At 39.6% G+C, this 72,089-nt stretch overlaps 1 protein-coding gene and 1 pseudogene across 6 annotated transcripts in view; both read right to left on the bottom strand.

Moving 5' to 3' along the window:
- Positions 1-608, bottom strand: part of LOC144578252 (non-POU domain-containing octamer-binding protein pseudogene) — a 5,358-nt pseudogene extending 4,750 nt beyond the window's left edge. Inside the window, exon 1 of the transcript XR_013523694.1 lies at positions 1-608. This exon is cut by the window's left edge and continues 4,750 nt beyond it. The product of XR_013523694.1 is annotated as a non-POU domain-containing octamer-binding protein pseudogene (transcript).
- Positions 609-35,474: 34,866 nt separating this feature from the next.
- On the bottom strand, positions 35,475-64,333 carry VSTM2A (V-set and transmembrane domain containing 2A). Of its 5 annotated transcripts, none has more exons than XM_035253443.3 (5): positions 64,013-64,333; positions 61,982-62,148; positions 60,103-60,153; positions 56,675-57,011; positions 35,475-38,377 (listed from the first exon to the last, which is right to left on the bottom strand). In XM_035253443.3, exons 1-5 carry the CDS (start codon positions 64,089-64,091, stop codon positions 38,331-38,333), a joined length of 681 nt encoding a protein of 226 aa, XP_035109334.1. In that variant the 5' UTR covers positions 64,092-64,333; the 3' UTR covers positions 35,475-38,330. The 5 variants fall into 5 exon arrangements, with proteins under 5 accessions (XP_035109334.1, XP_035109333.1, XP_035109332.1 ...); XM_035253442.3 differs by having other exon boundaries at positions 35,475-38,239; XM_035253441.3 differs by having other exon boundaries at positions 35,475-38,117.
- Between the last annotated feature and the right edge of the window lie 7,756 nt (positions 64,334-72,089).

The raw sequence follows: 72,089 nt of genomic DNA, 5'->3' as shown, positions 1-72,089 counted from the left end.
ATCCACAATCACTACAGCCCTCTCCACCTGGCCGAACACAGAAAAGGCTTCTTCCAGCAGTTCGTTGGACACATACTGAGGAAGGTTTTGAACTGTAAGGGATGCACTATGGCAGGCAAAGCGCACACGCAGCTGCTTTCCACGGAGTGGCATATTGTCCAGCTCCACTTCGGCAATCTCCGCTAGGGTGCGTGTTTCCAAGTGGATAAAGCCAAATCCTTTATCCTTATGAATGAAGACCTCGCCTGCCTTTCCATATTTCTCAAATAGTTTCCTCATTTCTTCCTCGGTGATGTCGTGAGGACGATTTCCCACAAAGAGACGGCTTCCTTGGGTGAAGGTCTTCTCTCCTGGTTTCCTACAATTCTTCAGGTCAATAGTTAAGCCTTCATTTTGGCTGCTGGCCTGTTGCCCATTTGCAGGTATTGGTGGTAACTGTGGCTGCTGCTGTTGCTGCTGGTGGTGATGCTGATGATGCTTTCTTGGAGTATGGTTTTGCTTCTCCAAGTTAAACGTTTTATTACTCTGCATTTTGCACCCTCAACTTCGATTGAAGACAGCAAAATGCCTCCCAGTCCTCTCTAACCTCGCCTTCTCCTCTACCGACTGATCTCTCCTCGGAGTAATGGCCACACCACACGGCCTCTACCGTCCCAAGAAAAAAAGCAAATTTACTCCTTTTAAGTATACAGTTCAATGAATTTTGGCAAACATACACAGCTGTGCAACCCTTACCACTATGTATCAATATATGGACTATTTCTATTACCCCATAAAATTACCCAAGCTTCTCCCACATCTCCAGACAAACTCTACCCTTTCTGTCCCAAATGGCATGTAAACAGAATCATAAAATATGTAGTCTTTTATATCTTAAAAAAAAGATTCAACCTAATGCTTTTGAGATTCATGCATGATATTGGATAAATTGGGAAACCATTCTTGAATTCCTGGGATAAATTTCTGTGTTGTTCTCATTCATTGCAGCAATCAATTTGCAATAGTTAGAGCAGAGTGAATCTGCTCACATTCATGAGTTTAACTTGTAATTTTTATTTCTCATACTATTCTTTTCTGGTTTTGGTATCAAAAACAAACTCTCCTCAATAATTAAGTTGAAGAATATACTGTAAAAAAGTTTCTGTAATATGGAAATTTTCATTTACTGAATACTTAGAACTTGCACATAAAAAGATCTGGGCCTTGTGGTTTCTTCATAAAGGAGATGATTAAGTATGTAATTATATTATTTAATGATCTATTTACAAATGTTTTGAAAAATCCTTCAATTTGTGATTCTCCCCTGGTCTCATAGCACAGCAATCAACACAGAAGATTACTGTGACCACAAAATGTGTGGGAATTTCTCCCCACCAGGAAGGGAGCAATCAGTTCTGTAGCAGACATAAGCTGGGTGTCCTCCAATTCAGTTCCGTTTCTGTCTACCTGGACATAGCCTCAGATCCCACATGCTGAGGACTTAATTCCACAAAACCTCCTTCGTGCCTGTTCCAAGTCTGGGCCTCTGGAACTTTCAACTGAATGGCTTCAACTTGGGATTCCCATAACCTCCTCTTTGGGTTTGATTACTTTGCTAGAGTGGCTCATAGAACTTGGAGAAATACCTATTATGTTTATCGGTTTATTACAAAGGATAGTTTAAAGAACACAAATAAACAGGCTAATGAAGGGATACGTAGGGTGAGGTCTGGATGGGTCCCAAGTGCAGAAGCTTCTGTTCTGTCCAGCTGGAATGCGGGAGGTCCATCTTCCTGGCTCACGGATCCGTTCTTGTTTACCTTTCCGTCAGTCTCCACGTGCTCAGCTATCAGGAAGCTCTTTAAATCCTGTCCTCCTAGGATTTATGAAAGCTTCATTACATAGGCATGATTGATTGAACCATTGGTCACTGGTGATCTATTTGACCTTCATCTCTGCTCCCTGGAGGTTAGGGGTGGGGCTGAAAGCCCCATCTCCCTACTCATGCTTTTTTCTGCTGATCAGTCCCACCCTGAAACTATCAGTCAACATTAGCATAAAAAAGCACTTGGAAGACGTCAAGGATTTTAGGAACTGTATACCAGGAAACATGTACAAAGACCAAATACATATTTCACAATATCACGAATATATAAAAATATGCTATGAAGTTATCTGAAATCTCTTAACATAGGATCATTCAGTTTTTCTAGTATTTGCAAAGTAATTTTGTGGTGATTTTTAATTTTTCGCCAATTTGACAAATTTGAATAAAACTTTCCAATTTATTGTCAGCAGAAAGCATTGATAGTCACATGTGGCTTCTCTATGATGATCCACACCTTCATCGGAACCTCAGGGTCGTCTTGCAACACACTTAGGTAACATTTGCCACAACACTGATGACTGTCTCCAATACTTCTGAGTTGACCTAGGGTCTAGCGCACATTGGGCAGTGGAAGCGCTCAGCCCCTATTGTCTTCTTGAATGTTGGTGCTTTCATAATGACTGAGTCCAAATGAGTCACGTTTTAACATTGAGATAATTGAAAAACAGCCCTGAAATTGAGCATAAAATAATACAGTTAGTGATTAAAGATAATTTATGTATGTATAGCGACAAGAACAAACAATTGAAGTTTTCTGTTATCTGAAAAAAGAATAATTTTACTCCTGATATTACTAAATATCATGTTGTTTTGAACCCTTATTTTATGACTTCCGTCCTGAGATGTCTTTATTTTTGCCTGTGTTTGGATGTTAAATGTTTTCGAAGAGGAATAAAAGGTGTTAATTTCTTTGGCTAGCTTGTTGAAGAGTCTTCGGAAATTCTGACTCAGTGTACTAAGAGCAGTGTGCTGAATTCACATCCTCAGCTGGGCAGGAGCGTGCTGAGAGAACTATAGTTCTGATTAAAGGAACCACAATAACTGAGCAAATGAGCTCAAATGAATGGCTTAAATATTGTTTGTGGTTGGCAAATTAGATATACACAGGCAGGAAAAATGTTTCTATACTTTCCTTCCACAATTATGCTCAGTTTGTTGAAATATTTCCCATAAATAAGAGGATTGGGCCTCTCAAACCTGGTTTCTGATTTTGGCAAAATAAATTTGCAAATAACCTTGATTCTAGGGCACACAATTCCAAATCAAAGCTATTTACAGTGTAATTCAGCAGACTGCAATCCAAAATCACGGCTTCTTAGAATTTATCATCCCAAAATGTTAAAGAAAAGAAAAGAAAAATGCATTTTCATTTTCTTTTTACAAACTTTTCTTTTAATTGGAAATTCCTAAATCCTTTTAGATATAGCATAGAAAGAAAAAAAATAGGAAAAAAACCTCATTAAAAGAGAAACTGTATCAGTCAGGGTCCTGGCAAAAACAGATGGCACACTCAAATTGGGTAATTTGAGGAGAGTTTAATAAAGAAACTTGTTACAAATGTGTGGGCAGAGCACAGCATGGGGCACAGTGCTCTGGAGCACCCTGGGCCTGATGGGCAAAAGGCCCAAAAAGCGAACCAAGATCTAGAGCAGCTGCAAGCTGTGTGTTGGGGGTCCATCAGCTCCTTGGAAGCTGGTCGCTAGTCCATAGGACCCTGACCTCACTCTCCACCCTGCACCATCCTTCTCTTTCTTGTTAGGGCTTCCTGTGGTCTGCACTCAACTGGAAGCCAGAGGCCATGGGATCTGTTCTTATTGATTGCGCTCCCAGGGCACACAGCATCTGTGGATCTAAGGGGCCAGTGGATGGTGCCCGTCAGTCTGTTCCGCTGGTTTCTCAGCCTCCCCTGCTGTCATTCATCCAGGTCAGAAGCCCATGTCCTCAACATAGACAACCCAGGAAATCCCCTCAGCTAGGATATTATCATGGGGAAATGTCGATATGACGTACTCCTGCCTGAAGCCTGAAATATTACTTGCAACCAGGGGCCTGTGCAAGGCAGCAGAGAATGAAAGGAAGGGAGAACGCTATGCATCAGAGCTGGCTCTCCACGTGGCCTCTGCTATGCGCATCATCACCAACGTCTTCCTCCAGCCTTTCTGTATTCTCTTTATGCTCTGCTAGTCTGCATCTAGCAGGTCCTCTGCCTGGAGGGATGACACACATCTTCTTGTAGCTGGGCCATGAGGTCTAGAGTGTTCAATCTTCACCAATGGCCACGGTTCTCTACTGATAAAGAATCTCCTCGTTCTGGTGTCCTTAGTCCTCTTTGCCCTCATGTCTGATCAGAGAGCAGCTCCTTCTCTGTCTGCTGGTTTGGTGATATCAAGGGTCCAAAAGGGCACAGAAAAAGTCTCTGCTTCCAAATTGTTGAATCATGACTGTGTTTCTTAGTGAAACATAATTTGCTTGGGCATAAAACCTCTGAATCTAATAAGGCTGAGATTCTGGAGACTCAAGTCAAATATTTGTCAAAACTTTTATTAGTAACCAGGAACACGTCTGCCTCCATGGCTCAGTTTTTGAGGGTGGCTGTGGGTGACATGGCACCATGCTTAGCCTCTAGGTTAAGGGATCCACTGTGTCCTGTAAGATGGTGCCCAGCTTGGCAGATTACTGTCTCCCAACTGCTATCACAACCGAGCTTTCAGCATCTGGGGTAAAGGGCAGGAGCTGAGAACACTGAATTGCACTGCCACACATTCTTCACCAGAAAACAAGCTTCTGGAACAGATGCAGTGTGGGCAGGACCACACGAAGATGAATGAGACATTCCGTGGGACTGTGAATGTGGCACTAGCAGAAGTAGAGGCAATGAAGACCCATTTCTACCAAGAGTGTGTCTGCCCCTGTGAAGAGAAGTCAGTCATCTCTCTTTGAAGAAAGGAGTCCAAATTAACAACTTGCCATCAGGTAGCAGGCCGGTTGCCCGCCTGTGGGAAGTCACACTCTGTGGTTGGTCGATTGCCCACACCACGCAGGGGTCAGCCACGTGACCGCTGGAGAGGGAGTCCAGGACCCATGTCCTTTTTGTACCAGCCAAGCAGGCGAGGTGAAGCGGGATGTGATAGGTTACTCAAGCAGTTTTTAAACATTCAGTGGGAACATTTAACTTTTAAATACTCTAGATAAATGGATTTTATTTTGGTTGATGGTCTTGGCGAGGCCAGTGGGAAGGGAAGCATTTCCAGGGGCTTCCATCCAGCCTTTTCTACTCCTGATTTCTAGATTAGTGTTTAATTTATTGACCATAAAAAAACAAGGAAATTCTCTCAGTAACTGAGTCTATTAATGAGTCTATTATCTTTACTGTATTTTCAGGGACGGGAGCAGTATCACAGGGTGAACCCCCAGTCTTTCTTGCTCCACTGTGGGAAGGACACAGGTCACAGTTCCATCTATCACCTGATCTTCACTGTGTGACTTTGGCCGGGAGCCACAGCAACCATCTATGTCTCCAGAGGCATAGATGGAAAGCTGGAGTCAGAGTCAGATCAGAGCTTTGCAGTGATCTGGAGCACCCTGGTATGTCCTTGTTCTCACTGCATCAGTATACTGGTTAATGTCGTCGATAGACTCCTTTGGGACATCAGGGGGAGATTTGTGATAGAATCTTGAATCCACATTGCAGGGGCCGCTTCCAAAGAACCCAGCACTTCCCCTGGACCTTTGGATCCCTTCCTCTGGTGGCTGTCAATCTTGTGTGTCAATCACACAAGAATCTCTGGTGCCACCCCCAGAGATTCCCATTTGATTGATCTGGAAGGTGAACTTGGCTTTGTGAATTCTGAAGGCTCCCCAAGTGCCTCGGATGTTACTGGAGTTTGAAAGCCACTGTTCTAGAATAGTAGCGGAGAGTAGTCACAGAGTAGCCTTCTGTATTTTTAGCATTCCCCAGATGATCCTGATAGGATCAGAGAATCTCTGCCAGAACATTCCAGGGTAGTTGCAGGATTTGCACTTCACAAACGGTAAACCACTGTTGAGTTTCAGCTTCAGTCAACCAACGCAGCCGATGATCAAGATTAGCCCAGGAGCTTGATGCAGCACATTAAATACAAATCCTGCAGTGAGTGCAGAGATTCTACTGACAATGACATGCTCACACCTCATGCCTGATCCTCCTGCAGTCTTCTCTCTCACACGCTCCCCAGGCCCATGCCGATAGCATTTGGCATGATATAGACATTTTCTGATAGATATCCTTTTCCAGAGAAGCCCTGGAGCTTCTTTGTCCTGGCTGTACTGGAATCTAACTTTAACTACGGGTCTGTAGGCATGGAGGAGAAGGTGTGTTCTCAGGAAAACTGGCATTGGCTTGTGGCCGCGATAGTTTGGGTAAAATCATTCCTAAGGTTTTATGCAGAGGAAGACTGGCTCCTTTTCATGGAGAAGTTAAGGAGTTCTTAGAAAGATCTGGGAGTTCTACATCCTGAACCTGTCTTCTGGGTTCATTGTCTCAGGGCCCATGCTTCAGTAGCAGGAATGCTAATATTGGCGTGCAAGGCCTGTGAGGGCTAAATGTTCTTCTGCAGTCCTGTGATCAGACACCTGTCTTGGTCTTTCATCCTACCTGCCCCGCTGACTCCAGGAGATACGGAACTCTTTCAGATTTGTTGCAGAGACTCCTGATTTCTACCCATGTTCTTAATTTGATAATCATGGCTTTCCAGTCCACCCTAGGGCAGAATTTCTCAACTTCATCACTGTGGACATTCTGGGTTGGATAACTGTGGTTGTACATTGTAGGATGTTTAGCTGTGTCCCTGCTATCTATCCACTACATGCCAATAGTAACCTTCCATCCCCAAGTTGTGACTATCAAAAATGACTTCAGACATTGCCAAAAGTCTCCTAGAGGGCCAAATTGCCGCCAATTGAGACCCACTGCTCTAAAGCTATCAGAAAATCCACCTGACGCCCCAATCTTGTAATCCATATTCTCACCATAGGGACTAATTGCTACATCAAATCCACTTTCTAACAACTTGCCCTCTACTTGCCCTTCATTCTCTTCCACTTTCATTTGAATAATCATGATCTCCCACATGCAGTTGGTTCCTCATGTCCCCCTTCCCTGTGGTAAAGAGAGTAACTCAATCCTAGGATCCCATGTTGAGGGGCTGCTTCCTGGAGCTATTTCCAGTACCAATTTCTGTATCAGTTAACATCCCAGCAGGAAACAGATGTTACACTCAATTTGAGCAAATTGACAACAGTTTAATCAAGGCACTACTTACATAGATGTGGGCAGAATGCAGGGAAACCAAAAGGGAGCATACAGCACCCCTGATTTAGTAGTGGGGGAAGGCTCCATTCCCAACTCTAGGACTGGATAAGACAGAAGAGAAAGGAAGGGAGGCGTCCCCAGAACCTCAGAACCAATCTGGAGATGGAGAGAGCTTTGTGTGGTGTCTGGGGCCCTTGCCAGCAACGCTCCTGCAGAGAGGGCTGGAGCCTGGAAAACCAACCCCTCATCCTTTCTGCTCCTTCTCCCTTCTGTTGGTTGTCCTTATTAGCAGCCCAACTGCAAGATGAGGCAAGGAACCCCCTTTACCAAGGTGTGATTGATCAACTTTTAGGGACTGATCAATGACAAAAGTCAAAGACCAGATTTAGAGGAGCAAAAGCAAGACGTTCAGCCCAGAAGCTGTGTTTCTGGTACTGGAAGGGAGGAACACATTGGGGTGAAGAAAAAAATTCAGACACAGAGCACTGCTTGCAAAGTTTGTGAGCAGCAAGAGAGATTGTTAAAATGAGGAGAAGGGAGACAGTTTGAAAAATGGGAGAAAAAAATTCCCCAAAATAAAGGGCATGTGTGCGTGTGCATGTGTGCACGTGCATGTGCATGTTTGAGTGTGTGTATATTTCTCCTCTTTTCCTCATATTCTCCACGCCGTTAGTGTGAAGATTCCCATTTTGTTTGGTCAAGGTAAAAATTAAAGTGCTAAATTTTCGCTTAGCACTAAAATCCAATTGCTCACAAAGGTAGAGATTCCACCTTGGAAAGAGTCCTTGCTTCCATCCCCTTCACGTTTCCTCAGCCACTGGCTTTGTTCTTTTTTCTAGACCAAGCTTGTCCCACCTGCCTTATTTTGTTGTTGTTGTTCTGTTTTGTTTTGTTTTAGGCTTTTAGCAGCCTGAGCCGTGGTTTTTAGTTTCTGTCTCTAGTGATAAGCAGAAAAGAGGGATGAGGAAGGGGCTTTACTGACCCAACCAGAAACAGAAACTAAGAACCCATGGCTGTGTTCTCTTCCTTGGACAGCCCTGTTCTAGATGATTCCAAAGGCCTGACATTTTGTGTTTCAGCTTTGTTTTTTCCAACTTATCCCCTTTACTACCCTCAGTTATGATTCTAAAACAAAATCTGATAATGCAAATTAGTTGATTAAATTAATTGACTGTAGCTTAAAAAGAACCTGCCTTCTATTTTGCCATCCTTGCTTTCTGAAATTCTACCCACATATCTGCAGGGTACATTAAACAGATCACTGCCTTCCGAGTCATTTTCATTCCACATCTTCTCCTGTGTGCCGCTCTCTCTACTGAGAATGAAGCCCTCCACATCGCCTGCCTTGCTTCTTAGGGAAACACTAGTAGCTTACTTTCAGAAGTCACCTCCACTATCACTATTCCAGGAAAGCCTAACCAAACATTTGGGCAAATTTAGTGCTAGGAAATATAAATTTTATATGCACAAAGAATATTTAACACTTAAAAAGATGTTATTGTGGTAAGAACACTCAATGTAACATCCACCCTCTTAATAAATGCATAAGTGTCCAAGTGTACATTTAAGTAAGTGAAGTGCACAATGATAAGTAAACATTGTTGTTTACCGTTGGTCAACACTGTTAACATAAACAACAACAGCAAATTACAACAATCTGTTGTCTTTTGCCTATTAAATGGTCATGGCAGACGTCCCATGCTGGTAGGGATTTGATAGGACGACTACTGCTCCCACAATTATCAGTTAGATGTTAAATCAATAAAACATGTTGGCACAAACAATTCTCCATGTGTCAGCATGCTTCTACCTCGAAGCCAGTGTTTTTCAACTATGTTTATCCAGACTCCTTCTCCACAATGCGGAATCCATAGCTGGTTTTCTGCTACTGCCCATTAGCTGAAATCATTTTACTGCTTGACTTTATGGAGTTTGTGTTGTGAAATCAGTGAGTATTTTGACTGTGTTCATTCAAACTACATGCAACTCTCCACTCAACCCCACCCCATGCCCTCCTACCTTGAGAGTCACTGCTCTGAACCAGTGTTCTCCAGCTTGTCCTCTCACAGATCTCATAGGAAATGATCTTAGGATCCAATTGGAGAAATCACATGAAAAGTTAAGCATAGTTGGTCTTGGTGTCACATGGATCAGAGGCACAAGCTGTGAGCATGTGGAACACTCTGTTATTTAAGCTGGCCATCCAGACAGTCCTGAACACTGTGTATCTATTTGATTTAGAGTACCAGCAAAAATTAAAGCAAAAATGTAAAACATTTGAGAAATCTTACAGCTCCCTACCTCAAGAGTACATCTGTGAAAGAGCCCCACACACTTTGAAAACTGAAGACTCCCTTATCATGAAGTTTGGCTGTTCTAGAATTGTAAGATTGTTAATTCCCTTCTTCAGTCCCTAGTGAGAACACTTAGTTTCTTTTCTGATAAAAAATTACCTATAGATGAAAATAAAAACACGTCGGCACAATATTGTTTCTACTGCAGCCTCATGGTTGCTAACAGTTGTTTCACATAGGCACGGGACTAAGCACTTTTCTATTACACTGTTCAAGCCTCATCACGATCCTAGATGAAGAATTCTAATATCCCCATTTTACAGATGAGGAAACTGAAACTCTGAGAGGTGAGTTACAAGCAAAAAGCTATTCAACTAGTAAATGGCACATCTTGGAGACACACCCAGGTCTCTCTGCCTGCAAAGTCTATGCCTGTAACCTTGACACAGAACCACAAAGATACATCATGAAATTCATTGCAGCTTAATTATTATTTCAAACCATTCTGAGAACTATGAATAAAAGTGAAGTGGTGTCATTGCCTGGGGCAAATACCTGAGATTCATTGTCTTGTGCCAAGAATATTTAGGACACAGACACACACATGATGAGTTTAGGAGCAGAGGTTTAACAGGTAAAAGAAAGAGAAAGGAGAACAGCTTTCTCCCTTATGAGAGAGAGAAAGGCTTGTGATAGAAAAATCCAGCCTGTGGCAGACTGCACTAGATTTTACAGACAAGCTTGAGGAGGCGGTGTCTGATTTAAGTAGCGCCCACAGATTTGTTTGATCAGGTGTGATATTTGCACAGCACATAGGGAAGGCTGGTTGCCCCACCTTAATCTTATTATGCAAATGGAGTCTTTGCCTGGATGGTGCCATATTGTCTTCTCCTTACTGTACACACGGTTTGGCAAATGGCTGTGAGCATTCCCCCATGCAAGCTTCCAACCTGCTTGTCTATGTCTGCAGCTTGATGTTACAGGCTGCTCTTTGTTAAAAAAGAAAACAGTTTTGGGGCTGCTTTTCATTAAAACAAAAACCTTACCAAGGACTCCCATACCCTCACTATCTGCCCTAAGTAATTTCTTCCTAGCTCCTACATCAAAAGAGCACTTTAAAAAATCATACTACTACTATATTATGAAACATGCAGCCATTACAGTAGAGTTTTAGAAGAAATTTCAATTATGTAGAAAATACTATATAAATATGAATAAAAATAATATTATAAAGTATATCACATAATTTAAATATATGTACATATAAATTTACTATATTTTTTCCTGGATTGTGAAATTGTAGAGATTTTTCTTTCTCATTTATATTTTTCTACATTTTCCAAAATATCAATTCAGATCATGTGTTATTTTCAAAATAAAACTGAAACTCATTAAAAAATAAAGCCATGTTGGAAACTGACAGCAGGCCTTAGGGAAGTAGGTATGACATGAAAGAAATCTGAGAACTGGGGCACCCGGCCAGTGGCCCTCATACCTGTGTTCCAGCAGAAACCCCAAGACAGGTAAACACAGTGTGGATGGCTGTGTCCCCAGCCACGGGAATTTTGGTCCCGTAGATATAGGGGAAGAACCCTGAGAATTTACATTTTTCACAAGTTTTCAGGTGAGTTGAGCTACTATTTGAGAATCACTGATTTAGGGAAAATTGTTACCAGACTCTTTCTGGGCAGCAAAACTTATGACACATTTCATAACTGCCTTCCTGAGACGTTCTTTCTCCCCTCTCACTGCAGATCTCATGGCTTCTAATTTCTTGGCCTATTTTCTACTTTTCTCCAATAAAGTATAGTCTCTATAACTTCCTGAGAAGGAGGAGTTATGAGATCTTTTTCTTCTTCCTTTAATATATTTTTTTGGAAAGGTTCAACTTTGAATTCATTGCCGCATTGATTTTTGGTGTCAGAAATGCTCTGAAAAGTGGAATGTCCTGCTGATCTCTAGGCCTTTGCAAGCCTTTCTTGACCTGGTTTTCTTTCTTGGAAGCTTTAGGATTTGTTCTTTATCCTTGATGTTCAAAAATTCACAATGATTATTTTTCATGTGGCTCTGTTTTTGTTTACTTTATAATCTGGTCAGGTTCTGTGAATAACTCTTGATATTTTTATGACAATTACATTGAATTTATAGATTAACCTGGGAAGCATTGTCATCTTTATGATATTTAGTTTTTCTCTCTATGAACACATTGTAAATCTCTCATGTTTTAGCTCTTTTAATCACACGTTTTATAATTTTCTTTTGAATGGCTTGTATTCCTAGCTGTTCTTTTCATTCTAACGACTCATGATTCATACTCTTTGGGTTATGCCAATATCTTCATAGAAAATGTTTTTAATACCCTGGAACTTCTCATTTCCTTGAGTTTTCCACTTCCAGTAATCTTGCTCACAGTCAACTGTCAGTCATTCATTTTTACCTTTAATGTTGTTATTACCAATAATGACAACCCCTCCACCACCTCAATCTTAAGGATTGCACTCTCTAACCACCACTTTCCATCACCTCTGTTTCCTTTTTCTATAACCCAACTTCATTCTTCCACGGAACTATCCAATCAGTTGTTCCACAGCCTTGCCACTGTCTCTCAAACCCCATACATGTCACACTTCCTTTCCTTCGGAGCTGAAGAAGGCCCCTTTTCATTCACAGTCGTTACTTTCACATACTTCCCTTTTATTCCTGGCAGAGCGTCCCACATAGTTACTTTCCATTCCCAATGTGCTTTATGCCCTGGAAATGAGACTAGATGAAAACATACAGTGATACTGGTGGGTCGCACATTAAATTCACAATCAGTGTACTTCAGAGAGTTTTGTAACAGTAATCCCATATTTCCTTAATCTTTTTAATCTCCATTCTTCCAGAAGTCTCCTTTAGCTCCTCCCTCTCTATTTCTATAAGAAAATATAAATGTGAAAGTGTTCGTAGCTCCCACACTCACTCACTCATTGTATGTGTATGTGTATGCTTTTTTTCCTGCTTTGCCTTCCATTATATTTACATCTTTCTGCTCCTAAAGCGGATTTCCCTATTTCTGTACTCATATCTATTGCCTATTTCTGACTCAAGCATATGTTTGAATCATCTTTCTTTTGTATAATTACATTTTTTCTCTGTCAGACCATTTTCATTAACATACATGTAAGCTTAAAAATAAACTTAAAAAACTTCCTTGACTCTTATGTTCCCCTCCAGCAATACCCCCGTTAACTGCTCAGTTTTTAGAAAAATTTCTTGAAAGCATTTTCTTTTTTTCTTTTTTTTTTCAGAATGAGTTTCACTCTTGTTACCCAGGTTGGAGTGCAATGGTAAGATCTCGGCTCACTGAAACCTCTGCTTCCCAGGTTTTTTTTGTTTTTTTTGTTTTTGAGACGGAGTTTTGCTCTTGTTACCCAGGCTGGAGTGCAATGGCACGATCTCAGCTCACCACAACCTCCGCCTCCTGGGTTCAGGAAATTCTCCTGCCTCAGCCTCCTGAGTAGCTGGGATTACAGGCATGCGCTATCATGCCCAGCTGATTTTTTGTATTTTTAGTAAAGACAGGGTTTCACCATGTTGACCGGGATGGTCTCGATCTCTTGACCTTGTGATGCACCCGCCTCGGCCTCCCAAAGTGCTGGGATTACAGGCGTGAGCCACCGCGCCCAGTCTTGCCTCCCAGGTTTAAGTGATTCTCCTGCCTCAGGCTTCCGAGTAGCTGGGATTACCGGCATGCACCACCAAGCCCAGTTAGGTTTTGTATTTTTAGTAGAGACAGGGTTTCTCCTTGTTGGTCAGGCTGGTCTCAAACTCCCGACTTCAGCTGATCCACCTGCCTCTGCCTCCCGAAGTGCTGGGATTGCAGGCATGAGCCACCGAGCCCAGCCGAAAACATTTTCTATGCTTTCTTTCTTCGGTTTACATTCTCTCATTCCTTCTTGAACCCATGCAACAAGACTTCACTCCTATCATTCTACAGAAACCTCACTCAAGGTCGTCTGTGATCTTTATGTTTCAAGAGATCTTCTGTTCTTGCTTTAAAAGTTTCTTCACTTGGCTTCTGGGAATGGTTTAAATTCTTCATCTCAGGTTATTTCTGCAAATGTAAAATCTCTCAGAGGAAAAGTCAAGAACCTCTAGAGAATTATTAAAGAGGGGCCATTTTCATAAATAGAAATTATCTTTATTCATGTAAATGGAGGAGGTGAGTAAGCATCAGTTATCTTTCATTTAAAACTCCTTTTCTCCCATTTGCCTGTTTATCGGAGGGATTAGAATTTCGTGGTCAGCAAAGTTTCATCTCGTTTTATCAATGCGATTTAATTTTGTTGTTCCATTTAATAAGAAATTAAAGTGCACAACAGGATGCCCATGGTGGTTTCTAGATGCGTTGTTCAGAAGAATGTGTCCTTCATGTGTGCATGGCTTTGGGTGGGCACGTGGTCTCCTGATGGCAGTCACCTATCCCTGCTATTAACTTACCTACCTCCTATTAAAGGTTTATGCTAGTTTACAAAGCAAAATAGATAATAAATGTTAAAAGTGGAAGCATCAGAAAGTAGTCTAAAGATGGAGACAAAAAATGGTGCCAGAAATAAGACAAAGTTGAAAGAACTGGGTCAGCCAGAAGCTTTCCAGCAGAGAAAGCAGAAAGGAAAACCTTTTAGTTACATAAATCATTGTCCGCAAGATGAAAATCAACTAAATTTTCAGAAGACATACAGCTAATTTCTTATGAGCACCAAGAGGACTTCCTCTCAGAGATAATCACTGCATGCGGTACAGAAAATCATCCTTGACAGCATCATTTACATAAGCTCCGTTAATGTGTTCATAGCTTCTTTATTTTTCATATGACACTCATTAGCTGTACGGGCTATCATGCTCAAGTTAACTAGAATGAGAGTAAGAATTCTCATGGCCAGTGTGACAAGGCCTAGCTACTTAGATCTCCGATTTCTTTTGACTTAGAGATGAGGAAACATCTTCAGACAGGGAAAGATAGCAATCCTTCCCCTGAAGTGTGGATTAGCTCAACAGAATTTCAATAAATTCTGAGTAGCAATGAACTCAGGGCTGTGTGCCCCAGATGAGTAGTCTGTGTGCACTGAATCTGCTTTCTAATGGGGACCAAGCCACACGACGTAACAAGTAATCTCTTGAGGTAGCGTTGATATTCTCTTTTGAAAGCTTGAGATTACCAAGGCATCTGTCCAAATGGAGATGTACCTTCCTCCATTTCAATGACACTCTCTCTTACGGGTGGGCAAAGCAGCCAAGAAAACCACAGTGACATCAAAAAGCTGGTTTACTGAACAAGAACAGAAAATTATAGTCATGTTAGGACAAAAGGTATGAGGCCAGGCGCTTATCACCCACTGATGTCAACGTAGAATGCTCAGTATGTAGACAAAGTAATGCCAACTAGACAAGTGGACATTCTAGATGGTTCCAAATTAAAATTGGGTCCTTTTTGGTTCACGAGTTTAAAAATGCCTCACTGCTTTCATCATCTCACGTTCCCCTTCTATTTTCAGATACGTGTGAAGCGCTTGTTGCTGATGTGTATTTGTAACACTGGAGTCTTCTCTATCGTGTTCAATTAAACAAATCACCAGTGCATAACAAACAGCCTACAATCACATAAAATTACTCCTTCCTTGTTAAAATCTCATTTGTTATAGGAACTCTTAAAAACTTAAGGTGCCTCTGAGGAAAAATTATTACTGCTCATACTGCAACAGGAAATAATGCTCCTTATAAATCAATACCAGCAGGGATGTTCTTATTAAAAAGGGATGCAGGTCAATTGCTAATTTCCAGTTGACAACATAATTTAGTAAGGCATACTGTGCCTTATGGTGACTAGTGATCACTTTCAGAAAGAGCAGGGGTTATTTTTGTCAGAGGCTACTAGAAGCAATTTGCAATAGAAATAAAATTGAATCAAAATTTTAGATAGCAATTTCTTTAGATGTTTTCTTTATTACAGACTTTAAACTGAATGGTAGGAGAATTAGTAACACGTGATTATCTTGGCAGACCGAGTTTAGTTAAAGAAGTGCTACACCAAATGAAGCTGGGACTCCTGAACCCAGAGGCCTCAGGAAGAAGGCTGGAGGGGTGGCATGCCGCTGAGCCTCTGACCTCAGGTGTGAGGACAGTCACACAGTAACAAGCTGCATCTGTACTCGGGATCAGGGCTTCCTGAACAACCTCTTCTGGGAGGTCTTGCTAAAATGCAGGTTTTGAGAGGCATGTGGGAGGGGGCTGAGATTCTGCATTTCTAACAAACTTGCTCCTGATGAAGGCTCTGCTAATCTCAGAAACAAATGGGGTAGAAAGGCTCTAGTCTATTCATCTTCATCCAGGGCAGCCTTATCCACCCACTACCCACAGGAACTACCTTTCTATAAGGGAACATAGGAAGGTATGGTGTTGCTTATTTCCATTTCCCATTGCTTTATTTCCTAAATAAGAATAGTAGTTAACATCTTTTGACTACTTCCTATATAGCAAGTACTGTTCTAATTATGAATCAGCCTAGTCAACTTAGTGAGACTCTGTCTCTACAAAGACTGAAAAAACTTAGCCGTGGTTGGGTCAGTGTACCTGTAGACCTAGCTACTCCAGAGGCTGAGGTGGGAGAATGGCTTCGGCCTGGAGGTTGAGGCTGCAGTGAGCCATGATCACAGCACTGTACTCCAGCCTGGGCAGCACAGTTAGACCTTGTATCAAAACAAACAAGCAAAAGAACCTTACACCAACATTACATCTTATGAAAATACTTTGATCTTCCCAACAACCCTATAAGCCCTAGTTTATGGAGGAAGAAATTGAGGCACAGGGGTTAAGATCTGAACTGAGGGCCGGGCGCGGTGGCTCACGCCTGTAATCCCAGCACTTTGGGATGCCGAGGCGGGTGGATCACGAGGTCAAGAGATCTAGACTATCCTGGTCAACATGGTGAAACCCTGTTTCTACTAAAAATACAAAAAATTAGTTGGGCATGGTGGCGCGTGCCTGTAATCCCAGCTACTCAAGAGACTGAGGCAGGAGAATTGCCTGAACCCAGGAGGCGGAGGTTGCGGTGAGCCGAGATTGCGCCATTGCACTCCAGCCTGGATAACAAGAGCGAAACTCCGTCTCAAAAAAAAAAAAAGATCTGAACTGATCCCAAAATGTGGCTTCCTGAGCTGTGCTGCTTGCACTAGTTGCTGTTCACACGGCCTGAGCGTAGTTTAAACTCACACTCACTGTGTCATCTGAATGTGTTGGGCACAGTTTACTTTCTTTCGGGTTCTAGTGTCTGATTCACTTATTTGAATATTATTATTCAATAATATTCAATAATTATTCAATTAATTTGAATATTATTATTATTATTATTTTTTGAGACGGAATTTCGCTCTTGTTACCCAGGCTGGAGTGCAATTGCACGATCTCGGCTCACCGCAACCTCCGCCTCCTGGGTTCAGGCAATTCTCCTGCCTCAGTCTCCTGAGTAGCTGGGATTACAGGCACGCGCCACCATGCCCAACTAATTTTTTGTATTTTTAGTAGAGATGGGGTTTCACCATGTTGACCAAGATGGTCTTGATCTCCTGACCTCGTGGTCCACCCGCCTCGGCCTCCCAAAGTGCTGGGATTACAGGCTTGAGCCACCGTGCCCGGCCTATTTGAATATTATTAATGATTTTACCTTTTTGCACTATCTGATTTATAAGCATTTAAAATTATTTAATTAAAACAGTTTACCATTATTTCCTTGATATTTTAAAACAATGTATAAATACAACTAAAGAATTAAAAAAGCCTTAAATAGAAAGAATGGAATAGCCCACCTAAATTAAGTCAACTTGAAAACAATACATCATTGAGCCAGCATGCTTACTTTAACAAGAATAAAACCCACTTGGATTTGGCTACACAGTTATACAGATGATGGCTTTCATATTGCTTATGTTTAGCCTATCTCTCATGTTTGCATTGATGGATGGTCAATTTTTTAAGATAAAGTACAACAATCGGGAGGCTTTTATAATAAAAATTATTAAGTTGTACAGGACTGTAAATATCCTTGAATCCTATAGTTTAATACAACAATCAATAGTGTTTCTGTGTATAGCCTTTTAGCATTAATTACATGTGTGTATACTGTGTTCATATTGTACATATATGTTGTATAATGTATGTGTGTATATGAGTATACTGGATACGTGTGTGTATACTATATGTATGTGTATATACTGTACTTATATGTAGTACACTATGTATGTATAAATGTATACTTAATATGTGTGTGTATACTGTATGTATATGTTCACTGTGTATGTGTATATTGTATATGTGTGTATACTATATATGTATGTTGTATACTGCATGCATGTGTATGTGTATACTGTACATGTGTGTATACTGTATGTATATATTATATACTGTGTGTATGCTGTATGCATATGTTGTTCACTGTATGTGTGTGTATATGTGTATACTATATATGTGTGTATACTATATATGTATACTATACATGTGTTGTATACTGTATGTATATGTATATGTGTATACTGTACATGTGTGTATAGTGTGTATACCATATGTATATGTTGTATATGTCATATACTGTGTGTATATGTGTATACTGTTTGTGTATATACTGTATGTGCATGTATAGCATGTCTACTGTTTTCTATACTGATGTGTGCATATCTGTATACTGTGTATATACTGTATGCATATGTTGTACACTGTGTGTGTATATATGTGTATACTGTATGTGTAGGTATTTGTTGTATACTATATGTGTGTGTGTATACTGCATGTGTGCATACTGTATGCATACGTCGTTGCTGTTGTTACTGTAGTACAGTCATTATAAATAAGTAATCAGAAACCAGAGAGAAACGTTTTTTAAATTCTGATTCTACCATACCATCTTGGTGACACTGAGTCACTAAGATTCTAGTATACTTCCTTGGTGACATTGAGTCACAGGTTCACATTACTTAACCTCTGAATCTAAGTTTCTTCCTTCAAGAGAGAAAATTGCAGTGTCTACTTCACATTTATGAAAATAAAATGACTTAATGTGTGTAAATATCAGAAATGTGGTTGGCGCATTGTGAGTACTTGATAATATTAGCTATTATCATATTTTGTGTAAAATTTCATGTTTGATATTTTTGAAAACATTTTATAATGTTGTAAACACATGTCCTTTTACCCACCCCATAATGCTTTGAATAATTTAAGGTTTTATATATTATTACATTTATTTAAAACATAGGAGTAGCACACATATCTGATTGGTTTTGTGATCAGCACAAATCCTCTTCATTAAATCCCACAGTCTTAAGTTCATTTGGTTTTCAATGTATTATGCATGAGTTTTCTCTTTTTGCAAAATAAGAACTATAGAGAGGGCTGTATCAAGATCTATTACCCGCTTTCAGGGTAGGAGTATTGGTCTCAGCCCTCTGACATCCACCCTGGTCCTTTGTGAGTTTCATCCCCAATCTGTAGCTGCTGAACAAGCAAAGTCTCAAAGTAAGTGTCTAGGGATTCACCTAGTTCTGCTGGACTAAAATCAGATCGTTCTTCAGTGTTATCTGGCTTGTTTATTGATGTTGAAGAGATGGTGGCATCAATGAAAAACCCTAATTCCCAGATTGCTAGGACATCGAACTTCCTGTCCTTTCTGACCTCATCCTCTGATTGGGAGGGTACATTTCTCTGCTGGCCACAGCAGCTATAGCTCAGCCGAGGCTGGCCACTCCTTTCTCTGGGGAAGAGCCACGGTGGAGCGGCAGCCCGGTGGGATGGAGCCTCCTCTGTTTTGACTGTGGTAGACTCCCAAGGACAATTCTAAATCCAGCTTCCACGATGTTGTAATTAATATAAAACTCTCGCAAATTCTAGCAATACACTTACTGTCAATCTTAGCTTTAAAAAATAGAATGAATTTTCATCAGTCTTCCTAGGCCTTCTTTCGGAATTTTCTAACGAGACTTCAGTTTAATTGAAGCACAATTGGTAATCTTACTCAAAACCCAAAGGCACTGTACTTTGAGGAAGAACGTTTCTAAGAATTCTTAAACACCCTGAATCTTTTGCAAGTTTGCTACTTCTTCTGATGTCTTGAAGGCTATTTTAATTGGTAGGTGGGAGGGCATGAGTCACCATCCACTTCACACAAACCTTGGTTTCATCCCTAGTAGGGACTGTGCCATCATTTTGTTTAACATTGTTGTTTCGTAGTTTGTAAAAACATTAAGCCCAAACAGCTTTCATTATTTGCCATGGCAACACAGTAAGAGGTTGAATCTGGTATTTTTAATCCCAGTGCTCGTGAGCTGCCTTTCATGTGCAGATAATAAAATGACACTTCTAATTTTTTATTAGCACTTCAGAAACTTCTTCACATACATTATCTTATTTGCTTCTTGCAGCTGCCATATGAGATAGGCAGAGCAGAACTCATAATTCCCCCTGACAGATGAGGAAATTGGGGTTCAGGGAGGTTAAGTGGCTCATCACGGCCACACCACTTCTCTGGCGGAAGCCATCATTTTTATGGAAAGGAGTGTGGAGTAGGGGGAAGACACTAGCTTACAAAACAGTATCTTCGAATCCTGTCTTTCCCTGTCTTCTGTAACTAGCTTGGCCAGGTCTTTTAAATTCCCTGAAATCTGTGTTTGCAAATGAGACACTTAAAATGAAACCCACCAAATTACAGAAACATCTTAACTGCAACCCCTAAAATAATTAGAAGCTTCTGATAATGAATGTGATGAACCCGGAGTGGATAAGTCAGGCAGGGTGGACCAGGCCAACCAAGAGGACAGGTGGCAAGGCAGGGAGGGGTGAAATGCTGGCAATGACACGGAAAGGTAGCTTTCGTGACGATTACAGACACGTCCCACACAAGTTTCGGTCAATGATGGCCCACAAATAGGACAGTGGTCCCTGATGATTATACTGCGACTGAAAAATCTCTATTTCCTAGCGGCTTAGCCTTCCCAGTGTTGCAGCACACGTATTCCTCAGGCATTTGTGGTGATGCTGGTGTAAACAAACCGCTGTGCTGCCTGCCGGTCGTAGGAAAGTCCAGCAACACGATGATGTGCAGTACCTAATACTTGATCGTAATAAACGATTATGTTACTGGTTTATATATTTACTATACTATACTTTTTATCGTTATCGTTATTGTCATTTTATTTTTTTTGAGATTGAGTCTTGCTTTGACATCCACGCTGGAGTGCAGTGGCGAAATCTCTGCTCACTGCAACTTCTGCCTCCCAGGTTCTCCTGCCTCAGCCTCCCAAGTAGCAATTCTCCCGCCTCAGCCTCCCAAGTAGCTGGGATTGCAGGCATCTGCCACCACACCCAGCTAATTTTTGCATTTTTAGTAGCGACAGGGTTTCATCATGTTGGCCAGACTGGTCTCTAACTCCTGACCTCAGGTGATCCACCTGCCTGGGCCTCCCAAAGTGCTGGGATTACAGGTGTGGGCCACCACACCTGGGTACTGTTATTTTAGAATAGAGTGTACTTCTACTTATTAAAAAAAGTTAGCTGTAAAACAGCCTCAGGCAGGTCTTCCAGGAGGTATCTCTAGAAGAAAGCATTGTTATCATAGGAAATGACAGCCCTCTGGGTGTTATCGCTCCTGGAGACCCTCCAGTGGGACAAGATATGGCAGATACTGTGGGAAAAGGTTAATGTCCAAAACAAGAAGGTGGAAGCCAGTGAAATGAATGATCCAGAGCCCGTGGAGGCCTAGGTTAATGCGTGTGTTTTTAAGATATTAAAATTTAAGAAGTAAAAATTAAAAAAAATTTAAATAGAAAAAGGTTATAGAACAAGGATATAGAGAAAATGTTATGTAATATATGTATATGTATATATAAAACCTATATAATGTGTATTTTAAGGTGTTATAAAAGGGTTAAAAAATTTAAGTTTGTAATGAAAAAGTAAATTATTATTGAAAAACTATTTCTTTATAAATTGAATGTAGCCTAATTACACAATGTGCATAAAGTCTACAGTAGTGCACGGTCATGTCCGAGGCCTTTCCATTCACTCCTCACTCACTCATTTACTGCCCAGAGCAACTTCCAGGCCTTCAAGTGGTAAGTGCCCTAGACTGTTGTACCATGTTTTATTTTTTATACTATATTTTTATTGTACCTTTTCTATGTTTATATACAAAAACACCTACGATTATGTTACAACTGCCTACAGAATTCAGGACAGTCACATGTTACACAGGTTTGTCACCTAGCAGCAATAGGCCATACCATATAACCTAGGTGTATAGCGGGCTGTACCACCTAGGTTTGAGTAAACTACATTGTTCATACAATGATGAAACGGCCCAAGGATGCATTTCTCAGAATATATCTCCATTTAAGCGATGCATAACTGTATTTGTGATTCTTTCCTCTGTTGAAACACTTAACCTGCCTATATAACTGATGAAAGACCTACCACGTTTTTTTGTGTTGAAGAATACGTAGACCTTATTGTTTTGGACATTACAAACTTTTCTCATAGTATCTGCCACTTCTCGAAAAGAATTGGATAAATAGTTTTTGTTTTTTTTTGTGTGTGAACAGACATTTTAAAAATAGCCAAGATGCATCATCCTGAGGCTTGAATGATGTGTTTCTGGGTTGTGTCACTACTGACAACTTGCAGTGCTTTGGGGTGTGGTGAGTACGGTTTTTGTTGAACCAGAGAGTATCTGGGAAGAATCAGTATGGGATGGGGCCAAGACAATACGGTGAATCCAGGTCATGGAGACTTCTAATTACCTATTTACATAATTTATGTTACAAAGGGGAGCTACTGAAAAGTGTCAAGCAAAATCACACTATGCATTCACTGGATGGGGTCATTGGTTACTAAATGGATTTAACAACCTAAGTGACTTCAAAATTTGAAACTATTTACATTATGTGGTTTGCATATTATTATAATTGTGTACCTATGTCTTAATTTGTTAGATGTTTACAATAAATATGTAGGTATTATAAATAATATTTAGGTTAATGCCCTGTGGCAAAAGTTCATGAAACCATTCAATATGTACATTCTCTACTGTATGGTTTAGGAAAACAATACAGGACCTATGACGAATTAGAGTGCATCAGCATTCATTTCTAGTTTTGCTGACATTAATGGTGACATTAGTAACTTCACCTCTTCTAGTTTTCCTATCAATATATTCGTATTTTGATTTTAGAGATTTTCGATGGAATTCTTCCCTATAATGCTTTACGATTGGTCTCCTGGGGCCATCTTTATTGTTGTCTAGTGCCAGGTGTTTTGCAATTTTATCTTTTCTTTCCCAATGCCCATACCCACTCTTCTCAAATTTATGAGTGTCTTTTTTCTACCCTCTCCCTCCCTGAAAGAGCGTAAAAAAGAGAAAGAAGCAAGGTGATCAAATTAATATGTAATAAAAAGAGGCATCATTGTCATCTAAAAGCATAGTCATGTTTCTACAGAGAGGTATAATTTTAGAAGCTTGTATAAATCATTTTCATTTACTACCTGAAACCGTGGATAAGAAACTGCAAAATTCCACCACGATAAACATCTAAAATGATGTGACAGTGCAGTTCATTCCAACTATGCTGCTGCTATAATAAAGGGAACAGGTATGTGTAATGCTGGGAGTATGAGAATGTGTGCTGTTGCTGCCAATTTAAAAAATGAAGTGAGGTTCTTATTAAACATTTGATGCACTCCTGTCTTGGAACATTAAAATATTTTAGGCATGACAGCCTCATCCATAACCGTCACTGAAGCAAACACATTCATAAAACAGATTCTTTAAGAAAAATCTGCATGAGGTTCAGGGGAAAATGAGCTTAGATCCAAGGCAACCAGTGGTGCATCTAACATGTTTTGATATTCTCAGAAATTTGTAATATAAGTCAGACACAAAAAGGTTTGGCTGTCTTTCTGATTCCTGAAATTCTGTGGGATGCCCAAAGGCTGGTGATGCATGCAGAGTAAGAACACTCAGAATTCTCTCAGGTTAAAACAATGAATTGAGGCATTTTTCACATGCAGCTCAATCCAGAAATTTTCATTCTTTCCTTTATATTTATTTTCTTTTGCCTCCATCTCCCTTGTTTCCTCTTTCTTTCTTCATATGCATGTATTGTATTTCTACTCCATTTCGACTCCAAGAGCCTACGCTACTGCTAGAGATATACATTAGAGAGACTTATGAAATGTACCACTGGCTTCCACCCATAGATCTGTGATTCACATTTTCAAACCTTTGAATTTGACATGCAGGCAGAATGAAATCTTGTAGCCAAACTTCCTAACTTAGCATCATGTAGAAAAAGTGTAAGATGTACTTTAAGGGCTCATCGCTTCCATTATAGTTTTCTTTGCATAATCAACATAATCATAACATTTTTAGTAGCGTAAGGTTTAGTGTGTATTTTGCAACTTGGTGTGTGAAGAGATAATTATTGTTTGCCTTGATTTTTAGTTGAAGGTATTGACTTCATAATTACTTAGTGACATTGGCATTTGACACTAAAGACATAAAAACAATAGCAAAGTGATTGCTACAAGCTTGTCCGAGTCCTTGACCTCAATCATGCTGAGTGGTTAGAGTGTGTCACATTTTTTTTGAAACACAGTAAAGTGTTTTGACATATTTTACAGCATCAGAGTCACCTTTAAAAAAACGATTAATTGCTTTTGTTTTTTAGAGCAGTTTTAGGTTTACAGAAAATTGAGCAGATAATACAGAGAGCTCTAACACATCCTCCCTCTCCTCTACTGTTTTCTCTGGTTATTACCATTGTGCACTGATACACATTTGTAAATACTGATGAACTAATATTGCTATATAATGATTAATTAAAGTCTGTAGTTTACATTGGGGTTCACACTTTGTCTTGTGTAGTTCTAAAAGTGTACAATGCCATATACTCTTACAGTATCATACAGAATAGTTCCACCACACCACAACCCCTGTGCTTCACCTCTTCATATATCCCCTGTATGCATGAATTCCTGGCAACCGCCAATCCTTTTAAGTCTCTATAGTTTTGCTTTTCCAGAATGTCATATAGTTGGAATAATATAGTAAGCATCCTTTCCAGACTGACTTACTTCATGAGTAATATGTATTTAAGGTTCTCCCATGTCTTTTTTGTGACTTGATACCACATTTCTTTTAGTTAACAGGCTTTAAAAAATTCATACATAATATTTTCCATATATATGGGGTACATGGGAGTATTTTTACATGCATAGAAGGTGTAATGGTCAAATCAGGATATTTGAGGTGTCCAGCCAGCACCTTGAGTAGTTAGTATTTCTATGCATTGGGAATATTTCAAGTCCTCTCTTCTAGCTACTTTGAAATATGCAAGACATTCCTGCCAACTATAGTGATTCTATTTTGCTATGTAATGTTAGAACTCATATCCTTTATCTAACTGTATGTTTGTACACACCGATCAACCTCTCTTCATCCCCCCCACCCACACACCCTTTCCAACCTCTGGTATCCGTCATTCTCTGTATCTCCATGAGATTATCTTTTTTAGTGCCCACATCTGAGAACATGTTATATTTGCCTTTCTAGCTTATTTCACTTAACATAATGACCTCAAATTCCTTATGCTGTTGCGAATCACATTATTTCCTTCTTTTTATGGCAGAATACTATTCTCTTGTGTATACAGATCACATTTTCTTTGTCCACTTTTAGGTCGATGGACACTTAGGGTTGATTCCTTATCTTTGCAATTCTGATTAGTGCTGAAATACGCATGTGAGTGCAAGTATCTCTTTTATATACTGATTTTTAGGTTCCCAGTAAAACTGAGTGGAAAATCCAGAGATTTTCCATATGCCACCTGCTGCCCCACTACCAACATCCTGTACCAAATTGATGAACCTACATTGACACACCATTAGCAGCTAAAGGCCATGCTTTATATTAGGGTTCACACTTGGCGTTGTCCCTTTGTCAATATCCTTGTGGATATTGGCAAACCAAAATGTCAACTGTCCACCATTATAGTGTCCTACACAGTAGTTTTACTACACAAAAGTCCCTAGCATTTCACTTATTCACCCCAGCCTCCCTGCAACTCTTGGCAACAACTGATCTTTTTATTGTCTCCACAGTTTTGCTTTTGCCAGCATGTCATATTTGGTATCAACAGTATGTGGCCTTTTTAGATTGGTGTCTTTCACTTAGTAATATGCATTTAAGTTTCTTCCATGTCTTTACATGACTTGATAGCTCATTTCTTTTTAGCGCTGATTAATATTTGATTGTTTGCAAACCAGTTTATTAACCTACTGAAGGACACCTTGGTTGTTTCCAATTTGGGCAATCATTAATACAGCTGCTATAAACACCTTTGTGCAGGGTTTGGTGTGGATGAGGTTTTCAACTCTTTTCAGTTTCTTGCAAAACTAACATACTCATTCCATATGATCTAAGGAGCATAATTGTTGGATCATATGGGACAAGGACATTAGTTTTGTAAGAAATTGCCAAATTACCTTCCCAAGAGGTTGTACCGTATTGCATTCCTACCTGCGTTGAATGAAAATTCCTGTTGGCTCCACATCTTCACCAGCATTTCGTGGTGTCAGTGTTTTGGGTTGAGATATTCTCATAGTCATGTAGTGGATGCCACTGTTTTAATTTGGAATTCCCTGGTAGTTTATGATGCTGAGCATGCTTTCACAGGTTTGCTTGCCATTGGCCTATTTTCTTTGGTAAGATGACTGTTAAGATGCTTTACCCATTTTTAAAACGAGTAATTTTTAAGAGTTTTTTTTTTTGTATATTTGGGACACAACTCTTTTATCAGATATGTGTTTTGAGATATTTTATCTGCACATGTGGCTTGTTTTTACATTCTCTTCATAGTGTCTTTCACAGAACAGAAGCTTTTAATTTTAATGAAGTTAAAATTAAACATATCAATTTTTTTCTTTCAAGGAGTGTGTTTTTTGTATTGTATCTAAAAACAAATTGCCAAATCCAGGGTGATTTTCCATAAGTTTTCTTCTAAGAGTTTTATACTTATGGTTTTACAGGTCTTACACTGAGATCCACTTTGACTTATTTTTTTGTGAAATGCGTAAGGTCTAGGTCTAGATTCTTTTTTTTTCTTTTTTTTGACAGTTGAGTGGTTATCCCAGCACTATGGGTAAAAAGACTATACTTGCTCTGAAGAATTGCCTTTACTCCTTTGTCAGAGGTCACTTGGCTATAAATATGTGGCTCTATTTCTGAGTTATCTTTTCCACTCCACTGACTGATGTGTCTATTTTGTTAATAGCTTTATAGTGAGTCTTGGAGTTGGGTAGTGTCAGTCCTCCACCCGCGGCCTGCTTGAGTACTGCAGTAAGTTGAGCCCGTCCCTTTATAATTTGCATTATGCTTCCCCATTGTGGATTTGCCCACCATATAAGAAGAGAAACTGCATGCAGATTACACCAAAATGGAAGTCTGGACCCTTCCATAAAGTGATCTTGTCATGAGGAGAAACTATAGAAGGAAATGTTTATTTTCATCTGCTTTGTGCTGGATGCTGAGCAAGTCACTTTGGGAAACCTGGGCAAAAACAGGTTAAAGCGAATGTCTCTGAATTGTTCATTCTCAGGAGGATGCTTGATAGTTTTGCTATATGCGTATATAAATTCCTGGAGGCAGTCCTTCCCGCCAAAAAACTACCATCACATGTTACAGCAATAAAAATGGCAGAGAGTGCCAATATTTAGATAAAGTTTAAATAGATAATTCAAGCAAGAGAAAAATATCTTCACAACAATTTTTAACATTAAGGAATAAAATTAAAAGCCCTGAAAGGTTTTAGAAAAAAACTGGATCAACCCTGAGATAAAATTCAGATCATCTTCAGACATTTTCTTTATAACACCAAATAGAGATCACATAGGCAATAAATATCTGCAGAGTATTGAGTGGATGGAAAAAAGCACTTACTGTCTATATCCTCACTACATTTATATTTTCAAATGTATTGGCATAAATTTATATAAAGTATTGTCTTATAATTTTAATTTCCTCTATCAATATCACTTCTGTATTCTTTTCTTCCTATTTTAAACAATTGTTTTTCTTTTGTCTGGTAGCTGTATGTGTCTTTAGCCCATTTTCCAACTAGTTAGTTCTTTTCTTATTTATAATCTCCTTAATATTAAGATATAAGTCACTTATCTATGTTTCCTTTTTTCTTTTTTTCAAATGGTTGTTTTTCAGTATTTTACTTACAGAAATTTTATGCTTTGACATAGTTGATTACTTTCCCTTTTAATTGCTTATTTCCAGTGCTTCATGCTTAGAAGTTTTTTATCCCCCCAGCAATTTCTAATGTCTTGATTTTCCATGTAATTGTCTAATCATTTAGAAAGTTCATGGGTTTGTGGTGAATAGGGACTATTCAGCTGCCTTTTCAATCAAATCATAATTACTGATTGAATACCCCACTTTCCCAGTTCCTGTCCATCTCACCTTTATAATGTATTATTATTAAAATACACTCAAGCACTTTGTGGACCATTTGTTGTGTTTCGTTCATCTTCCTGTCAATTTTTGGACCTGTACCACAATATTTTAATTATTATACTTTCATTATCTTGGTGGTTAACTCTCCATTCATTTACATTTAATAATCTTCTTTGGCTATTTTCCTTCATTTCTTCTGGAAATCAAGTTTAAAGTAATTTCGCAAAATTCCAAAAAAGAAAAGAAATCCACTAAAACTATCTAGGATATATTTGGAGATGCATGACTTTGAGAAAAGATTGTTATTTTTATAGAGACTCGTTCTGAAACTGTGCATAATTTTCTAATAATTAATCTTCCTTTGTGCCCTCAGTATTTTGCTTTGTTTCATTTTCTTCATTTCGGCACGGCATGTTTCTTGACACTGCTATTCTTGTTAAGTTTATGTGTGTGTGTTCTCATTGTGAATACATTTCCATGTCCGTTATGTTTTTCTAACTCAGAGGAAAATGCTGTTTTGTATATTAATAGTTTATCTTTTATCATACTAGAGTCAATTACTAGCCCTAAAAAGTCAGTTTATCCTGTTGTGCTTTTCAGCAGATAATTATATTACATTCCAATTTTAATGATTATTCCCTTTTCAGTTTTTGTTTCTTATTTCTCCTTTGTGCTCGCTAGATTATTAGATCAGTATTAAATATTAAACATTAATAGCAGGGATTCTCATTGTTCCTAAGCTTAACAGAAGTATTTGTAGTGTTTAAATGTTAAAAAATGTGGTTTCTTGTTAGTTTTAAATGGATTTCGTTTGTTTTATTGAGAAAGTATCTTTCAATATCAAGTTTATAAGGTTATTTTAAAAGTATTTTAAATTGTACTATCTTACCTGGTTTCATCTTATCTCACAAGGTAGGATCTTGTAATATCTTACCTTATTTCGTCTTATCTTAAATGAATACATACACATGGGCTCAATGCCTGGGGCTCCCCTACAGGGGCTGTTTCAGTTGCTTCAACTGTCAAGTGACCAACTTGCTGACAGAAACCAACGCTGGGACCCCCACATGGCAGCATTCCCAGGATACTCTGGTATTCCGTTGGTGAGGTTGGATTCTCTCAGCCCTTTGCTTGGGAACACACAGGCTTTCTGCATGTGGGTTTTCCTCTCTATGGTCATGCTTTTGTCGGCACTATCATCCCAACATTGGCTCTGATTAATGTACTTATTGGACAGAGGACATGTGTCAAAGGACTCATGCCCAGAGGACTCACCGTGCTACACCCAGCCACCCTCTTGCCCAGAAGCAGCTAACCTGATGAACAAAATGGCCTGGCCTTGGGAAGACTAAATTATGCCCTAGTTGGAACCAACATTCAGAAAAAAAGAAGCACTAAAAATAGTATTTGATTTGAATCAGCATCTGATATGGGATGCTGGCTTTTCCAAAGCTTGAATACATGGGTCTAGAAATCAAGGACCAAGTGGGAGCGTTTCCTCCACTATTACACAAGACTTCTCACTCGCAGATTGTTTTTTTCTTCTTCCTTCATTGAGCTCTACTAGCTTCAGTTCCCCAGGAAGCATGCCTCTACCTGGTGAAAGCAATAGTTTCATTGAACTGAAAGTGGAGATGACTCCCGGCCATTTTGAGTTTTCCATGCCACTGAATATGTTGTAGAATATCATGACACGTAACTTATATTCTTGTGTAATTTTTCATGTTTCATCTCTTCTTGTAAGTCTTAAAAGTTTTTCTTCCACGTTTTTCTTGAATTTATCACCCAGACTTTTACCTATGTTGCTATTATTTGTCCAACAACTTTCTCATATCTGTTCTTTAAAGTTTTTCCATTATATGGTTCATTATTTTTTTCTTTATTATTTCTTCTTATCCTGTGGTTCATTCAAATGGTAATCGTTACCTCCTCAGGTTGAGAACATAATTTATACAATTTCTTTCTTGTTTGGAAATAAAATCTTTAAGAGCATCCATTTTTCTCAAATTCAGTGTTATATGTACAAAGCATTAATTACTCTTTGTTTTAGTTTGTTCAGGCTGTGAAAATAAGAATACCATAGGCTGGGTGACTTAACAAAAACTGACTTCCCACAGTTCTGCAGATTTGCTGAGGGTCTGCTTCCAGTTCATGGGCTCACAGTTGGCCATCTTTTCACTGTGTCCTCACACCGTCGAAAAGAAAGAGGCAGCTCTCTGGTTCTCTTTTATAAGAGCAATAATCCCATTTAACAGACTCCACTGCTATGACCTAATTTATTTCCTAAAGGCTTCAGCTCCAAATATCCTCACTTTAGAATTAGAATTTCAATTTATGAATTGATGGTACATGAATATTTAGTCCATCACGGTCTTAGTGTAATTGCTTTATTTTTACTGAGGCTGAAGATTTTAATGTATTGGCTATTTTTTTATTGAAAAGTTATGATTTTCTCAAATTTTAAATTACTGAGTTATTTTTCTGTTTATCGAAATAAGATTTTTAAAATTAATATGTGAAAATACTGATTTTTGACAATTACGTATGTTGGTTTTTTCCCCTTAGTTTTATATTTTTTGATGTTGAATCTTTGCCTACTTAAAATTTAGGTGCTCTACTATCATTTACTCTTTTCTCACTTAGATTTTATTTTGCTAGAGTTTTTTCAAATTGTCCATTGATTATTCATTCATAATGCTGTAAATAGCCCTAATATGTTTATTTTCTTTACTGCCCAGTCTTCCTTTTTGTGAACATACCACTTGCTTATATATTCTACTATTAATGGTCATTTGTGTTCTTCCCAATTGTGGATTAGTAAAATGTTTCTAAGAACAGTTTTGCATGGGAGATAGATGTGGAGTAATGGGCATTATTGTCTTGTTCCTCATTTCTGATTATAAAAGAAAATATATCCTAATGTTTGCTAAAATTTTTTACAAATACCCTTATCAGGGTAAAGATGGATGTTTTTCTATTCCTGTAGTTTTCTAATCATGAATTGATATTGAACTTCATCAAATGCCTTTCCCTCATCTAATGAGATCTATGTATGCTTTTTTCTTTTATGCTGTGAATGGTTGCTGTAGTAGGAACTTTTGTGCCCAAATCTGCCTGAGCACTTAGTCTCCAGCTGCCACCATCTGCAGTTCTCCTCCTAAAGACTGTCCTGGAAGCTGCAGAAAGCTGTTCTCTCTCTGCACAAGGCAGGCTTGAAGTGCCTGGGTATCAACCCCCAACTTCCTTTTTTACCTACCAGGGCCGGCACACACAACCAACGACTGACAGGAGCTGGTATTTATATATTTCAGCTTCTCCTTTGGCTGGAGATCACCCTGAGATGTGTATTTCATGCTGTCTGAAACCTCTGCGGGATTAAACTCCTTTTGCTTGCAGTGGTAGCTAGTTTGATAACACATTCTGTTAAATTTTTTTAAATCTTATTTTCTCCTCCTCTACTGGTGGTTCCTGAAACTCCTAAATAAATTGATTAAACTCAAATTCTTGTCTTGTGTCTGTTTCTGGGGAAATCCAATATAGACTTGAGCATTTTATTGTTGGTTTTTCCAACTTTGGAGTCCTAGAATAAACCATGTATATTTCATGTGATCTATTATATATTGCTGGGTTTGTTTTGCCATTATTCTGTGGATGATTTTTGCTACTACATCCATGAGTTAGATTAACCTGCAATGTTATTTTCTCTCACACTGTAATTTTCAGACCTTCTAGCAAGGTAATGCCTGCCTTATAAAATGTATTGGAGAGCATTCCTTGTCTTTCTACTGACTGCAATAGTTGGTGAAAGACTGGAATTGTTACTTCCTCGAATGTTTAAAGATATCTCTGGAACCATCCATGGCTTCATGTATTTTATAACGTTTTTCTATCCTGTGGAGCGTGTATATAAATATACAGAAAGGCCTCTAAGGTGCTGCTTCTTTCTGATCTCCAGATCTTATCAACAGGACATCCTAGGGGATGATCAGACTGACTAAATTGCGGCTCAGATCTGGAAAGTCAATGCAACTTGGAGGCAAAATTCTAACGTAAAGGTACTTCCATCCTCCCAAGTAAAAAAAAAAAACAGAAAACAACAACAACAACAAAAAACAAGCCAGGCACCTCTTTTTAAAATTATAACTGCAGTAAGGTGGAAAATTACCAAACTGTGGACTATAGGACAGGAGCCACGAACTGTGCTAATTTGCTCCAGTAAGTAGACCACATGAGGACCAGCAGCAACCACTGTGCTTAGCCCAGAAGCAAGCCTCTGATGACCCAGAGTGAGGACTCCGCTGCCCTGGGTACTACCAAAGAAAGGGAGATCCACGTTTCCTCCAGGGAAAAGACATTGTTTTTTACTGACTATTTTGGTACAGAGGAGAAATTCCCGGGCCCGTCATAAAATTATAGTGTTTACAGGACAGAGAACCAACACAGACTTTCTTCTAGCTTTAAGGAATACCTTTCGACTTTCTTCCATCTTTAAGGTATACCTTTCAACTGTATTATTAGAAGCTGCAGAAACATTACATATGTTATAGTGGTTACATAGTTCTTAAGGACTCTAAGTATTCTATTAATCCCCTGCCCCCTTAAATCTTTGACTAAGGCAACTTAGTGACCCCAAGATGTAGTGTTAGTTCTGAGCCATTGTCTGATAACACAGCGAGGTGTATTTCTTTTTCTCTGATATTCTCCAAAGGTCCTCTCTTTGTGGGAGGCTGAGAGTAATACTCCCAGTACACTCAGGGAATATTATCGTTGGGGCCAGTGGACTCTTCAGTGATGGTGCTCTAGGTTTATGAACTCTGCTGGTGGGTTTGGATTGGGGGTGTGACTTTATTGTGGTGGCCAAAAACTCTGCTTTCAAGAACTGGAGAACCATTACTTATGAGGTTATACGAATCAAGCATGTCTTCAAGAAGGCTGTTCTTCTCTTTCCTCCCTAGAAACCCCATGGGCCACGCACCATTCAAACTTGGTCAGACTAGCGATGACTCAGCACCGCTGCGAAGTCCTCTGCTCACTCTCTCGGTACTGGGGACAGCATGGATGGACTCATGGGCTGCCATGCTACTCTCCAATGCATTTCTCAAGTTTTAAAGAAGGAAATGTCTTCTTACCTCATGAGTTGTCACTAGGGGTTGGGGATAACTCAAAATAAAAAGGGGGTTCAAAGGATGATAAACCACAAAAGAACAATAACCCAAAGCAACACACAAAAACCACAGACATGAAAAGCAGCCCCACCACCTCCCAATGCCAACAAGAGTCACAACCACTTTTAGCAGGGGACAAATAATACCTTCTTTTTCTTCTTTGAATCATTTCTGACTTCCTGGCTTTTAATAACACAGTAAGAGTGTAGAATTCAAGTTATTGTTTTCTGTGATATATTCTCATTTAATTATGTTTGCTACTGGTATTCTATCTTGGAATAAATACATCTGTGATTTTTATTTCAAATTGTAGATTGCAAAACCAATTTAATGTTTTGTGTCAAGCATCAACAAAAAAAGAAACAGAACAAAATAGAAAATAATATAATGCAGTGCATATACAAAATAAGGGTAAGTATTGTTTTGTTTCTTTTTACATACAGTGAGGTACAATAAAATACTGAACCATTCTTTAGATTTAACACAATCTGGTGGACAGTTTATATTATGCCTATTTATTTTCAGCCTCACCTTTGATTCCTATCTCAGCTGGATCATAAAGCCAATGTATATTTTAAGAAGAGTACATACATGCTACTCTCTGAGCTTTACCTCGGAATGGTCTATTTCTTTAACAATGAAAACATAACTAAGTATGAAATGATTTTATCACAATATTTCTCCCCTGACAACACTGTAATCCACGGTCCTCTGGGGTTTGTATTGTAAGATCTCATTTTTTGAATGCCTGATAATGTGTGTGTGTGTGTGTGTGGGGGGTATATATGGTAGCTCCCTTCCCTTCCTTGCCTTTTTAATTACACTGCTTTGCCAGCACCTGTCTAGGAGTCAGTCTCTTCTTTCTGTCCACCTGTCCTTGCAATTTATATACTCATGCTTTTATTTTAAATTGCATTTGTAGTTAGTGCAACAAGTTCAGTGCCACCTCCACTCAAAGCGGTCCTAATCTTTCACTCTTTCCTTTTGCTCCTCAAAATGACAGTTGTAAATTAGCACTAGAAAGACAAATTACAGTCTCTCGTGCCTCCTGAATCCCTGTCGTGTCAATATAAAGGGGCAGCCTGGGTGGAAGACTCACTGCTATGCCCCTAGGAGTCTTGCTAACAAGTTCATTAAGCACCTGAAGAGGTGAGGCTGGGGAGAGAGCCTCCGTCCTGATTTTGAACAGTCATTCATGTTAAGATTTTCACACACTCCTGCCCTGCCCTGTGCTTTTTCCTTGGTGTGGATTTGTCAGATGTGCCCTTGCCTGATAATCTTGCCTCTTGCCACTCTCCCCACACTTAATGCTCTTGTCCTCTTTCTCATCCTTGAGCAAGCCTAGATGGACTTCGCCTCTGGGGTTTTGCACAAGTTCTTCCCTCTCCCTGGAAGGCTATGCTCCCAGATCTCTTGCCCGGCTTATTATTATTCAGATTTGCATAAATGTCACCTCTTCAGAGCAGCCTCCTCTGACCTCCTAGTCACACTCCTATATATTATCCTATTGGTTTTCTTAGAATTTCTCAATACCTTACATGTTCTTGCTTTTGAATGTTTACTATCTGTCTCTCCCTAGATCTATGGAAGAGCCTTATCTATTTCATTGCTGAAATCCTGAAGTCTTCACACTCTTAAAACACTGAGGGCTCCCTTAATTAATGAGTAGTTCTGAAAATAAAATTACCTGGGCCTTATATTTGAAATTATGTGCACACATATTTTTTGGTTTCATAGTCTTAACTCCAAAATACAATAATCAGAGTTTTATATGTTATCTTAGACAGGTTAACTTACCTCCTGCAATTATTTTTTCTTATACAAACTAAGTTATGTTTAATATTTTAACTTTAAAAAAATATAGGATAAATACCAGAACCACGTCTTTGAATGGAATCTATCTATCCATTGCGAAATTCCATTACTAGTCCTGAAAATTCAACCAACATCATCTGATATAATTAGTCCATGCTGTTTATAACAAATTGCGATCATTTTTTTTTCTGACCTTAAAAATGTGTTTTCTTTGTCCCGTCCCCACACGTATCCACATGTATACCTTCTTAAACTATATTCAAGAACTTTAAGGCAAACCAGTTCAAAATTATAATTATCAAGTCTTCTTAGGTGCTCAAAATCATCTAAACATTCTTCTTTTAGTCCAGCAAATTATAATCAAATCACTTAGAATCAGTGAATTGATTGGCCATATGAAGGACCATCTCCATAAAACAGATATGCAGAAATATACATAGAATTTCAGTGGGTTCATGAACTCCACAAAGCTTAATTACAAACTCCAATTAGCAGCTTCTGCTACTTTTTATCTTTTTTTATTTTACCCTCATGTGTTTTCTTTTACAAGCAATTTTTAAGTTTTTAAGAAAGAACAAAATAATTCAACTTAAATTCAAGTAAACAATATTAATATTTTAGGATTCTCTCTTATGATAAACATTATATAACCTTGGAAACAAGGTTGAGAATGTCTGATAACTGATTTTTAAATCTTTATTTATATTCATAGTAATGTTTATTTACAAAGTTGTAGTTCCAGAGATAAAATATAAGGTTAAAATCTCTGAAAGGGATCCTTAATTTGTTTTAGTTTCTGTTCCAATTTTTAAAGTTCCATATTAACTTCTTGAGTTTGAGGCAAATCGTGCACCACGTTCTTTCTCAAAGTGGCCAGTGAGTTGGACTCTTGGTGGCACAGTGACAGATAAATCTTCATTATTTTGGACACTGAGAGAATGATCCTAGTGAGCTCATCCCAAATGAGCATACATCTTTGATTATGAGCATGGTAAGCATCGCTGATACAGGTACAAGTCGGTGTTGCTTTAGAAATGGCCAATCTCATGACCAAAATTTTGAGTAAAAGTACATCACGTGTAGATTTTTCCCAACTTGACTGAATTTAAAACAGTATACTTACTTATGCTTTAATGTATGCAATCTTTAAGGCTCAGATAAACTTAATAGATGATGTTTGTATGCCATTACTCTATGCATTTTTAAAAATTATGCTTTGAAAAAAATACATTTCTAGGTTAATAAAATAGCGCAATCAAACCTTTATTATATTTTTCTCATTAAAGTGAAATAATAAACCAAATGAATGAGAAAAATGGCAATAAAAGATTTAGCATGAAATATTATTCCTCAGGTAATGTCAAGAATATTATGAAAATATACACTTGCTTATAACTGAATCAAAGATAATGAATGCATTTACCTTTGAAAAGCAGAGGTTTCAAGCTTCAGGTTATAGGACCTTAGGCTGGGAGCTGATGGCCCCACATGGCTGATCTTCGGGTTTTGTAATGAGAGAAAATGGAAGAATCTCTCTGGAAGGAAAACTTAGGTCATTTATCTCTCAAGCTATATCTATTCCATAATGTATATGGAACACTTTAATAGTTCTGCCTATCTTTCTTTGCCAGAGTAGAAAACAGGTTCAAAATAAAATAGTCTGAAGTATCATAACGCCAAAAATAAGAATGGAATATTTAAAATTATAATTCACTTAACCAACAAAAACTGAACACATTAATCTTCTTTAGTTGAGGACCTGCCGTCATCTTTTGCATATTGTATTTAGCCAACAACCAAATTTTAATTTTTAATTAGGCGACATTAAAATATAATTAGCAGCAAAGAACAGAATGACAAAGGTACGGAAATTCATAAAGGTCAAAGGAAGTAGCATTTTTAGCCATAGCAAGAAATGCTCTAACATGAATTTAGGGAATTAGGGTGAGTGCTTCACCTTCCCCACATTCACCTCCAAGGCAAACTTTCTAGAAGCAACATTTCTTTTTGACAAGAGTAATAATGATAATAATACAGAAATAGCTGTCAAAACCAGCGAGTGTACATTCTTCAGAGTCAAGAGACTCTCAAACCTCAGTAAACACCATGTATAAAGGAACATAGCAAATTCCAACTTAGCACAGACATAACAAAATTAATTCAGACTGATACAATTTTGAATATGCACTTTCCAGAATGAAGCAGAGGACAACAGAGGCCGTCTGCAGCTGTCAGACCTGCGGAAGTGAAACAATGTGTTACAAAATCCACGCAGTATGTGAATCATCAACGAAAAACAAATGATTTGTCAAAATAAGTTGGTCAGTGGCCCAACACATAGATATTCTTAAGTATATATTTATATATATATAATGATAAAAATCAGCTTGCATGAGGGTTGCAGTACATCTACTTTGAAGTTATAGCACAGATTTTATAAGCAATTTACAGAATTTGTCAGGTTTGCATATACAGGAATTGCAAAATGAATTAAAATACATTGAAATATAGAACACTCAAAATGTATTTCTATAAACCTCCTAGGATTGACGGAGATTGGCCATAACCAGCACTTGCCACCATTGAATAAGAACTGTAATCAAGAAAAAGAAGAAAAATCCAAGAAAAAAGTGGAAAATAAAAAAAATTCTTTCACGTGTCATTCCTTATTTAACGTAATGTCCTTCTTGTTGACTTGCAGTTTTGTTCTTGCCCCGGAAAGGGGATTTTGTTTGTTGATAGTTTCTGTTCTGTAGCCTTTTGATCTCTGTTTGCTTCCTGAAGATACTGGGTCCTTTAGTAGGAAATCAGTGGTATCCATAGTAAAATTCCCTATCCCGATGACATTCAGGCCAACCCTTGAGCAGTCAGTGAGTGACTTTAATCGCCGAAAGAAAAGGGAAAAAAAAATAGGTCTTGCTATTAGAAAATGTCCTATCACTTCACACTAATTCTCTTAAAATAAAAGATCAGTGTTTTGCCAAAGAAAATATGATCAACAAAGCGTGTGATAGCCTCTTCATTTATGCTTCCGAAGCAGGCGCTCCTTGTGGAGTGAATTAGAGTACAGTGGGTGCAGGGTGGTGCTTGGAGTTTAGGGTCAACTTTGCTGTCCGCTCCGTAGATTTTACAGGCCATTTGCTCTTTGCTTTAAGAAGAGAAAGTGATATTGGAAAAAAGTCAGCACTTTAGATTAAAGCAAAGCACCCTTCACAAAGCCACAAACAAGAAGCAGGACAGAAAGTCCATGGCTTGTAGCTATCCTCGCACCTGCGGAAGAAGTTATAAGATATTCGCTCATCTTGAAGATTTCCAACGCTCCTTATTAGGCTGTTTTAAACACATACACATATATATTTAATTAGCTCGCCAGCTTGGCTCTGGTGCTCATGAATGTCTTGGCATGCACTGCAAACAACAACACATACAAAGGATTTCAGTCCCAGGAAGTTGGTGTTGTTTTGTCTGTTTTCAAACAATGCTATCCCACGGCTGGGAACACTGAGAGGGGTAAATCCAGATACTTTTCCCCCAAGTAATTCCTTGAGGATCATTCCCTAAAGTCATCTGTTTCTTCCTATATCGGTACCTAGAACACATGCCTGCTTTTCCTACTGCATGACCATAAATCCATAGGGGACATGACACAACCTGAAAACAGCACGCTCCTCAATGAAGGGGGAGCTTGTTCGAGGGTGGATGCATTTGGACATTTACTTTTAGAGTGAGGTTTTTTTTTTATTCTTGAAATTTGGGAGACAGTTAGTGCTACTGGAAACTCCCGAAAGAGCTCCCAGACTATCTCAGGGAAGAAACTGTAGTTTTGCATTTTTTTCTTCATAGATTTTATTCAATAAGCTGCTGGCTACAATTGACATACTGGGTACCTTTATCAGTAAAGAACAAACATGTGATGAGGATCAAAGCATTTTCTTCTTTCATTTTTAACTGGAGAAAGCTTAACTGCGTTTGAAGGGGGTAAGCGTGGGAAAATGTAACCTTTGGAATACTTCATCTAAATCATGTTTGGGTCCACACTGACAATGATAAAAATTGTGGCAGAACCCCTTGTTCTCTAAAAGTCACTACATGTAGCATAAATATTTGGCTCTTCCAAGGTAACCATTTAGTAAACTTACATTACTGTATTTCTGCTAGGTTACTTTGCCTTACTGGTAGGTCAGTTATGTATTTATCAAAATACAGTATCTCCTCACAGAAACCTAGTGACTGGAGGAAGACCCAGAGGCTAGTAATGGGGCTCTGTAGAGTGATCTGCTATTCAAGCTGGGTGACAAGTTTCAAAAAATGCAAAAGTGATAGTTCAGTCCACGTGCAGTTCTAAGTACAGAGATCATGCAAGGAAAATGCACACAATCTATACAGAACCACTAACATCAGAGCTGTCCAAAATTAAACACGTATTCTCACTATCTTTTGAAGAGAAATTCTTTGACAGGGATTCATTTGATGAAATAAAAGAAAGAAACATAAATTATTAAATGCTTCCCTAAATAGGCAATAGTCCTCGTTTTCACACAAAGTATGCCTGGTATCAAATACAAGTTTTACAATCCTAATACAACTTGGTCAAATAATTCACTCTTTAAAAAGTATTTTGTGAAATAATGGTTTTTTTTTCAGCCTGGGTATTGCAGATTGGCTCGGATTTGTTGAAACTGCACTACAATTTATGTCGTCTCTTTCTTACTTAATCAACCCTTCACTGGGCAGGCCCGACCCCATTAGCCTAATGAGATATTAAAGAATCAGCTGCTTCATTTTGACCCAGCATTCCCTATCATAATATATCCAGCATGTGCAAGTTAAAGTGTAATTTACATGAGTATTATAACTAGAAAGAAACCCAATTACACAGTGTAAAGAATATTTTGAGGCTACTAAACTTTTGAACTTCCATCAGATGTGTAATATACTATTGCAGAATGGTACTTTTGTGTTCAGATTGTAATCATTCAGCCACTCTAGTTGCATGCATTTACCAGCATATTTTTAATTAAATACAATTTATTTTGCCAGAAAAAATTACAAAGATTTTTCCTATATAGTAAATTCTAAAGCAAGTCTCTATTGTCATCAAATCACTGATTGTTTCTCTCCTTTCTGTTTTTTATTTATGTCTTGAATGAAAAGATATGTACTTCTTTATCTTTGCAGGCCTAAAAACTTTTAGAAGTGAAATATGAGAATCTAAAAATGCTGTCATTTCTCCTGTGTAATTTTAACAAATAATCATCATAGTCATTTTCATTCAGATTTATACTAATTGCATAATGGCATTACTGCTTAGCAAACAGGTTATGATTTATAGTATGGAGATATTAACTTTGATGTAACAAGTCCACCTTGGCTACTCTGTGCTCATTTTACAGGTAGAAATGCTTGATTCTGTGAAATACTTAGAGCCAGGATTGTCATCAGGATCCCTGAGTTCTGATTTCCTCTGCTGTCACTCACTTTGAGATCTTAAATGAGACACTTTTTCTCCATTAGTCCTCAAATGAGCATAACAACTGTGTAAAATCGTTTTATTTTTGTCGTATTAGCATGCCAGGCCTTGTGTTGTGACAGGATTTCCTATTTTGTTTTATTTGATTTCTTTTGTTCTCTGCTGAGGCCAAGCAGAGTAACCTGTTATTCCCTTAATACAATCACACATATAAGCAACAATTGCCCTCAGATAATTGCCTGTCCATTTATCTGTTCCTAGCAGCTGGTTGTAACCTCCCTCTCCTCTGAACTTCAGCAGTATTTTCTTTTGCTAGGTTCTTCACCAGGCCTACATGGTGTGTAATTCATCATATTTGTATCATGTCTCACTGATTATGCTATTATCTCATTAAAAGCAAGGAGCAAATTTTTTTTGCAATTTAAAAAATTACTTTCAACGTGTAAAATAAGGCCTTGAGAGTTTTAAAACCTTACCCCCAACACAAAATACTCTGTGAAGAAGAAAGGAAGATGCTCTTATCTAAATTATGTGAAGAAAATTTACAGGCAGCAGACCTAGATGAAGAGGGGCCTAATAGAACCTAGAGGTTTCTCTTGGACACAGAATGCCATTTCATTAAGTCCTTCGACATCTATTTAATCATGACGCCTTTCATTGGCTTCGTTTTTAGGCTTGAAGATTTTCATAGCTCTCTCACGAGTATAATTCCCCGTTCTTTGTAAGGCAGAGGAGGTGTCTTCTCAATTTTGTAAATGGGAGCGTCTAAGAGGTCTTAGAAGCCTAAGCAAGGCAGAAGCTTGGCTTCCATTTCTCACCCCTTTCTCTTCCTCATGCAACTGCGGTAAGGGCCTCGCCTCCCCTGAGATGTAGCAGGCAAGCATTTCTCAAGAGAGTGTGACAAATGAAAGCCCAGCAAGGAGAAACATGAAAAAGCCTTCCAGATATTAATTTCACTATTGTTATGATTTCAGAGAATAACAGAAATTCCATATATTTCATACAAAAAGGAAGCAACATTAAAACAATCCAAACATAGTAGTTGAGACCTTGGCAGCCTCAGCAGTCGGGTGGAAATGATGGCTGTCCTCCCCTCCAGCGGACCGCCTGTTGCCAGCCAGAGAGGGCCACTGCCTGGAGAGGCCAGGGCCTGCTTGGCCTCACTGCCACTTCCCGCTGGAGAGTCTGCAGCACCAGCTCCTGTGCCTGCGCCTCCCACCCCTCCGTGCCCCTCTCCTGTGTCCGCCAGGTGGAAGTGACTAGCTGCCTTTCAGCACCTTCCTTCTCGGTTTAGACCTCCGTCTGTGCTACCATTTCTTCCCTGCATCTCGCAGTCATCAGGCTGGGAGACAGCGGGCATGCTGACCAGTGCTGCCTCCCTCCGTGTGCCCACACCGTGCCCTCCACAACGGCTGAAACTATTGGGGACCTCCTAGGTGCCAGGCAACATGCAGTAGGCACTGTGCCTCCATCATCTTAGTTAATCCTCACAACAACCCTGTGTGGCAAAAATGCAGATCAGGAACCAGTAACCCAGCAACGTGAAATAACTCATGCTAACAGGGAGTGATGCAAAGACAGAAAGGAACAAACAGCAACGCGATGCATTGGCACCGAGCAGAAATCTGCCGCGTTCTGAAACCCCCTGAGGCAAGTAACCTTGCTCCAAAACCTCGCATTTGTTAAATCGAGATGTGCAGCTATTATTTGAATGTATATTCATCTTTTCAGAGGAAGTGCAGTGCACATAACACAGTTCACATATAACATAACTAATACTTGATGTAAAGCTTAACTTTTCCCCAATGCTGAACTGATAAATATTGGATATGAAAACACTATTAGGCTCTTGGTTTCTCTAAGTATTCATAAAACATAAAACTTGTTCATTCTTTGTAATGCCCCAAATGTCTTATGATATAACAATATTTTGAAGTTTTCATAGCGTAGACTTTGACAGCTTACAAAGGTTCCACTGAATTCATTTAAATATTTATTTAATACCTGGCTTGAATATTATTCTAACATTCCTTCTTCTTTCCAAAAACCTCTTTTCCAAGCTTTTTAGTCAAATTTGGTAGTCTGGGCCCAAGAAAGGTGACGTTGAAGGGTCAAAGTGCCATCATCAGTTTTGTGACAAAGAGGGAATGAGAACTGGAGCTCTGGGCTCCAGGAAAGATCCCAGGAGAGGATGCGGGTATTGAATTCAAAGTGCAGAGTGGAGACAACTAAATAAACAACTTGTTCCAAGCACATTTGACCAGTTCTCCAAATATCCACTTGCTTTTGGCTTTGAGTATTTTCTCATGGGTTAATGTCCTATGTAAACACAACTCTAGTTGGCTTAGATATTGGGCAAATTCAGCATTTCCAGGGCATCGGTCTACAACGTTAGGCATGGTTCCTGATCGGCTTTTCTCTTCTTTCTCTTCCTGTTTGGGCATCCAACGGAATCAAAAGGAACAAGAAAAAAGAAAAGAAAAAAAAAAAACCACAACATTTTCTCTCCCACCCACAACGTCATTGGGGCTGCATGGTCTGAGTCCAGAATCCTCATTTTATAAAAGTGAGTATTAGTAAGGCTCACAGCAATGCACCTAAAAATGGAAATTCTCCAATAGTAAAAGTAGCAACAGTCACATACTTTTCTTTCTGTGAAGAAGTCCAGCTTATGAAGAACTGAGTGTCCATTACAGCTCTTCGAGCAAACAGGCCCCTTCAACATCTCTCTCTTTTATTACAGATGCCAGCTTCAGAAATGAAAATCGCTGTGTGAGAAAAACTGAGCTAGCTTCTAATGCAATTTTTATTCAAGTTTGCACATACTAAATCACTATTTAAGGGGAAAGATCAAATAATAGAATGATTTTATCCCATAATTTTTTGAGAAGAATATCTTTTTATTAGAATGCTTATGTGTCTGGTGCCAATTTCTTCCAGAAATCTGTTTTTTAAAAGAAATGTGCTTCACTTTGACCTAAAACATAGATTCCCTATTTAATGTGCCCCGGCATGCTGGTAGCAGCTGTTTCAATTTCCTTTCTTGCTTTCCTTTAGTCAGCAAATTTACAGCTCTGTTCTAGTTATGAGAGCTCCTACTGTAGCTAAGGGAGAGTGGGCTTGTCCATGAACGCAGGTCTACAGGATAGGGTGCATGGGTGCCAGCCACTCCATTCACCAGAGACCCTTCCTGACTCCCCTGTTGCTTAGAACCCTGCTCTGCAGCTGTTGGGCCTTTCTACCTCCACAGCTACTGAAGAGTGGACACGTGTAAGCACCATCACTGCCTTCCTCCTTCCGGGCCACGGCACATCTGAAAACAGCACATTTTCCTGGTAGCACACCCAACTTGTGCAGATGGGATGATGGTTATGATAGAACTGCTAATAAGGTTGAACACCTATGATTTCTTGACCTCTGGCTATGATCCCAGGAGGTAACCATCATCATTTTACTGAGAAAAAACTGAAACTTAAGGGGCGTGTGGATTATGTAACTTGTTGGAGTTTATTCAACTAGTAGGTGGTGAAGCTGAGACTCAAATCCAGTCTCTGTTTCACTCTAGAGCTCAGATGGTACAAATAAATTTGTATCATAATTTAATCTGACAGGTCTTCATATCTGAAAACTTTATACTTTCCCAATTCTGCCTATTAAAAATATATAGCAATATGAATGGCTTTGGCAAAATGTAAAGGAGAACAAAATAAATTGGTGGAAAAGCAAAAAGAATGCTTTCCAAGGATGAAATTCGAATACCACATATATTTAACTGCTTTAATGCATAAATAAGAATGATTTATAATTAACACTACATTTACTGGCATATAAACAATGTTGCTAAAATGCTTGAAACTATTCAGTCACAGAGTTTAAAAATGCTTCCTGCCTGTCTGCTTTCATTATTCATTAGTATTCTCTTTATTCATAGTGCATAGGTAGTTATTAAATCAAGGATTTATTTGAATGATCACAAATTCCACATTAGGAATTTCACATGTGGTTTTGTCGCCCTGATCATGAATGGTGCTGAATTTGACTAAGGGTTTCAGAAAGTGCATTCAAATAGGGGAATGTAATGGAGACAATTGGCATCCACGTGCGCTGGTGTCCTTTCAGCGACTGTGCCCCCAGAACCCTTCCCCGCCACAGTGAGGACAGCTTGCCCTAAATTAGGAGGCCAACAGAAGGGCACGGCAGCTAGTATTATTGACTACTAACTGAAAAGGGCAGAGAAAAGCGTTTGCATAACTCGTGAGTTGAGGAAACGGGTCAGTTTGGCTGAACATTTGAGAAATCGCTCACCAGTTGGTGAAATAAAGAAGTATCTCTCCTCATCCACACCCTCTTTGCATGTTGCTATAGACTCTCATCACCAATACTGTCAGAGAGAAATCTCTCATCAAAACAGGAAAAACATCTCGTATTTTTAAAGAAATGGCAACTGAGTAACTCAGAGTGAAAAAGTAGCAGAAAAAGAAAGAGAAGGAAAGAAACATATATGTGATTTCAATTCTCACATATCTTCTTATGTAAACTGAAGAATAAAGACGTGGCCATAATTTAAAATACAAAAACAAAAAACTAATTTTTATGGTTCATGAATGTCTGACTTTGAAGAAGGAATTATTGGAGGACCTAATGTCAATAGGACCTACAAAAGCGTAAACTATATGGCTTCAGAAGATACACCTGTTTTAACACAAGAAAAATGTCTTAAGATTTTACCCATATTTTTTCCAAGTTTGAGCCAGTGGCTTTATCCTTTTCCTTAATCTAGCTATTTCAAATTTTCTGAATTAGAATGCTTTATTAATTATCTTCATTAGTAGAAGTTATCTTCTCGGCTATCTGCATTAAGTAATTAGAAATATTTGAAGCAAGATTTTTAAAATTAACATCTCATTTATCAAGATATACAAATAAAAGGACAGAAGTAAGTCATTGCTGGGATTTGTTCATCAAACTTCCTAGGCATAATTTGTCATTAAATATTATTTTAAATAAATTATCATCACAAGTATACAATGAAGGATGGTCCAAGGGCTGTTCTTTCATTTTTTCTGACCATGCACATAGGCAGTCTGAGGTTGTTTTCTTAAACATTCACTAAATTACACTAAAATTCATGTATATTCTTAGCAGTGGTATTATCTTCAGAAGTGTTTCTCACTATACACAAACCAAAATGTAATTTTCTATCGCTAAACAGTTAACTCAAAGTACATGCTAAACACAATGCGAGGTGCTGCAATACCACTCAAAGTGTCAAGACACAATTCCTATCTTCACAACCCTTACAATATTTTCAGATACTTTGAAACAGAGTAAGCTTTTAAATTCTAAAGTTTTTTCTAATTAGTGGTTGTGATTCTACTGCTTAATCCCCTAAACGTAGGATTTTTCGAATTAACTATTTACAACGCTATAAGTTAGAAAATTGCCTTCATAGCATATGAATTTGTTTAATCAGAAAAATTAAAGATAAAAGATTATATACATGGCTGAAGAACAAGCTCCTCAGGGTGTGTCTGCGACAGAAGCCATCAAAATCAATCGAGAAAAGCACAGATCTCATAACAGAGCCTTTCACTGCAGGGCTTGATACCTTTGCATTGTAAAATTTGAAGTATCTCACTGCATTATTTAACTGAATTAAAATGTTTGTGAAGATAATAATAAAATTGCTTCAGTTAAATTCATCTTTTGAATTTTCTCTACAGCTTCAAATTTGTCAGCTTCATCGAATAAGAAATCTGGAATAAGAAACTCCTGGATTTTACTATTTGCCTTTATTCAAGCACTGTTTCACCTATACCAGGTATGCTTTATACCTACGGGATTCTGAATTCATGCAGAAATGCTCTCTCAGAGTCTGTTTTGAAGGAGTCACATTAAGTAACACATTCTCGTTTATAAATCGCCCTGTGTCCTGATTTCCTGTGATACTCCCCATGACAATGCATTGCTCCTCACTTTGATCTGGCTTGGAATTGGAGGTTGTGTGAGTCATCTCATTGACAGGAAAAATGATTGCATGATATTTATTTACTTGTATGTGTTTATTTAATCAATATAAATTCATTAAGATCACACCTATCTGCTTAGAAAAACAAGACTAAAACTTGATGGTCAGATTCTCCACTCAGTCTCCAGGAAATAAGATATAATAAAATACAATGTTCCTAATTTCAATGCTCCTAGCAATTTCTGAGTACACTATTTTTACAACAGTAATTTAGGTACCTATATGTACATGTGTAGATGTTTTTAAGATTTTGTCATAAACTCTATAGTTATACACCATTATTTTATTTTACTTCTCTTTATTTGTTGAAGTATTTTATGTGTTTGCTAATTTATTTTCTCTCACATGAGACAACTGTTTACCATTATTTAATTGGAAAAAATTTAAATTTTCTTTTTCTGTTTATAATAGAATAATACATTATCATTGTACAAACATTATAAACAAGCAAAACAATAACGTTAAAAAGCATAACATATTGATTTCTGCTGTACAAGTTCATTTATTTTTATCTTTTGTTTTTCTATGCACATGGCTCAGACTGATTTAAAGTTGTGTTTGCTATATTTTTTCACTTTAAAGTTTTGTATCCTGTATTTTTTCATGTGATACTATGTACTGAGTCCTTTCTAATGTCACTAAACATTCTTCGAGAACATGATTCTAGAAGCTGCTTCATGTTCACTGTATGCTTTAACGCATTCACTAGTAACTTTCCTTTTGGTCATCTATGTATTTCCAGGTGTACGAAAAACTCTGTAATAAGCATTGCAATGCTTGATTCACTATGATGTCCTTGGAATTACCTCCCAGAAATATAATCTCAGGAACATATGGGCTGCACAATCTAAAGCCTTGTGACTACTCTTCACTGACAAATTTTCCTTCACAAGGGAAGTACTGATTCACTATGCTGGTGGCAATGTAGCGGAATGTCTGATTCACTGTAACCTTTATAATGCTTGTTGATTTAGAAAATGTTTGTCAATATTATATTTGTCAAAAATCTTTTTAAATGACAAGGGGTTTTGACTGGGACTGCATCAAATCTATAAATACTTCTGAAAAGCCTGACATACTTGCAATTCTGAGATGGGTCATCCAAAAACATAGCATTGTAACTCATTTATTCAAACCCAAACTCTCTCAACGAAGTGTTTTAGTGGTCTTCATATTCATACTACTTGTTATAATCCTTTTTAAAAATGATTATATGTTTTATATCTTTTACTTGTTGGTACTATTAAGGACTGAATATTATTCCCAAAATATTTTCTGTTTTGGTATTGTAGTTATGTAAAAGATTGACCTAAGTTTATACTTTTAACTTAATTTTATTCATATTATAGGACCACTTTTAATATCTCTAAGTGATTAGGAATGGGTTACATAATCATAGCATCCATAAACACTGACAATTACTATTTTCCTAAGTGGCAGACACAAATATTTCCTTGTTTGATGCTTTACTTTTTAGTTACATTTTAGTTAAATAAAATTTTAAAATTATAGTTAAAATATTTTCACTTGCAAATTATTTAGTAACTTTTAACCTTCAAAGTCTCAAGTATTTTATTTTATGCTAAGTTTCCTATATTTGATTTTTCTTTTCTGCTTAGCTCTTTCACTGGCGTTGATTTGGATACATGTTGTAAATGGTAATCATATGTCTCCTTTTGGCATTATTAAATAAATTCTTCTTTAATTATTACATTTTTAATTCACTAGATATTATAATTTTAGAGCTTTCTAGGCTTGTTTTATTTTCTTTAATCTCTATTCATATTTCTGTTTCTTTATTATCCTCTTAAATAATAGTTATTTAGTAGTGTATTTTCATATCTGGTAGGTAAAGAGGTAGAGAACTAGGCATTGCTGAGCTCACTCACATGCTAGGTTTATTCTGCTAGACTTCTGAAATCCATTTTCTCATTTAATGTTAAAAATGACCCTTGGCAGATAAGTATTACCATATCAGTTTTATACATAAGACTTTGAAGTTCAGAGATATTTTGTGAGCAACTCACTCAAAGTAACAAGCTGGTAGATAGCAAATCTAGAAATCAAATCTATATCTACCTGGTAACACAAACTATGACATTTTCATTATTGATTTATATTCCTATTTTATTTTTTCCTCTTTTTAAGGCTTTCAATAATATCTTAACTTGTTTATATTTTCAGATGTATTGCCAATTACTCTGTGACTTTAAAAACTCAGAACAATTTTTGGAAAGCTTGAATTTAATTAAGAGGAACAGCCAGTTTGTATAATCATGGCTTCAGAATACCTGTCATTCAGGTTGCAGTTTAAGTGCTTAAAAATCTTTTGGAATTTTATCATGTTTTACAATAAAGATCTAGTTAGATCCTTGGGCAAGACAGCTGGTGGCTAATACGTTGTGCTTACTTAGAGGGAAATTTATCATCGATTAATGGCATTGTGACAGAAGAAAAAAGAAAGCTCTGAAATTACAAACCATAAAACACAAGCCAGAAATGAGGCTCTAGTCTTCCTTCCTTAACCCATCACTTCCTCACACCCAGCAAAGAAAATATTTGCCTAGAAGGACCAGGTGGTAAAGACCATTAACTCTAATCATTTCATTGCTGATAACTGTATATGAGCATATGCAATAATAGTCATATTATTACAGCAAGTAGTCACCATTTATAGAGGGATTCTTAAGTGCCAGTCTTCACATGTTCTAATTTCTTTTAATTGTCAAAACCCTGTTAGGATTGTAGTATAGTTCTCATTTAAGAGTTGAGGAAACAGGCCAGGTGCAGTGGCTCATGCCTGTATTCTCGACACTTTGGGAGGCCGAGGGGGGTGGATCACTTGAGGTCAGGAGTTCAAGACCAGCCTGGCCAACATAATGAAACCCTGCCACTACTAAAAATACAAAACTTAGCTGGGCATGGTGGTGTGCACATGTAATCCCAGCTACTTGGGAGGCTGAGGCAGGAGAATAGCTTGAACTTGGGAGGCGGAGGTTGTAGTGAGCTGGGATTGTACCACTGCACTTTAGTCTGGGCAACAGAGCAAAACTCTATCTCAAAAAAAAAAAAAAATGAGGAACCAGACATACAGTTCTATGAGTGATGGAGCTGAGATGCGAAGCAGCCTTCCTCCACTGCTGTGTGCTAGTGCCTCTACCAATGAGTAGGCAGAGGCAGAGGCAGAAGGTCTGAGGAGTGTGTCCCTGCTCATTTATGCCTCTCCACTGCTCAGATGAAGATACTGATCCAGGCTATCAGTGGTCCTTGGAAGAAGGAGCTACTGACCTTCCTTGCTCTTTTAGGATATGCATTGTTATGACCAACAGAGTGAAGCCCTTCTAGCAATTTCTCAACACTTTGGCTATCTATCCAGGAACGGGCTCCTCTGGTAGCTTCCTGAAGTCACAGACATCATGGAATCACTTGAGACAAGAGCTTAGAACGTTGGCAAATTCTGTTTCTTGTCTCCTTAATTACAGAGGAACTAGTAGACACAGCAAGCCTTTGTGTGGCCAGTTTTGAATGGAAAAGCCCGTCCAACCTACAGCGAGGCCTTGATATAATAGACCCAAATAGTTTCTGAACTTTCATGAGTAAAATTAAATATGGTTTGCAGGAGAACTTAACCAGTATAGACTCTTAATCTACATGATTCTGGATCAAACATAACCCTAGCAGATTCCTAGGCCTGTGTTATCCAAATCATTGCCTCAAATCTATTTTTCATCTTATTCATAGATACTTGATTTACATCATTGCCATTTATATAATAGAAAGAATTACAATGATCAAATTAATTTAACCTGTGTAAGCAGCCAAGTTGGATCGTTTAAGTGAAAATCAGCAGTAAGATCTGAATTACATGACTGACTCTACCTCAAAGCAGTGCACCATTTACCCTCATATTAAATGAGACAAACAATCTACCTGCAAATGCCCTCAGCCCCTCATCTCCCTCTTTCCAACGGCTTTGACATCCTGTGTTAAGATCAATTCTGCTGAATATGGCCACTCTGGGCTCCTGGCAGCTGTTGCAGCAGCTGCCTCTCAACAGTCAGGTTCACATCATGGGGAACGCACAATAATCGCACAATAATCGTATTTCAGAGTGCAGAGAATCAGCGTTCCTACTGAGCTACTACAGACTCCACTCGTGGAGACACAAGTACCACCTTCGTCAGGACCGGTTTCCTTATAAATACCAGCTGCTGATCTTAGGAGTGAACAGCTTCACAAAAGCTCATCCCAACACTGGAAACAATAAGAGCAACAGAACAGAGCCTCTCAGAAAGGTACTTTGTAGCATGACGCAGATACACATACAGATATATGTCTCATAGTAAACAATAAGAAGAAAATTTTTTTACCTCCGCAAAACTTTAAAAAGCTAATTATTCTTTTAACTTTGGCAACATAGCAAGCTTATTTCTGGTTCCACAGGTATGCTGATTCAGCAGGCACTGGATGGAGTCCTGGAATATGAAATTTTAACAAGCTCCCTGGTGAGTCTGGCAAAGGGAGGGAGGCTGCACTACTCATTTTGAGAAACACTGTTTGGGAGTCTTGATCAGTTCTGGAACAGTGGCAAAATTATCTAATTATGAAAACATAATCATACCAAAAAAACAAGCCCCACTTGTTCCGGGCACATAGAGGTATTGCAAACACAAGTTATCATATTTGTAGTCAAGAAGTTAGAGTTAGGGTGACCAAGGGTCCTGGTGTGCTTGAGACTAAGAGGTTTTCCAGAATGCGCGACCTTGAGCACTAAAGGTACAACAATACAATTCAAAGTATAAACAAACTGCTGAGAACTTGATGCGTAAACAACCAATTCTGAGTAAGAGCATAGGAGAAAGCTTTAAGTTTGCATTTGAGTAGGAACTCAGCAAATAAGAAAGACTCACACAAAGGAAACAGCATTTGCAAAGCCAAAGAGGTAACAAAGTATCGGCAAACATTCCACAATACCAAATGGAAAGACTAAATGAGAAACAAGGCTGGAAGTTAGAAGCAAAAATTAATGTTGGCCTTTGAAAATAGTAACCATTTCATACTTGCTGTTGTGCCTTGTATTAGAGCTGAAACAAGAAATTCTGATAGGAATAGATGAGGAAAGTGAAGAGGGCTTGTGTTGACAATGAAACCAGTATTGGTTAGAATGGAAAAGATACAGATTCTTGAGGATGTTTTAGGGAGACAATTGCTAATACAATTCAGTGTGGCAACTGACTGAAGAGATGAGAACATTTTCAATGCTTCCTCAAGATGGATGGCTGTTAAAAGAGCTTGGGAACACGGCAGGAAGAACATTTCTTTTTCTGGCAAGAAAGCCGAGATAAATTCAGTTTTGAATATTTGAGTATTAGGGGTCTGATCTGGGTATCAATCGTGAAACAAACCTCACTACAACCTAGTGCCTTAAAATGACAGATCATCTGTTCTGCGTGCTGTCTGTGCTTAGGTGGGCAGTGCAATGAGACAGCAACTGGAGCTGCGGCCGGAGGAAGGCTGGAGTGACCCGATGCCCAAGGCCACCTCCTGGCTTGCACACCTACGGTCCTGGCTGGGCTTCACTCAGTAAGGTGGCTGCACTGCTTCTATGGTGGCTGGCTTCCAGAAAGGCTCAGCAGGTGCTGTAAAGGATAGGTGTAGAATTGGCACCGCTCACTTCATACTTTATTGGGTACATACACAGCGTGGTCACAGGCCAGCCAGCCTTTGCTCAGGGGAAGGAAAACAGACTTCAATGGGTGGGATGGAGAGAAGTGTGCAGACGTCCTTACTCCTCTGCAGTTCTTGCAGGATGTACATGGAGATGCTTTGGGGACAAGAGTGAACATGAGTCTGGGTCTACAGAAATGAGGCAGAAGTACAAAGATGAATGGACAATTTTCTAAGAAAATTTAGCAGTCAAAACCATGGAAATGAATGAGAAGATCAGGGAGCTGACAATGGGAAAAGAAGTATATTTAACAGAGGAATTTAGTGGAGGGTGGCCAACAAAGGAGAGAAGGGAATGCTAGGAGCCAGTCAATAAGGGCCCAGCCTGCAGAGAAGAGAGGTAAGAGTATCAGGAAGGAGTATCAAGGGAGAAAGGCTGCCTAGAGATGAGGAAGGACGAGATGTGAGAGGGTGGGGAACTGGAAGCAGGAGGCACCAGTGACTTAATGACAGCCTTGGGAGTGTGACTGACCTGGGCAATTGACCTATTGGAGCCAGCATGCAGCTTTGCACACCAGGGGCCAACCCACGGCCAGGATGGCAAGGAGGAGCAGGAAGCTGCTTATAGTTCTGTGTGCCCTTGGGAAGGTGGGGAGGGGTCGGTAGAAAAAAATGAAGATAGAACGAAGGAAGGACTGGCAGAGGTGGTGGTCTGTGGAGGAAACGTTTGGCTTCTGGAAGGATTGGAGACACCAGATGAGACAGGAAGAAGCAAGTAGAGAATGCCTTCGTTTATTGGAGCATTTGGGGGCATGGTGGAGGGCTGCTGAGTCCTGTGCTATCTGTGAAGAGGGATCTAAACCCCTCCATCCTGGTCAAGATCCTGGGACTTCCACAGCCAGCTGTACTTGGAGACACCCTCCTCTCGGAAAGGTCTTTCTTCACCATATTTGCTTGTATGAACTCTTCCTAGCCTCCAAGCCCCTTCTTCTAGGGTGCCCTCCCTGACTCCTCCAGCAAGAAGCAGGAATTCACCTTCTCAGAACATCTATAGAACATTTCTTCTGCTTCCAACTCCATGTGTTGCTTTCCCGATACATCACATTTAATGGCATCTCCTCTTTCTAAGTTTCTTGCAAACAGAGCCAAAAAAAGGCGGCAGAGGGGAGTAGGTTTGATGTCATCTAAGTTGGCCATGGTACACAAAACTGGAGAGTATTCAAAAGCCAAGTTTTGTTGATCTGTTTGCCTAACTGTTTTGCTTCAATATTTTAATTGTTGATTACAAAATGGAGGTAGAATTAAAATAATTTTACAAGTTAAGAATTTATAAAGATAAAGAAGAAACAACTTCAAGAGGGAGGGGAAGTCACATGCTCAAAAACTTCTGAAAAATATCTGGAAAAAGTATGGGACTAGCCATATGAAATAACAGTTAAGTTTATCTTGTGATAAGTAGATGGGTCATAGACTGTCTTTCCCTTCTTTTTCTATTGATGTAAATCTCTGCTCTAGAAAACTGCTTAAATTAATTGTATAGAAACTTGAAGATTTTGCATAAAGTTATTTTCAGCTAATATGTTTTCCTTTGTGGAATCAGAAATTCTTTGACAGAAAAATAGCATGAATTAAGAGGTGAGTGTTTTGGTCTAAATAATTTAGTCAACTAAGTCAAAAATTATGATGAAAATAAAGGGCCAAACAGGCCAGCTCTTTGTGACAGAGGTTGATATGACAGTGTCCCATATTCAGTGGATGAAGGATGCCTCTTCATAACAAACAATAAAAGGTGAGAGGCTAATGCAATATGGCTATTGGCTTGGAAAAGCAAGATTTTGATTTTTCTGCCTTCACCACATCTTGCCTTTCATAGAATAATGAAATAAAGATGCAAGATAAATAGAGTGTACAAATATTTTGTTTTCTTGCAAACTGAAATACAAATTCTTTGAGGAGCAGTGTGTCTTCCATGTTTGTGTCCCTATGTCTCTATGTGAGTTTCTGGGAGGGATGGAAGGTGAATAAATGAATGGATAAATGAAGCATGGGTATTAAAATAAGCTTTATTTGAATATAATCTGAAAATTGTAAGGCAAAAATCATAAATCAGAATGTGGGTATTACAGTGAATATAATATATAAATATCCACCCCAGATACTGAATTATATATAATAATTGTGCAAGTATAGGAACTTACACATAAATAAAGTGAGTGGCTAGACTGCCCCAGCCTCTGAACTAGAAGTTAGAAAATGTTGATAGAAGTATGTAAAAATATTATCCAGTATTCACTGGTTGGAAACACTGAACTTAAATATTTTGAGATATTTCAGGTTACTCTTTGGTATAAGCAGATATTTTTAGTAAACAGGACTTTTCATGAATATAGACTTCTTGAGTCATTTTTTTTCTCTCTTTCTACCTTTAGCTCTAGAAAAAGCCATTTTGTATCTAAGACTGGCAATGGATGAGAGCAGTAACTTTTATTTGAAAATTGTTAGAAGAGACCCAGAGTTCATCATTTAGCCCTCACCACAGTGTGAAGAGATATGAAAATCAAATAGATGTTTTTAGGTTGCATTATTAAACTCCAAAATATAACAAAATATTCTAGAAAGAGATAAAATATTTCACTCTACCCTTGGGATTCTTCGCTTGGAATAGGTGATCTGTCTGATTTTATTCTGCAGAACAGATCGAGGACATCGAACTTGGAACGGTCCATATAGGATAATAATTGCATTTCCATGATTTGGAGTTCTTGCAAATTAGGTTGTAAATTGTCTGCTGAGGCTACTCTGTAATCTTGCATGTAGTGTCTAACTTCCTTTGTGATTATGTGAAGAAAGAGGGGAAAATCACTCCAAAGACATTAAATAAATCTTCCTTAAATAATGCTTACAAAGTTGTAAAAAACATCATTTGGTTACCATTACATTTAGCATATACCTGTGTGTTTATGTGTATGGATACACACACATATGTTCCAGCTATATTCCTTTGTCCTTTGACTTGGGAAACAGAAAGGATGATAAAGAAAAAACTTAGACAAATCCACACATATTGGGCTTCAGAGCGGCTAAGCCAATCTAGTCATCAGACTGACATAAATTACAATGACCAAGACACGTCAGGAGAGTTGCTCAACTACATGGTAAGGCAGGGCAAACTCAGAGAACCCTAATCCAGGTGCCCTCCCTACAAATCTACACATCACATCCATTATGAAGTAAAGCATTAAGAGGAAACCTATTTTGGCATACAGTATTTTAAAAGCATTGTTCACAAGCAAGGACTTAAGGATACATACCTATGTGTATTTCTTCATATATATTAATATATATATTTGATATATGTATTTATATATATATTTGATATATGTATTTATATATATATTTGATATATGTATTTATATATATTTGATATATGTATTTATATATATATTTGATATATGTATTTATATATATTTAATATCTATAAAGCATATGTATTTGATTAGGATGATTTCTGTGTTGTGTGTGTGCGTGTGTGTGTGTATATGTGTGCACGGGCGTGCGCGCGCACGTTCAGGATGATATGAGATATCAGAAATCATCCTAGTGATCAGACTTTTTAATTTAATGGCTGAAGAGACCTTAAGTATTAGCAATATAATTTTCCATTATTGATGTTGGCATCGATATGTCTTCAATGATAAAATATAAATGGAAAAACCTAAAGAAGGATTAAGTAGGTATGTTTGTGTTCCCTTCATCCCATGTCATGTGTTTGAGGAAATCAGATGGCCTCAGGGTTGTGCAGGGCACTGCTCATTCCAGAAGCCTTTATCCCATATTCCATATCAAGGTTAAAATGTCCATGCGTTTCCATTGGCTGAATGACTGCATCTATTAATTTCATTCAGAACAGCTTTAACTTGCACAGCTGCCTTCAGAATCCTGTGACTAAGCTTCTAAATTGGCCTGGAAGGCGCATTCACAGGAGTTGCCTTATCTCTGCACCACTTACTGCCTTCCATCCCGCTCCCTCCTTCCATTATCATCATCTCAGGCAGCTGAGGTTTCTCCTTCAAAATCAAAAACCCTTAGAGAATAGTCCTGCTTAGAGCTGTGGGTCACTGAAATGCATGATATGGCATGTCTCTCTCATTTACATTTTGATTAAGTGAAAGCCTCTTAATTTGGGTCATTATCGATACATAAATCTGTAGAGAAAATGAACATGCATTTATAATGTAACCAACATTATATGATTTATTTTTCTTATAATGTATAAATACAGAAAGGCAAAAAAGCAGAGTCCAGCTCTCAGATGCCCTGGAAAGGAAGTACGACTAAGGGTCTCACAGGTGCACCTACATGCTCTGGGCTCTGAGTGGATCGCTGCCGGCTCGGGGCTCACCCCGCACAATCACTTGCACTGATCTAGGTCTCTGATTTTAAAAACCATCATTCACAAATCTGTTTACTGTATATGGCTGACCTTTCTGTGGAGGGTTTGTGAGTGGTAAAATAAAAGGCTCAAAATGGGTTTCCATACCTGATTGTGGACTTTGTTTGGGGATTTTGGCTACCGCTTGAGGACTGGAGGTGGAGTGCGTTTGCTGGTTGGCAGAGCCATGGATGCTGCTGGGCACAGCTGCGGAGACGTTCTTGCGAGGCTTCATGTCCTGCAGCCACATGGGCGAGGCTTCAAAGGCCTGCATCCTGCGGGCATGGCTGTTGGCATTGACTTTCAGATAGGCCTGGGCCTTGTGTTCCTGAAGCTCCCCGTAGTTGGCATCAGTCACCCTGCACTCGTATAAGCCTTCGTCCTTTTTCCTCACTTTGGAAATCTGAAGCTTGTGGGAGATGTCATTGCCTTGGACTTTCACTGTCTGAAAAATTGAAGGCGAAAAGAAACAAAGTGCTACATCAAATGCTTTTGCTCCCCTTTTTTACCCTGAACTTGGTAATACTGGAAAGGTAAAGGGTCTTAACGACCCCATAGCCATAGTGAAGGAGCTTTATATTTTCTTAATGTCACATCTGAAGGCCTTAGTTACCCTATTCCACCAACCACTGCACTTGCAGACTCAGGCTAATTAGTTCAATGCAGCGAGTGCCGCCAGATTCCATCAGCCTTTGGCCCCCACTGTCCACAAGCCAGAAGCTGCTCTGTCATTTTTCTATCATGGGATTGGCCTCTGCCTGCTTAACTCAGTTCAATAAAGCACGAACCAATAAGGCCAACTCTGTAGGTGAAACAGCCTCTTTTTTTCCCCGTGGGCTATAAACTAACCCCCTCAACTCGGAGACATCACAAAAATGTTCTGTTGGTCACGAGCTTGAGTGAGAATGCATTTGTATCTCCACACTGGGATGACTACTAAAGGTGCAGTTAAGACACTGGGATATTAGCATTCTTCTTCTTAAATTTTAGATGCAGTCTTGCCTCTAGTCATGGAGTGGCAGGGCTTGGGGTACAGCTTCACATCACCTGAAGTCTTGTTGCTCAAAATGTGTATCCCATGCCAAAATAGGCACTTTATGCTACCAGGATTTGGGAAGCCATCGATAAAACACTGGCTTGATTTTCAAAACTGAAATTAGCTTTCTTATTTCTGCTAAGTTTTTCAGATTAACCACAAGATCATATATCTGATATATATGTTAGATGTAATATATGATCTTATATTATATATAATATATTATATATATAAGCATCTTTATCAGAACAGGTAGCTTTGATACATAATCATATATTCTTCATAACTGAGACATGATAGGTTTCATAAGACATTTGGGATTCAAGAATTTGCTTGATTTTGAAAAATACAGAAAAGAAGAAAAGGAGGCCAAAAGTTATTTTTTCTGCTACTGACCTCTACCGTTTCAAAGGGCCATAAATTACTAGGAAAATCTGAGAGATACTCATCTGTTTTTACATATAGGGGTATATATACAAATAATTTCCAACATTTGAACCATATGTATTTATGTGTATATAAAATTACATATAAATATGCGAATACTATAAAATGGAAACTAATACATGTTTATTTTGGGTTAAATCTCCTAATACAGTTTGAGGTACTTAGAGTTTATTATCTCATTTTGTAATTGAGTAAACTGAGGCTCGGGGTGTTTGGGTCAGTGATTTCCAACACTGAGTGTACATTAAAATAATCTGGGGTGCTACTGAAAATACTGCCATGTGGTGTAACGCAGAAACATTAAGCCTGCATTTCTGCAGGGTAGAGCTTATATCAGTATTTCATAAAAGCTCTCCTGGGAATTCAAAGTTAGTAACTACTGGTTGAGAACATATGTTCAAGGTGACACAGTGGATAAACAGAGAACAAACTACTTTCTGCCTCAGTCTGTGTCTAGAACTCTCTTCCGCTCATTAACTTTTATGCACTGTTGCCATAGATAATACTGTCAACAGCTGTATGTGGAATCATGTTTCTCATTGTATGCATCCAGAGCTCAGGATGTGTGAGGCTACTTTTGTCAGTGGTCTTTAAATGATAGGGAGATCAGTGAATGGTGAACGTGGAATGGTCACCAAGAAATCTACCTAATATATATGGATGTGAAAAATAAAATATTTAAGAAAAAGCTAGATTTTACCAATAAAGCTTTTCTAATATTGTAGGAAAACAACAATTTTTGTGATATAGGAATAAGCATTCTAAAAAGTCAGACATTTTATGAGTTATAAATCAGAGTTTATGGTTGATATTTAATCTTTGTTATTATTTCTTCCATGCTGAGATTACACATTTAGATCACAGAACCAGATTCTGTGTAAATATTTGTACATTTTTAGCTATGACGTTAACTCCAATCTACCACTTTATGCTTTTGTAAGAGCTTTAAATACATTTTCTTTTAAAATGTTGGTCATTGGAATTTCAGATTCGTAAAAACAAATAACAGTAATATGTTTACACTTAACAGATTTCCGCCTTTTGTATTTCATACCTATTTCATTTCTATTTATCAAATGATGCAGTATTATTAATATTAACTGAGGCTGTGTGGCTTCACTTGAGGTATAGTAAAAAAAAATAAGATTTTCATTTTCTTTCTTTCTTTCTTTTTTTTTTGAGACGGAGTTTCGCTCTTGTTTACCCAGGCTGGAGTGCAATGGCGCGATCTCAGCTCACCGTAACCTCCGCCTCCTGGGTTCAGGGAATTCTCCTGCCTCGGCCTCCTGAGTAGCTGGGATTACAGGCACGCACCACCGTGCCCAGCTAATTTTTTGTATTTCTAGTAGAGACGGGGTTTCACCATGTTGACCAGGATGGTCTTGATCTCTTGACCTCGTGATCCACCCGCCTCGGCCTCCCAAAGTTCTGGGATTACAGGCGTGAGCCAAAGATTTTCATTTTTTTAAAACACACTTAGTAAAAGTAACAAGCAATAGAGTAGAGCTGTAAGTTTACATTTTCAGTAGGTCAGTAGGTCCTGTAATACGCTTTTACATTTATACTGCCTTTTGGCATCGTATTTATATGATTTTGAATAACAGCACTGGAAATACATCCCATGTGTTAAAATGACATTCAAAATTGAGTTGCTTAATTTCATCACAATTTCCGTATCCTGTTGGATGCTTTATATTTTTTCCCTAGAAATATTTTCCTGTTAGTGTTTTTACTTTCTATTAAAGGATAATTATTTCCCTAATTTTGGGTAGATATTGGCATTGTATTTACTCTTACAGTTAGGTAAGTCACAAAAAGCAAGGGAGGAAAGTGTCACACAACCTCTCTGGATAGCAAACAATTGTCTAGAATGTTTAGCTATTGACGTGATATAATTTTATTTAGGGACTCTAAACGTGCTTCCGTTTGTCTGTATCTAGTGAGGCAAGCCTGGGCCCCGGCTGCCCTGCAGCGCTGGCAACGTCTTCTGGGGACAGGGAGGGGCCGCGCGTCCCGAGCCGGGTCTGGGGACCCCGGGCGCCCCGGTACTCACGCTGATCTTGGTCCCGTCGCTGTCCGGGTCTCTGTCGGGCAAGAGCTCCACCTGCCGGCGAGGAGTGAAAGCTCAGTCCCGCGCAGGCCGCCCGCCCGCCCGCCCGCCAGACACAGCATTAGCGGCCCCGGCAGGACCGTCAGGGGGACCTGGGGTCCGGGGAGCGACCGGCCCGCGCGCCGGACACAGCCTCCGAGGCCCCGGCAGGGCCGTCAGGGGGACCTGGGGTCCGGGGAGCGACCCGCCCGCGCGCCCACCCCCGTCCAGGCCCCGGCCGCGCTGCCCCCGCGCACCCCACGTCGTCCCCGCGTGGTCCCTGCCGCGCGGAAGCTGCTCTCGGGAGGCGGGGCCGGGACCGCGGCGCGGCGGGGTGTTTTTCGCGGGCTGCCGGGTGCGAACGCAGGCCCCGGGGGCGGCGCGGAGGGGGGTGGCGGGGCCGGGGCGGCTGGCGTGCGTGAGGGTGAAGAGCCCGGGACGAGATTCCGCGCCTGGTCCCGGCCGCCCTCCCGCCCCGCGCTGCACAGTCTCCGGCGGGCTCCCGGGGCGCAGCCTCACGCTGCGCGCGGCCTCCCTCCTGCAGGGACCCCTGCCCCCCTCCTCCACTGTCTTCCTTTTTCTCCTCTCCTCTTCTCCCCGCTCCTCCCTTCACCACGCTCCCTCCAGTCTTCCCCATCCCCTCCGCGCCCTCCGCGCTCCCCTAGTCCCTGCTCTCCTCACTTGGCTTGCTTCTCTCTCCCCTCCCTCCCACTTCTCTTTCCGTCTCTCTCCCGCTCCCTCCCTCTTTTCCTCTCTTTCCCCTCTCTCACTTCTCTCCCTTTCAATCCCTTTCTCTCCCTCGCCCTCTCCCTTCCTTTCTCCCTCCTGCTCCCTCTCTTCCTCCCGGCTTCTCCCTCCCATTCTCTCTCTCCCTCTCTCCCACCCCCTTCTCTCTCTCCCTCTCCTTCCCCTTTTCCAATTCCAGTTCTCCCTCCCTTCCTTCCTCCCCACCTCCTCACCCCTCCCTCTTTCCCCCTTGCCTTTCTTCCTCTCTTCTCCATTCTATCCCTTCCCTCTCTCTCCTTTATCCCTTCCCTTTCTCCTTCTTTCCCCTCCACTCTCTCTTCCCCTCTCCTCTCCTTCCCTCTTTTCCACCCCCTCCCCTTCCCTCTCTTCCCCTTCTTCCTCTCCCCCATCCTTCTCGGCTTCCCACTCCAATTCTCCCTCCCCTCCTCCTCTCCTTCCCTTCTCCCTCTCCCTCCACCCATTTTCTCTGCCTCTTCCCCCCTTCCCTTTCCCCCTTCTTTCTCCTCTCTCCCTCTCCCGGTCTCCCACTTCCTTCTCTCCCTCCTCCCCCCTTCCCTCTTTTCCTCCTTCTCCCTCTCTCCCAGTATCCCCCCACCCCCACCCCACGGAATTGTTAGAGGTGGAGGTGAGAGGAGCTGGCCGCCCTGGTCCTCTGGGCGTTCAGTCCGGGGACTGGGGTCCCCTCTAGTGCCTGGCGCCCTGAGAAGGGAGTGGGGGTGGGACTGGGGGGGTGGAGGCCGCCCATCGATTCCCCTCCCCATCTCTGCGTCCAGAAACGGGACTCGTGGACGTCCCGGCAGGTGGCAGGGCGGTAGGAGCAAGGTGGGCATCTTCCTAACAACCAGAACTTAGGCGAGGAGGCGCTTCCCAGTTTAACTGGTAGAGACTGGGCAGCAGGACTTCCTTCTGGGTTTTAACTTAGCGTCCCCGGGACAAATTCCCGCTCACCCCCGGAAGCTCTGGGGGTCGCTCGCTCCCACAGAACCGGGCGGGTCCCCAGGGGTGACCTGGTAGCACCTTGGCCCCCAGTCCAGTGCTGGACACCCCTAGGACCGGGCAAGCGAAGGGGAGACGCTGGGTTTGCGGGCTCCGCTACCTGCGCGCCGGCCCCCTCGGCGCCGGGTTCCAGGTCCTCCGGCCCCCGCAGGAACCACCACTGTATCTCTAGGTACACCGAGGCGGAGCCGCTCTGGAAGGCGCAGGACATCTCCACATTCTGCCCCTCGGTCGCCGTCACGTTCCGCGGAAACTCGGTAAATTTTGCTGCAAAACAGAAAGGCATCCTTTTGGAATATCCACACCCCTCTTACCAGCGTCTCTTTCCTTGAGAACTCGCTGCATTTTTCCTGAACTTAAATAGCAACAAAATCCCTCTCTGACATCCTCGGCTTTGTCTGGCTCCCCAAGGCCCCATTCCTTTGCCTCTTTCCTGTCTAACTTTTGGTATCATACCTAAATCACTATGTCGTTGATCAAATCCAGATAATGGAAAGGTTAACAAGCTTGCCAATAACTCTGTTAGCCAAGAACCCCGCAGGTAGATCCAAATACCTTTTGTCAGATTGCAGTATTCCACAAAATTTACGAGAGATTCAGTGAAATACAATTTAGACAGTCTGCCAAGTTGATATATGAGGAAAGCCTCTTGCCTCTTAAGTTTCTAAACAATCTACGACTAAGTGGATGTTTCATGTAACAGAGTGGATCATGATTATCTGTCAAAATGAACATTCCTGATTCATCAAAAACAGTTATTAGCAACACCAGCGAAACGCGCCTGCATCAGTGAAGCAAGTTGCACGCTTTATAAACTGTGTTTCCAAATTAACCTGTATTTTTCCCATCAAGTCACTGTATTTTGAATTGCCACACTCTTAAGATGTAATGATCACACATCCAGGCTTAGTTCACATTAAATATTATTTAGAAGTCACTATGGAAATGTTTCTCAGACTTTTCATTAGCAACCTTGACACCGCTGGTTTGCCAGATTCATGAAACCATGGTGAAACTCACAAACATAAAATGTTTCCTCCCTCCAAAAGGCATTGGTGAAACTCGCAAACATAAAATGTTTCCTGCCTCCGAAAGGCATTTCTTGAACATGAAATACTCTTATCTTGTTACCAACAGGGTTGTTCTTATCTTGTCTAAGGGGCACTTTGCAAAGAACTGATGGTTCCCTAAAAGTAGTCCTGGAAAGATTTGTGGCCAATGGAAGTGCACAACCACAATGCACACGTATGCAGAGGAGGGCTGTGGGTACTGCAGAAATGATTTGGGGTGGCTGCACTCCCCCCCCCCCCCCGCCTTTTTAAAGAGAGACATGGTCTCTTTTAAACATTTTATGAAATCTTAAAAATGATCTCTAGTGAAATGAAACTATATTTATACCTAAAACAGGGAAGCTATTAAGGAGACGTTCTGATCTGAAAAGGACTTTTCTGTTCTAGCTGGCACAAGGGGTATGGCATTTCGGCTTGCAGCAGTGATGCGGTCTTCTGGCAGCAGAGATGTGATCTGTTCATGGTGCTGAAACCACCGCTGCAGCCTGCGAAGTCCTGAACAATCGGGTTCGCCCGGCTGCTGCTGCTTATCATGCAAGTTGTGCCTTTTTATGGGTCCTCAGAGGAGCCTGTCCTTTGATAAACACACATACAAAAGGAGTCACACGGACCTAGAAAAGGGAAACTCTAAGCCCAGTCTGCCTACACAAGGAAGAGCGACTGGCAATGGAGGGTCCCCATATCCAGCCCCGTGTTTGTTTGCGATGATTATGTATGCATGAGTGGCTACCCTGTTCATGCACACAGAAAGCGCGCACACATACACACACACACACACACACACACACACGCACACGACCCTGTGTTTGTGCTCACTGGGAGCCCACCTCATTGTCACTCACCAGCGAGATTTCACTCCAGCCTACCTTGTCTACAGTTTAATAAACTTTAAAGAAAATCGTCAAACAGAACACTGTTTATACAGCCTTAGCCCACTGGTATTTGCTAGGAAGCTTATTACATCCGCCTGTCCATTCTTTTTGAGTGTAGGAAACGCACACACACACACACAGGCGCGCGCGCGCAAGCAAATGTGTATTTGCCATTGAGCACAGACTTACCTTGAGAAGAAAGCCCTTGTTGTACATATAAAACGGAAAAGAAAACAAATCCAACATACGCCAAAAAGATCCCCATCATTCCAAAAAGGGAGGGGGGTCACATCAGTGTGGCCAGCAGCCGAAAAGCCCAGGAAGAAAGGCGTGCTAGTGGGTGGCAGGCTCTGCTCAGAGCTCCGGGCGCGCCGCTGCGCGCATCCTGCCGCCGCCTCGGCGAGGGCTGCTGCGGGGAGAAGGGGCCGCGATTCTGGAAGCGTGGAACCGGCCGGCTGGGGCTCGGCGAGGCTCCCGGCGCCGCGCGGGCTGGGATCGCGGGGAAGAAGCGCGGCGCCGCCTGGCTGCTGCCTCCAGTACCTGGCAGCCCGTCCCACGTCAGCCTGCCGCTCCGGCTTGCGTGATCACCGCCCTCCCTCGGCGCGGAGCCGGCTCGCGAAGTGGGGAGTGGGCAAGGGGCGGGCGGAGGACTTCGCCGGGCTCGCGGCGCCGCAACTTTTCCCTCTAATGGCTGCGATGATGCCTTTAACTCTGTGCGCGCTGGACAGCGCCCCGCCCGGGAGCCCGCGCCGGGCGGCAGCGGAGGGCGCAGGGCCCGGTGGCGCCGGGGGAGGGGGGGTTTCCACTTCGCCCCTCTCGCCCATCGGGAGTCTTTCAGCCGCGGCGGATCCGGTCGCCAGTGCCGAGGAGGATGGCACGGCGGCGGGACTGCGGCGCCGGCGGGGGGCTCGGAGCGGAGGCCGCGGGAGCGAGCTGGGCATCCGGAGGACCGGGAGCTGTGGGACTGGGGAGACGCGGCTGGACCGGGGAAAACAGCCATTGAGGGAAATGCCGCTTAACCAGTTATTAACTGCTCCAGCCGGGAGCAGCACAGCGAGGATTTCACACGAATGTCTCGTGAGCAGCCTTCAGTGCAAGCAGCTTGTACAGGAGCCATATCGCTCCAGCTGACAGGCGGAAAACAGAAAAAGTACAAAAAGTCACGTATTGAGGGAATTTTCTCGAAAGAAAAGCCCACCATGCTATGTTTACTTAAAAAAAATTATATGCCTCCTGCCTTCTTTTCCTTCCTCTTCCTTGTATTTTGGAGTGGAGGAGGGGTTTTAAATACCATTAAGGTCTTCATTATGTGATTTGTTTTGTTTATTTGCTTTTCTTTTGCATAGCACAATAATTATGTAATGTTCCCTGGGACTAAGTGAATAAAGAATATTATTTTCGACACACAAAAAATATCACAGTAAGTTTCAGAGTGTGGAACGAATCTACTTATCTGCCTTGGTGAACATTTGAGATATATATTCTATTTTTTATTAAGAACTGAAACAATAATGTATATTCTGTTAAAGACTCTGTCTTTATGCAACCCAACTATTAGTGGACTTAAATCTTTTTAACAAAATTAGTAGCATTAGCCGTCTAAGAAGAGTACACGTTTTTTATTCCCATTATTATTTCTATGCAACTATACCACAAATTTTCAGTATTACCTGGAAACAGCAATTAGTCTTAACAATGCTATCGGGGAGCCAATGCAGTGTATGCATTTTCACCTTACAGATAAAGAATGTGTAGTTGGCTAATGCCTTCACTAGCCAGAAAATACCAAAACAGAACAAAACCCTGTAACATAGCTGTAGCCTTTTAAATCACTTATCTTCTATTGCTGAATGCAGCAATAACTTAAAGCTCAGAAAACTAAAGACACAATAACTTTGTAACAATATTATTTATTTTCTGAAAATATATTTTTCACTGTGAGTAGGGACAGAGTATGAGATTTGGAGACAATCATGGGAGATATTTTATATCTGTTCATGTTTAGGCCAACCAGACTCTGTATCCTCCTTATATTTAGCCAACAGTTTTGAAGTTTATCATTCTAAGAAAAGAAATCTCTTTATGTTCAAACATTCATGGACAATGAGTACAGAGCATAGAAACATAATTCAAGTTAATAACACCTGAACCATACTAAACATCACTTGGAAAGCAGACAACAGAACCTTGCATATGCTTTAAATGTTATGCCTAAGAGGATGTTTTCAATGTGCTCACACGATTTTGGCTTATTTCAACCTTTAGCATAAACATGGATATAACATGTCATGGAAATGACCTGACTTCAAGGTTATCTGCTGTTAAAGCAGTTCTCAATATAAAGGGCATTCATTTTAAGTAAGAGGAGTTCTAAATTAATTTAGCAAAGCATTTCAATTTTTAAAGAAGAACTTGATCCCTCTAACTATAAAAGTAGAATAAAAATAAGCTTAAAAGTGTGCAAAATAAAGCATGTAAAAGCTTTTATAGTACAGATAAACCGTTGAATTACTTTAAAAGACAGTTATAAGCATTTAAGCTCTAAAGAAAGCAAAGGAGAAAGGAGGGAAGAAAGAAAGGAAGAAGAAAGATAAAATTGGAAAAGCCTTTTGTTCTGCTTATGAAAAGTGCCTGATAGATGTTTTAGTTTTGCCAGTGTAGACCAACATTTTCCCTGAAATATCTGTTATATCATCTCAAGGACTGTAAATAGTGCTAATAAACATATATGCATTATTTTCTATACGCCATTTGCATTGTTAAAGGCAAACTGTCTCTGTGTTAATAGTTTGAAATGAGAAAAATCTAATTAAGAAGTAAATATATTTGGTATATTACATGACACAGTTCTGAGACTAAGTCCAATTTTTTTTATAAGTCCTTGTAAAACACTATACTCTCCTACAAGATTGGAAGTAAATTATCAGGAAAGAAAATTTATCTGCATCCAAATCTAGGAGAAATATTTCCCACCCATTTCTCTTTTTTGACAAAATGATTGCTGATGCCTTATCCTATTAAAAAAAACTGCAAATCTCTTCTTGAAAAGTACCTATTGATAGTGCTCCAAAAATAAAATTCTACCATCTCACTTTTTGATTGTTTTCCTTCCCTTTTAATTAGCTTTTGGTCATTATTTTGCTTCTTAAAAATTCAGACATTCCCCCACTAAAACCTAAAATAGGAATGTTTTTCTGAATATGCTCTTTCCTCGGGCATGATACAATCTATTGCAGATCATTCCACTTGTCCCGGTGGCATCTTATTTCGATTACATTTATTTATTTTTTACATCTTCAAACTTACCTAACTTACTCTTCAAATACTGTTTCTTTGTGATGTCTTCAGTCTTCTACGTAAACTTTCAGAGCTATTGATCCACGTAAAAGCTAAACTGGAGAAGGGGAGGGTCTTTCTGTTTTGTGGCTATGTCCTTTTCTCCTAAGGTTTTGGGGACATTTTTCCATCTTGAAGTTGAGGGAGATCACCTTATTTCACTTCCATAGGCTCATGAGAGAATGGCTTTCCACATCACACTTTCAAAATCTGTCCTAAGTTGAGGCGTAAGTGCCAAATGTAAACTTAAAAATTTTTTCATAAGTAACCGGAAGATAGAAAATTAGATATTCCCTTTAGAAATAACTTTTAAAATAGCCATCTGATGAATTGGAAGACAAATCTCACTGGTTTAGATGCGCTCTTCCTGTCCATGCCCTTCAACGTTGAAGCAATCTAAAAATATCCACAAAGAAATTCTATTTCAGTTGGAGAAAATAAGAGTGCAGGAGAAAGCTGCTAACTCATACTAACCAAAGATGAGCTTTTCAAATTTGCTTTCCTCTGAATTATACCAGTCAATGCTTTGGCGTGCTGGATTTGCCAGTCTCTCCATGTTGCAATTTCAAAGACATGAGAGAATCCCTCATGTGATAATGATGGAAGAAGCAACATGAATAATCCCTCTTTCCACCTGTGTATAATGTCTTCACAGCATGTGTGAATTCCAGAATTAGAAGAGTTTAATAAGCAACTAATAGAAACCACTCATTCTACATATAAGGAACCCATTTTAACTAGTCACTTGCATCACAGAAGCAAACAACTTTATTTCGTCAAGATCCTAAGACCTAAAATGCTTTAAAGGTAGGGTAAAACATTAAGAATCTTGAGTTAAGTAAATAAAAGTAGCTGTTTACTAAGAAAAAAATACCACATAAAACAAAATGAATTGCACCCAAACTCTTCTCTAGACACTGATGAACAAGTCTCTTAGGGTTCCAGACTCTCGGATAATCCCCTCATCTCAACACAACTTGTGGTTTTCTCATAGCTTGTGTTTCATAAAGTAAACAATTTGTAGAGAGAGAATAGCTGCTGTCCACTGGAAGTGTCAAACATTTTAAAGAGGCAGGTGACCTATATGTACACTGACTGCCCATTACATGGCTACTGTTGGTCTTCGCCTTCCAGGTGGTGTTTCTCCCTTTATCGCCTCCTTTTATACGTGACCACAATGTAAATTACTTACATCTGGCTTTCATTCTGTGGAACTCAATGAAACTTTGTTATTGAAGTTCACAAAGTTAGACCTCAAATTATTCATGAGGTCATGTTATGTCATTTTAAATCGTAATGTTTGGCCTAGAGGCGACCTCCAGGAAAGGCAAAGGGAAGCCTCAGTATCACAGTCTGCTTAGGTGTCCCCTACAAAGCTCGTGGCCACTTACATTCATTTTTTTTTCTCTTAGGAGAAATTAAAATGGGTTCATGATCGAAACTAGGCTGTGCCTGTCAATTTCTTCGTTAGCATCAGTTAGCATCAATACTACACGTCCATCCTTTTGTGAAAACAATCTTCAGGTAGAAGGCACCAGGTAAGAAAAGCTGAGGATATTGTGGCTGAATCTGCTGTCTCAGGAATGCTTCTTCCTGCTTCAGAATTGTGCTGCAGTTAAACCTCAGGATTTGTGATATTTAATAATTTCAATATATGTGTTTCTCATTAAAAATTCTGTTATGGATTTTTAGCATGAATAACCAAGTAACTGCCTTCATATCTGTTTTTGTGCAGCAGATAATTATTTTGGGAAAGAAAACAAAACTATGAGAAAAGCCACCATTTTTGATAAAGTCTATAATTTCTAAGTTTGCCTATGGTTATATATACCTCTACTTACATTTTGAATGAATGTAAATAATCACTCAAAATAATGCTTTTGAAAATCTTTCAAGAAACCAAACAAGATAAACATTTAGTTAGTCTTACACTTTTAAATATGCACATACCCAACTAAAAATGGCTTCTGAGTTCTACCAACATGGGTTCAAATTTCCTCTCAGTATTTATTGTCTGTATGTTCTTAAGCAAGTGACTTACCCTTCCCAGACCTGACCCACTTTTCCTGTAAATAACAGTTCCTGTTTTACATTTTGTGCAGATACAGTGAGATAATGCATGCAAATTTTTGATCACAGTGTCAGTGTATAATAGTGTTCAATAAAATCTAACTAACTTTTATCATCATTTATCATTGTCTGTGATGCAATGAACCTGAGGCTTTGCAAAATTAAGATGGAATGGAAAGGGAAGTCTCATTGAACCTTATAGTGATATTTTTAGGAGAATGCATGGAAATATTCTGAGCTTCTCCTGAGGCAAACCGTGGTAAGTATACTCTGTGGGTATTGAGGAATTAACAACTAACATTTGGAAGAAAAACGAATCAGTTCAAAACAAGTAGACTACATAAAGAATACACTAGGGCCTTGAGACTATATTTATGAGATATGTGTGAGAAGAGGGGCAAAGCAGCAGTCTGGAGTTCTATATTTGATTCAGCAGTGTTCTAGGAGAGTTATTTTGGGAAAAGGGCTTTGGTACGACTCCAGTAGGTATGGAGCTTCCACCCATCCGAAAGTAAACTGAGCCAGATATGTTGTTCAATGGTGATTAAGCAATTCTTTATGATAATAAACTTGACTGGAGTTAATCAGGTCACAGTAGGAAGGGCTCAGTGACTTAGGTAAGGAATCCTAGTCATCACAGAGCTCTGTGTAGTCCCCTGGGCTCTTAGAAACCTGAGAATTTGGGGAGCATCATAGAAATCCTAGGTGGGTTAAAATATGTGACACCACTAGAATGATCTTGGGTCATGTCAATTGTTCCATTGTAATTATTTTTATTTATTTATTTTTATTGCATTTTAGGTTTTGGGGTACATGTGAAGAACATGCAAGATAGTTGCATAGGTACACACATGGCAGTGTGATTTGCTGCCTTCCTCCCCTTCACCCACATCTGGTATTTCTCCCCATGCTATCCTTCCCCAACTCCCCCCACCCGCTGTCCCTCTCCTATTCCCCCCAACAGACCCCAGTGTGTAGTGCTCCCCTCTCTGTGCCCATGTGTTCTCATTGTTCATCACCCGCCTGTGAGTGAGAACATGTGGTATTTCATTTTCTGCTCTTGTATCAGTTTACAGAGAATGATGTTCTCCAGTCTCATCCATGTACCTACAAAGGACATGAACTCATCATTTTTGATGGCTGCATAATATTCCATGGTGTATATGTGCCACATTTTCCCTGTCCAGTCTATCGTCAATGGGCATTTGGGTTGGTTCCAGCTCTTTGCTATTGTAAACAGTGCTGCAATGAACATTCCTGTGCATGTGACCTTATAGTAGAACAATTTATAGTCCTTTGGATATATACCCAGTAATGAGATTGCTGGGTCAAATGGAATTTCTATTTCTAGATCCTTGAGGAATCACCCCACTGTCTTCCACAATGGTTGAACTAATTTACACTCCCACTAGCAGTGTAAAAGTGTTTCTATTTTTTCACATTCTCTCCAATATCTGCTGTCTCCAGATTTTTAAATGATTGCCATTTTAACTGGCATGAGATGGTATCTCAATGTAGTTTTGATTTGCATTTCTCTAATGACCAGTGGTGATGAGCATTTTTTCGTATGTTTGTTGGCCTCATGTATGTCTTCCTTTGTAAAGTGTCTGTTCATACCATTTGCCCATTTTTGAATGGGCTGGTTTGTTTTTTTCTTGTAAATCTGTTTTAGTTCTTTGTAAATTCTGGATAACAGCCCTTTGATTGGATGGGTAAACTGCAAAATTTTTTTCCCATTCTGTTGGTTGCCGATTCACTCTAATGACTGATTCTTTTGCCATGCAGAAGCTGTGGAGTTTGATTAGGTCCCATTTGTCTATTTTGGCTTTTGTTGCCAATGCTTTTGGTGTTTTGTTCATGAAGTCCTTGCCTACTCCTATGTCCTGAATGGTTTTGCCTAGATTTTCCTCTAGGGTTTTTACAGTGTTACGTCTTATGTTTAAGTCTTTAATCCATCTGGAGTTAATTTTAGTGTAAGGTGTCAGGAAGGGATCCAGTTTCTGCTTTCTGCATATAGCTATCCCATTTTCCCAACACCATTTATTAAACAGGGAATCCTTTCCCATTGCTTGTTTCTGTCAGGTTTATCAAAGATTGTATGGTTGTAGATATGTTATGTTGTCTCCGAGGCCTCTGTTCTGTTTTGGTACCAGTACCATACTGTTTTGATTACTGTAGCCTTGTAGTATAGTTTTAAATCTGGTAGTGTGATGCCTCCGGCTGTGTTCTATTTACTTAGAATTGACTTGGCTATGCAGGCTCTCCTTTGATTCTATATAAAGTTTAAGGTAGTTTTTTCCAGTTCTGTGATGAAGGTCTTGGTAGCTTGATGGGGATAGCATTGAATCTGTAAATTACTTTGGGCAGTATGGCCATTTTCATGATATTGATTCTTCCTAACCATGAACATGGAATGTTTCTCCATCTGTTTGTGTCCTCTCTTATTTCGTTGAGCGGTGGTTTGTAGTTCTCCTTGAAGAGGCCCCTTATGTTCCTTGTTAGTTTTATTCCTAGGTATTTTATTCTCTTTGTAGCAATTGTGAATGGCAGTTCGTTCTTGATTTGGCTTTCTTTAAGTCTGTTATTGGTGAATAGGAATGCTTGTGATTTTTGCACATTGATTTTGTATCCTGAGACTTTGCTGAAGTTGCTTATCAGTTTCAGGAGTTTTTGGGATAAGACGATGGGGTCTTTAGATATACTATCATGTCATCTGCAAATGGAGACAATTTGGCTTCCTCCTTTCCTATTTCAATACCCTTTATTTCTTTTTCTTGCCTGATTGCTCTGGCTAGAACTTTCAGTACTATATTGAATAGGAGTGGAGAGAGAGGGCATCCTTGTCTAGTGCCAGATTTCA

Source organism: Callithrix jacchus, chromosome 11 (assembly GCF_049354715.1).
Source record: "Callithrix jacchus isolate 240 chromosome 11, calJac240_pri, whole genome shotgun sequence".
In the NCBI taxonomy this organism is placed as follows: Eukaryota; Metazoa; Chordata; class Mammalia; order Primates; family Cebidae; genus Callithrix; species Callithrix jacchus.
Note: the sequence above shows the minus strand (reverse complement) of the source record. Positions and strands in the feature narration are given on the sequence as shown.

Excerpts from the sequence above, each read along its gene's own strand:
- VSTM2A (XM_035253440.3), bottom strand. The coding sequence starts at position 64,091 with ATGATGGGGATCTTTTTGGCGTATGTTGGATTTGTTTTCTTTTCCGTT. Across the intron at positions 62,149-64,012 it reads ACAAGGGCTTTCTTCTCAAG|CAAAATTTACCGAGTTTCCG; the intron begins GTAAGTCTGTGC and ends TCTGTTTTGCAG. Across the intron at positions 60,154-61,981 it reads CCGAGGGGGCCGGCGCGCAG|GTGGAGCTCTTGCCCGACAG; the intron begins GTAGCGGAGCCC and ends CCTCGCCGGCAG.